This window comes from Eublepharis macularius, chromosome 5 (assembly GCF_028583425.1).
Source record: "Eublepharis macularius isolate TG4126 chromosome 5, MPM_Emac_v1.0, whole genome shotgun sequence".
NCBI lineage: Eukaryota > Metazoa > Chordata > Lepidosauria > Squamata > Eublepharidae > Eublepharis > Eublepharis macularius.
The window spans coordinates 174,608,645-174,678,388 of NC_072794.1; the positions used below are offsets into that span (position 1 = coordinate 174,608,645).

The following is a 69,744-nucleotide window of genomic DNA, read 5'->3' on the forward strand; positions in this document are numbered from 1 at the left end:
CTACTGAGGTTCAGGTCGACGGGCACAGGAACCTGTGTAGTCTAGCCCAGTGGCTTGGCAGCCATGCACTATGGAAGGGGAAAGGGTGGAGCCTGACACTCTGTTTCCTGCCCCATCAGCACCAGTCCAACTATTAGGCACACCTAGGCAATCGCCTACAGCACCAGATTTTGAGGAGCACCAGACAGCCCTGCACTGAGCTCCTCTTCTCCTCAAGACTCAGTCGCTGCCCTCACCCACTTACCATCAAGATGCTGCATGCAACCATGCACCCAGAGGGACGGGCAGAGCTGTTGCTGCTGCCCCTGCACTGGCCAGCTGAACCTTGACTGGCAAGGGGAGCCCTCACAGCCACCATCAGAGCGAAGCTGGCACAACCACCACTGCACCACTCAGAAGCCACGCAAGTCTTGGGCAAATCTCCTCCCTCCTACTTGCTTTTTCATAGAAAGAACATAAAAACAGAAAGAGAGCTCAGTAAATAGCTCGAAGGAGCTTTTATAGCACAAGCTATCTCTGACATGAGATATATTCTCCCTACATTTTTGGGAAGGAATGGCATCCACAGTATTCCCCCAATCCAATTTAGTAACGTTCTCAAAAAAGATGATAATATTAGTCTGACATGACTTTTTCTTGAGGAACCCGTGCTGGCTCTTAGTAATCACAGCCTTCTTTTCTAAATGCTCAAGGACTGACTGCTTGATGATGTGTTCCAGGACCTTTCCAGGGACGGACATCAAGCTGGCAGGTTGGCAGTTACCTGGCTCCTCCTTTTTCACCTTCTTGTAGATGCGGACCTTTGCCCGCCTCCAATCTTCTGGCATCTCACCAGTTCTCTAAGAATCTTCCAAGATGATACAGGCTCCGCAATTCCATCGGCAAGTTCCTTTGGTAACCTAGGATGCAATTCATCTGGTCCTGAGGACCTGATTTCATTTAAAGAAGCTAGGGGGTTACATATCACCCCATGCCTATCCTAGGCCACAGTTCCTTCCTCATCTGTTCCCTTTTTGTCAAGCTTATGTATGTATGTATGTATGTCATTTATAGTCCGCCTTTCTCACGAGACTCGGTGGATTACACAGGGTGAGATTAGTACAATCAGCATCAAGGACATTTCATTGAATCATACGGTTGGAAGGTACCTCTGGGGTCATCTAGTCCAACCCCCTGCACAATGCAGGAAATTCATATACGCCCCCCCCAAAACACACCCCCAGTGACCCTTACTCCATTTCCATAAACAATGATACAGGGTTAATAAATACAAGTTTACAAAACAGAGCATTAGCAGGAATCCAATACAGAGCTGAAAAAATGCTGAAACGGAACATAAGCAATTCAAGGATTGATATTAGACAACATGAAGCACAGGTAGCTCATAGGAGCACATATTCAAAGCAACAAAGTACATAAGGCAACATAGAGGTGAAGTCTATGGTCCCTAACTCATTAGCAAAGCATCTGAGAGCCCCTGCCTACTATACAAAAGCCTTTTTGAATAATTCGGTTCTCTTTGCAAGTGCAAACTGATGCAAAGTAGGAATTGTGCAGTTTTACTCTCTCTGTTAAAATCTCACTTCCCTCTCCCTACAGTGGGTCTATCACTTCCTTACTCTTCCTCCTGCTCTGAACATTACCAAAGAACCCTTTTGTTGAGTTTAGCATCTCTGACTAGCCTAAGTTCATACTGAACTTCTGTCTTTCTAATACTCTCTCTACAAACGCTGGCAAAGTGTTTATATTCAGCCTTGCTTATAAAGCCCTCCTTCCATTTCTTAAACGTGTCTTTTAAAATTTTCAGATCTTTAGAAAGTGGTTTATGGAGTCACTCTGGCTTCTTTAGGTTCCTCTCATTTTTCTTTCTCAATGGAATTGTTTGTGGTTGGGCCTCCAATATCTTGCTTTTAAGAAAATCCCATCCATCTTAAACTCCTTTCTCCCTGAGTATTTCTGATCACGAGATTCTCCCCAATGTGACTTTGAGCCTGTTAAAATGAACTTTTGTAAATCCAACCTATACGTCTATCTTCAGCTTTTCTCTTATCCAAGAACTTAAACTCCAAAATCACACGGTCACTGCTACCCAGGCAGCCCACAACTTTCACCTCGTCAACCGTTTCTTCCTCAAGTCCAAAATTTCTGGAAGACGAAATTGAAAGCAAGACAAGTCAGGAATTTATTAGACATGGTTTGAGCAGAGTTTGACTTCCAGCAGACAGCAGAGTAATTGAAATCTCCAAATGATGACTGTAACCCCCAGAGTCAAGAGAACCAGGTTCAATGTTTGCCAAATCAAAATATAAATGCAATTTATTTAAACACAACTATGAAAACACTCCCAAAGTTATCAATACTGCATCAGTGACCCCAGAGGAAAGTCCTACTCACAGTCCCTTGGTAAAGTACGCAGACAGTTCTGTGGATTTGGCCAGAGGCTATGCCTGGAAGTGTCCCAAATATCCAGAAGGCCTTGCCACAGCAGGACTCTGTTTGTGAAGATGCTGTCCGAATCCTGGAGCTTGCTTGCTGCCCTAGGAGCAGTTCCCCTTTTCTCCTAGTAAGACAAAGTCCGGGAGCTCTGTACTAGGGTGCTGGTCTCATGCAGTCAGCAAGTTTAACAACCAGCAATTCCTGTTCTTTGCTCTTCCTTGCTTCTTCAGCTCTTGTCAGTTACCCAGGTTGTTCCAGGGAGAAGGGTTCAGCTCTTCCAGCTAGCAGATTCAGCTCTATGATCTTCTTAGCTACAAAGATTGGAAACAAGCTTTACCTTCCAAAGAGCAGCAGCTTCATCTCTTCTCTCCTCTCTGGTCTTTCCAGCTAGCCTAGTCCTGTATTATACCACCTCTCCTAGTCATGGTGAACTCTTTTTTATACACATGCCCCATGAGCCTTTGCTAAACATGCAAATTAATATAACCCTAGGTACAGCTCAGTTATCTGCTAGTCTGTTCTATCTATGTATCTGCAGTCTATTAATCACACCTAGGCCCTAAGCCCCAAACCGTTTTTCCAGTACAGGCGCACATGACTATGTTCCGTCTCTGAAAATTTCTGGTCTGGGAGTGCATCATCCCAACCCTCTGCCTGGCCTGGTGGTCTGTAGCAGACCCCCCACCATAATATCATTATTAATTCTTTTTTAAAAAAATTAATTCTTTCTCCTTTTGTTTTTACCCAGAGGCGGCCGACTGACCTTCCATGCTCAGATTCAGGTATTTCCTCACGAGTATATATACATCCTTGACACATAGTGCTACTCAGCCCCCCCCCTCCTAATTGGCCTATTCCTTTTAATCACATTGTACTCCAGTCCTAATATTCCAGTTGTCTCTCTCATCCCACCAAGTTTCAGTAATGCCTATTAGGTCATAGTTCCCTTCTTGTATTAAGACTTCAAGTTCCTCTTGTTTGTTTCCCATACTCTGCGTATTTGTGTAGAGACATCAGAATTTGTGGTTAATGTTCCTGGAGTGCATCATATTTGTCCTTGCCCGCAAATTAGCGCTCTCATCACCAGTAATTGGTGTTATGCTTGTTCGGATTTTTTAAATCTCACTCCCAAATAGGATTTAGTTTAAAGCCTTCCATTTGGTTTTATTCATTTTGGCCCATTGCACACATTAGCCACACATGCACAAATGCACGTTGTTCTTTTCAAGAGGGTGGGATGGGGGAACGAGCCTCTCGGGCAGCTGTTTTCGTGCTTGACCAAAAACAGCATCAACCATTAGTCCCCCTCCTATTCTAAACCAATGGATCCACTGAGTTTTTCCTCAAGCACAAAAATCCTTAAACATAAAAGGGAAGCTGTGTTCCAGACGATTCACCCTTTTATGTGGTGCAGGCCCAGTTTGCGCACCTTTGGAAGGACTGCCCGGCTCCCTTCCCTTCACCACCATGACAGGTCAGCAAAGGGAAGAGCCCGCCTGTCAAGCCACCAGCCCAAATCAGGCCAGTCAGACTGCAAGACAGGTGGGCGCACCCCTTCCCTTTGCTGCTGAAATCGGTGGCGGCGAAGGCTGCCCACCTGTCAAGTCATCGGCCAGGCTGCAGGATGGGAGGGTGCTTCCCTTCCCTTCACTGCCGGGATCGACGGCGGAGAAAGGCTGCCTTCCACAGCAGCAGCAGGACTGTGCTACGCCTCCCTGCTGGCTCCGTGGCACTCAGAGCCAAACTACAAGTGATGCCTTACACAGGTTGGACACTTGTCAGCTTCCCTCAAGTTTTGATGGGAAATGTAGGCGCCCTGGTTTTACAGCTTGGCTCTCCATTACAGCTGCAAGACCAGGATGCCTACATTTCCCATCAAAACTTGAGGGAAGCCGACTAGTGTCCAACCTGTGTAAGACGTCACTTGTAGTTTGGCTCTCAGAGGCCTGCCTGTGGAGCTGGCGGGGAGGTGCAGCATGGGGGCTCCCTTCCTGCCACCTCTGCCAGCAGCAGGGCCTTGGGAGGGCAATGCCCCGCTACTAGGGCCTGTTGTATTTTTTTTACAATGGGCTCTGTTGCTAGTACACACATAACGGACCTGTAGAAGGTGAGTGTTGACGGGTAGAGCAGCAGGGCGCTCCCAAGTAGTAGAGCACTCCAACCAGTGTAGTCCAGCAACATTTTTTAAAAGCCTGCTTCATGTTCATTTCTTTTTCTATAGTGAGAGTAAGCAATACTCCCATGATGATTGAAGCCTTCCTCCCTAACCTTTCCAAAGCTGATATGAGGGGAGGGGAGGGTTATCCACACTTCCCTTTGTTTCCACCTTTGCTCCGAAAAGGGGCTTTTTAGGCTGTGGGCAGGTGGCTGAGGCAGAACAAGCTGAATCCAGCTAAAACAGAAGTGATGTTGATTGGGAAGGCAGTGGTTATAGAGCGACTGGATCCACTTGTAGTAGATGGAGTGTCACTGACAGAGAAGGTTAAGAGTTTCCTTGCTGTTTGAAACACACTGGAACAATGACCAAAAGTACCATCGGCTGAGCTTAGTTTGTGCATTCTATCCTTTCTTAGACTGCACTGATCTGACCACGCCTTACCCATGCTTTTATAACCTTTCAGGCATGCTCTGCATGCTGGGTTGCCCTTGCAAATAATCCAGAAACTGTAGCGGGTTTAGGAAGTGGCATATTGGTTATTGCTGGCTACCAGCTGATGGGAACAGCTCTTGCCTCTCTTATAACAAGTCCCCTGGCTGTTTGTTTCCAAGGTGCTGGTTAAAACCTTTAAAACTCTTCATGGCCTGAGGCTAGCACAGCTCAAAGTCTTGTCTCCTCTCATAGGTCCCCAGTTGCAGTCTTCAGGTGCTTCTCCCACTTAAGAGAGTCTGCCTGGCATCAACCAGAGCCAAAGCCTCTTCCACTGTAATTCCTGCTTTGTGAGATAACGCATGTGTGTGTATCTATAATGCACAACGAAGACCATTAAAGCTAGTAATGGTAGGATAATCACTTAAGACCACTGTCCAATATAGACAATGTTTCTTTGTTGCTCCTCCTGGATTTATCTGCAATCTTCGATACAATAGAACACAATTAATTATTAATTAATGAACACAACATCCTGGTGAAGCTTGTGGAGGTAAAGTAGGTATCGGAGGATGAGCCTTGGATTGGTTTAAATCTTTCCTCATGGAACAAACTCAAAAAGGTTTGCTGTTGGAGACGAACTATCTTTTGTGGGGGAATTATCTTGTGGGGTTACACAAGGCACAATCATATCCCCCACGTTATTCAACCTCTATGTAATGCCTTTAGGAGAAATAATTTGTAGCTATGGAATTGGATGCCACCAATATGCAGAAGACATCCACCTCTGTATCTCGCTAGCCAAATCCCCAGTGATGCACTTGACATCATGAGTTGTAGTCAAATGGCTAAAAAGCAATTAAATTGAAACCAAACCCAGAGGGCTTTTTTCCTCAGATAGGAGGGCTGTAATATACGGAAGCTGTCCCAAAGAGATGCATCAGTAAAGGGATAGGGAGTGACTATATATTGCCATATGTATGATAGACTGCAGACTTTACTAATATTATGTAACTATGTTCCTACTGGCTAGATCCTGTGTTGTTTAATATCTCAATCTCAGAATTAGTTATGCTGTTTTCAGCATTTCTTCAACTCCATATTGGTGTCTGGGATCTGAGGCCCAGCCCCCAGACTTACCCGGAGGAGGGAACAGGAGGAAGTTGGGGGACAGCCACCTAACCACCCCGGACCAGAACAGACCAACAACTGAAGGGGGGAAGGAGGCATCCCAGCCACAGGAAGGCAGAGAAGCACCCAAGCCTCAGAGAGTCAGGTGAGGCAGATGGAAGCCAGCTTGCCCCACCCTCCGGTGGGAGGCCAGGGGGCCAGGCAGGGAGAGTGAGGACTCCCAGGAGGGGAGCAGACCTGAGGGAGGAGGTGCAGGAAGCAAGGGCAGTCAGCCAGCAGCCTTACTAGCCAGGGAGGAGAGGCAGCCAAAGCAGCACAGAGCCACGCCCCAGCCTGCAGGCCAGCTAGAAGGCAGTAGCCTGGTCCAGGCGAAGCTGGGAGCAAAACAACTCCAGGTGGTGCGGCCTGAGGCACTCTACAGGAAAAGCTTGGCAGCCAGCCAAGGAGGCATAGGTGTAGCTTCCCAGGGCAGCCAGCAAACCCAGGTGCGGCTGCCTGAGTCAGCCAGGGCTGTGGCTAGAGTGCAGGAGGGGGGGCATGACTGACAGGTGGAGCAGGGAATGAGTGAAGAGATAAAAGGGAAGTCCACCCACAGGGTAGGGTGGGTTGTGTAGGAGGTGGGGGGGAAGGAGAGGGAGAGGGAGAAGGAAACTTTGCAGAAGGAAGAAAGGGAGAAAAAAGAGTAAGTCCAGAGGCGGGAAAGGGCCAGCTGTCATGGAAGGCAGCCGAGACTCTGTCAGGTTGAGCGGGCCTGTGAGCGAATTGAGAGGGTGTGAGGGTGAGGTATATCCTCCTTCCTTCCACAGAGCAGGAGCCCACATAATCCCTGATGGTACCCCTGGTCCAAAGTTGAATTTGGTCGGTTGAATTCCGGTTGAATTCCGAATCAGGTTCAAGGTGTTGGTTCTTACCTTTAAAGCCCTGAGCGGGTTGGGACCGGCATATCTTCGGGACCGCCTCTCCCTGTACGTTCCCCGAGACCACTTCGATCAGCGGATAAATGTTTACTGGTGGTCCCCGGCCCTAAGGAAGCCCGCCTCGCTTCAACCAGGACCAGGGCCTTTTCAGTCCTGGCCCCAGCCTGGTGGAACGCTCTGTCAATGGAGACCCGGGCGCAGCGGGACATATTATCGTTCCGCCGGGCCTGTAAGACAGAGCTGTTCTGCCAGGCGTTCGGTGTCTGAAGGGGGTGGTGCCATGTCGGCCTCCCACCTTTGGGGTGGGGTGGGGGGTTCTCCCCACCATTGCACTTGGTTAATTTATTTCATTATTGTTTTGTATATTGATTTTAGTATTGTTTTTATCGATTTTAAACTGTTCACCGCCCAGAGCCCCTGGGATGGGCGGTATATAAATTGAAATATAAATAAATAAAATAAATGGCTGTTGTGGGTTTTCCGGGCTGTATTGCCGTGGTCTTGGCATTGTAGTTCCTGACGTTTCGCCAGCAGCTGTGGCTGGCATCTTCAGAGGTGTAGCACCTACACCTCTGAAGATGCCAGCCACAGCTGCTCGCGAAACGTCAGGAACTACAATGCCAAGACCACGGCAATACAGCCCGGAAAACCCACAACAGCCATCGTTCTCCGGCCGTGAAAGCCTTCGACAATACATCAAATAAAATAAAGTCAGGCACGCCGGCACCTCACAGGGCAACACCCAAGGCAGAACCTGACAATTGGATTTCTGGTTTTAAATCTTTGTAAATTTGCAGATATATATACTATTACATGCTTATTGAAATGTCTTTAATATTGACCGTACTGACACACACTGTGTAATCCACCTGGAGCCTCAGTGAGAAAGGCAAACTATAGCTAATGTAAATAAATGAGAGCCACTTTGGTATAGTGGCTAACAGCGCGGGACTCTAATCTGGAGAGCCGGGTTTGATTCCCCACTCCTCCACTTGAAGCCAGCTGGGTGACCTTGGGCTAGTCACAGCTCTCTGACGCTCTCAGCCCCACCCACCTCGCAGGGTGTTTTGATGTGGGGATAATAATGACATACTTTGTAAACCTCTCTGAGTGGGCTTTAAGTTGTCCTGAAGGGCGGTATATAAATCGAATGTTGTTGTTGTTGTTGTTGTTATAAATATTACATACTATAGTCTCTAGTCTGGCTCAGTAATCCATCTTTCAGGCCCAGTCTCTGATGTTGGATCATGGGGCACCAATTTTCGTATTCTAACAAAAGACTTTTCAGTTTAGAAAAAAAAGATGATGGGGGAGAAGGCATGAAAGAGGTTTATTACATTATTCATATGGTGGAGAAAGCAGATAAAGACTTTTCTTCCTTCGGACACTCAATGAAGTTGACAGGCAATACATGTATTGGAGAAAATCAACAGCTGCCCATACATGCACATTCTCTGTAGTGGTGCCCATCCTATGGAGGGGCCGTCCTGAAGAGGTCAAGAACGCAACCTCTCTTGGCTTTAAGCTAACTGTGGAAAACCAAATGACGGAGGAGGAGCCTCCTATTCAGCTAGCGAGGCTGTGCTGTAAGAGACACGTGGGCATAGGGGCAGGACGACTAGTGTGCGCTGCCTGTTGCTGCAAGTATGTTCCTACTGGGCAGTTCCGCATTATATACACGGCACATCCATCTGCTTACTCTGTTAGCGTTCCCCTCCCCACCCCAGGTCTGTGTATCCCACTTCTACGTGTTTTCCGTTTTCTGCTATCCTGTATGGTTTACGGAATGTCCCAGGCGTCGACGGTACTGACTTGCACTGCGTAAGCCCCCCCCCTCCCGGAGCTCAGCGAGGAAGGCAGACTAGATCCCTCTGCTGTATCTTTATTTTTTGAGTTCTTTTCTTACACTGTATCTTTATTTTTTGTTCTTACGCAATTAGCTAAAACGTTTTGCATTTTCAAAATCCGTTTTAAAAACTGACATGATATATTTAATGTTCCTAGTAAACTGTCGTTTATCCCCCACTACTGCTTGGCTTTTAGCCTGCTGGGCTGCTTTTCCTCTTGGCATTTGATATTAATTTGTGTCTTTCTATTTTGTTTCAGTGCCATGTTGTTTAATGACTGTTTTTAGCTACCTCAGAATCCTTTCATTAAAAGGCAGAACAGCATTTCAAAAATATTACCCTTTTTAGAACAGCCTTTGTGCAGCGTGGAGAGACTCAATCCTTGTAGTTCTACTTTGCTGTTTACCAGTCATCTGGGGTGAAATTCTTCTTTTCTTGTTTGTTTGTTTCGCAGAATGTCTAGGGAAACGGATCTCTAACCTTTTCCTTTTAGGACATACTTACCTGTACATTCTTTACTAATGCTCCAAAAAAAAAGGGAGGGAAAGGGGGAAAAAGCCCATGGCAAGCAAAAAGCACCCAAGGCATCAACAGGGGTATGCAGCTGGATACCACTGACCCAATAAAATGCCTGATGCTTCTAGGGTTCAGGTCTACGGCGCACAGAAAGCAATGGCCCTTTAAATTTTAGAGTTTCAAGGCACCACAGACCAGCTGGAGGCCACGTCGTTGCCTCCCACCCCCACCCCCTCCTGCCCTGCCTGCTGCTGCTGGGGAAGGAGAGGAAGTTATCATTTTAATTATCTTCAGGAATATTGTCGAAGGCTTTCACGGCCGGAGAACGATGGCTGTTGTGGGTTTTCCGGGCTGTATTGCCGTGGTCTTGGCATTGTAGTTCCTGACGTTTCACCAGCAGCTGTGGCTGGCATCTTCAGAGGTGTAGCACCAAAAGACAGAGATCTCTTAGTGACACTGAGAGATCTCTGTCTTTTGGTGCTACACCTCTGAAGATGCCAGCCACAGCTGCTGGCAAAACGTCAGGAACTACAATGCCAAGACCACGGCAATACAGCCCGGAAAACCCACAACAGCTATCTTCAGGAAGGTCATGATTACTGTTTCCTCTGAAATGGAGTATTGTCCCGATACACAGCAAAATGGAAAATTTCCCCAGTACACCCAATACAACTTTTGGGAACAAGAATACCACTCCCAGTATTAATGAAAAATGATAAGCACGACCTTCCCTACTTTCTGATATGGAACTGAAAAACGTTTTGTGTATAAAACCACCCCAGAAGAAAATCAACCAATTTTGGGGGGTCGCTTTCTTCCTTAGACGGGGGGAATACATTGGAATACTGGGAGTGAGGAGGGGTGTGCTATGCTGATCCAGGGAAACCTTTTAAGTGCTCTGCACAATATACTCCCCTCACTTTTTCCCCCTTTCACAGAAAGATGACCCGATAACATTCCACAGAACTGCAATGTGTCTACATTGAGATACATCGGAACACACCCCAAATACATAAGTTTTTCAACACTATTGTAAATTAAACCTCTTGCTTTCTTTGAATTGTTTATTTGCTATAATGTGTATTAAAATATACTTAATGTTTTAGATGGAGACTTGATGAACAGCACTGCTTCCAGGAAAATATTAGTGTTCAGACATCCATTTTGCATTTTTTTTTAAAAAAAAACTCATCTGACTTTGGGCAATACTGTCATTTGAATTATATGTAAAGTAGATTTATATAGATCTAAAGACCTGAGACAGGGCTTCTTCAAATATATATGAAATCATTATTAAGTCTTATTTCAAACAGATTTTTAGCGAAATAGTAGAGTCCAGTAGCACCTTTAAGACTAACCAATGTTACAGTAGCATGAGCTTTCGAGAGCCACAACTCTCAATGTATGCATCTGACGAAGAGAGCTGTGGTTCTTGAAAGCTTATGCTACAATAAAGTGGGTTAGTCTTAAAAGTGCTACTGGATCCTTTACAATTTTGCTACTACAGACTAACACGGCTAACTCCTCTGGATCAGATTTTTAGATTTATGCTCCTCTATTCATCTGAATGAGGACTGGACAAGCAACATGACTGCTGCTAAGAGAGGGTGCAGAAGTCCCCAAGGGCAGCTGACCTGGAAAGATTTCGAATTGGCAACAGACTACTTGGGCGGAAAGAAGTCACTTCGAGTCCCTGAGCACCACTGCACCTTCTCTCAGGTCTGTCTGCAGCATCTGGGAAAGCTAGCAAACAACCACACCACCATTTTTTAAAATATTTTTTATTTAAAAAAAAAGTTATATCCTCTTGTTAACAGTACAGTTATCTAACTGACAAAACCATTCAGGAACAAAACTTCTACAGCTCTAGGAATAGGGCTAAACTCAGTAACCCCACAAGAGCTTCTAACCTGGTGGCCTGAACTGCAAAGGAATCTCCACCTGACATCCAAGCAAAGTTAACTTTCAGTTTTACAACATCAAATCAAAAGGTAGGGTGTGTGTGTGTGTGTGTGTGTGTGTGTGTCTGTCTGTCTGTCTCTCTGTCTGTCTGCAGGACCTATCAGGTCCAAGCCAACACAGAAAGCAACTCAGCCATTTCAGAGAGTGGCCACATTGAAAATCACCTGCGGGCAACTGAAGTCTATGGGAAGGCTTCTCAGTGAGAAGTCTGGGCATAGAAGCCCTTGGAATGACACCCGGCATTTTGCACCAGAGGTGGCTCCCAGCCCAGACTCAGCCCTGGATGGATCTGAAAAGCTGTATTGAGCAAGGCCTGACCCTGCCCGCCTCCCCACCCCTGCCTGGGATCAACAGTCCGACAGCAAAGAGGCCACAGACTGCTGAGGCAGGACTTGGAGAAGGGGGCTGAGCAGCTCCAGCACCAGGAGCTATGGAGGAGCAGAGTCAAGGAAGAGCTCCACCCAGGTGAGGGAAGGATAGCAGGGTGTGTGTGTGTGTGTTTGTGTGTGTGCGTGAGACATGCACCACCCAGGGCAAGAGGCACCCTGTTCAGGCCTCAGTAATGCCGCTGGTAGGAGCCCAAGGACTGCTGGGCTGGAGGCACGGCCCGAATCTGGCCCACCGTCTGGCTCACCAAATGGGAGAGGGCAGGGCCGCTCTGGATCAGCGTGTCCAGGGCCTTCTGCACACTGGGATTGTCAAAGTTGATGCCCGAGGAAGGGGCTGCCCGGGGACCTGCACCGCTGCTTGGGGCAGGTGGCCGGTTCTGATACAGCTGCTGGGAGGGTTGTGGAGCTGCGGCTCTTGGGCCAGCATTCCTAGCTGAGCCTGGGTGGCTCGGAAACTGGGGGCCCTGGACTTGGGCCCGCTGCTGTGACTGAGGCATGCCACCAGAACTGAGAGGCATGCCCCGGCCCTGGGAGCCGGAGAGGGAGCTGAAGCTTGCATTCTGAGTACCCCCCACAGCAGAGCTGCTGTTGGCAGTGGAAGCTGTCGCCCCACTGTTGAAAAGGCTGAGGATCTTGGCCTGCAACTCCTGTTGGGGATTGGAACCTGCTGAGGCCGAGGCAGGCGGCGGCAGAGGCTGGTTACTCTGATGGGCTTGGGAGCTTGGCAGGTTGGCTGGGGTGGTCAGCGAGGACCCAGAAGATGCCCCAAGGGCTTGTCTGGGAAGTGAAGCTGCAGAAAGAGAAGAGCGACACGGTTAGGGTCCTCAGGTTCCATTGCACACAGACCAAACTGCTGATGGATCCCATTGCCCCAAGCACAGACTAACGTCAATTCTTGCTGAAACACCCTGTCCTGCAGAAGAGGAAGACAGAATCCATTTGGCAGGAGAGGGAGGAGGAGGGAGGACTGGCGCAGGCTGCCCGACTCGCCTGGCTCCTCCCGCATGGAGCCCAGCGGGAGCAGCCTCGTGGCTCACAGCAGCTGAGGACTCACCAGGCAGGGAATCCGCCGTGGCTCGCAGCTGCCGCTCCTTGCGCTCCCTCAGGTAGTTGATGATCTTGTCCGTCTCCTCTGCAGTCAAGTAACGGTTATCCGCCAGCAAGTTCAGCAGAGACTGGATGCCGGGGGGGTGGCCTCCTCGGCCTCCCTCCTCAGCAGGCGAGGGGCGCTCTCGCTCCTGCAGAATGGTCTCATCGGCCATCTTAGCAGCCTGCCGGGCAATCTCTTCCCGTTCCTTCTCCCGGACCTCAGTTTTGTAGCGCTCATAGTTCCTGGCCACCAGGACCATGGCGTCAGCCTGAGGCATGTTGCGGTGCTCTGTGGCAAGAGAAGCTATACAATCAACGCAGGGCTCAGACAGCCCCACCAATGTGACTCCTCATCCCGCGACCAAACAGCAACCCCAAGGCTTGCCTAAAGGGCTCTGAAAAGTAGCAAAGTCCAGGACAGCCCTCATTTCCCAGAAGCTTTTCCTTCCACAGGTACCCCGTAACTGTCTGCACTTAGAGCAGGTGAAGAGCTAGCTGCTTGTTAACGGACAGAAGCTGAACTCTCAGCAATCTCCGACTAAAAACCACCTTTAGGGCTAAAGGGCAAATCCTCCCACTGCAGGCCACCTTTCTCATACTACTGAAGAAAGGACCTTCTCCCAGTTCTACTGCCCAGAAGATCCCCACAAACACAAAGGCTTCAATTAAAACCTAACCCATCTGCTTAGGAAATCCAGGTTTAACGGTTGAAGTAATCCCAAAGGGGCAATTGCGTCAGTCTGTTGCAGCAAACTTAAACAGGAGTCCAGAGACGCTTTAAAAGCTGACAGGGGTTATTCCAGCATAAACTTTTGTGAGGCAGTGCTCGTGCATCTCATGAACTGAGCTCTAACTCCCACAAGTTTATATTGTGATGATTCTGTTAGCTTTTAAGATGCTCCTGGGCTCATGACTAATTCTTTTAAAATGAACATCACTGTTTGGGTCTAAACCATGAAGCATAAGCTTTGTATCTGTGATGAGCTCTGAGGCAGGGAGCGGATTCCCACTAGAGACTTCCTGCCCCGGGTTCACTGACCGAGTGCCGAGTGCCGAAGCAGGGACTGAAAGCCGGAAGAAGGGCGCCGCCCCGTGCCCTCTGCAGCCTCCCAAGCATCTGGCAGAACTGCACGTGCGCTTGTGGGAAAGCAAGAAGTAGAGCCTCAGGCTCCAATGCCCACGAGGTGTGAGCTTGGCAGGCACCACGCCCCGATGCTCTGTGACACAAGTCGGATCCTGGGGTTCTGACCTCCTTGGAGCACAGCATGACCTGGAGGAGAAGACGCCGCTGCCTTGCCTGCTCAACGTGCACCCTGCAACCCGGGATGTGGCTCGACTCGGACTGTCCTACCTTGGGGTGTGCCAAACATGATGTTGACTGTGCAGGAGTGGTGAACTTGGTGCTGCTGGGTGATAACAATGGCAAAAGGAGACCCCCCTCGGCTCACATCGTCCAGAGCCTGCTGCAAAGACATCTCCGAGTTGAGAAAAATCAGGTCCACCATCATGCCAAGGTCTCGCACCTTCCGCCCCACTGACTCTGCATACTCCCTGGGCAAAAGAACAGCCATGCCATGTGAGAGCAAAGCGAAACAAGAACCCTTGAGCCAGATGGACAGCAGATAAAACTTAGGGCCCTTCTCTTCAAGAAGAGCCTCAAGCCAATACAAACAACTTCCCCACGAGGAGTATGAAAGCACCACCTGCCGTGCCCAAGGGGCATGATGGGAGCACTCAGCCAGCCGAGCAAGCCCTTACTTGGTCTGCTTGTTGACCACGATCACGGAGCAGTCCACAGGTCGCTCTGCATCAATGCGCCGCTTGATGTCCTCAAAGAACTGGCGGTACAGCTCCTCCCGACGCCGTTCCTCTCGCTTCATACGCTCTGAGGGGGAAATCCACCAGAAAATATCTTGTCTGCCTCCCTCTCTCTCTTTCCCTATCTGGACCTCCCCCCTCCCCCCCCCCAATCGAGAAAAACTATACCGGGGGTCCAGCCAGCACTGACCTTCAGTACTCATGGGGGGTCTGTCCATGTGATCACGGTAACGGTCATAGTATGGCTCATCCCTCCTTCGGTAATAGTCATCAGGGCGCACGTAACGGTCATAGCCCTCCTCCCGCCTACAGAGAAGATAACAGCCTTGTGTCTGGATTGTAGCACCCGAGCGTTGCCCTTAGCAGGCACTCCCTTCTCCACGCAATTTCTCTGCAACGTCTTAATACACCCCCCCTCCCGAGGGTTGATCAATACCTATAGGGCGGCTCCCGACCATCCCTGTAACGATCATACAGGGGCTCTCGAGGTTCTCGCACGTCCCGAGGATCCCTCAGGTCTCTGAGGTCACGCAAATCTCTCGGGTCTCGGAAGTCTCTGGGATCTCTGCTGTCTCTGGCGTCCCGTACATCTCTAGCCCGAAGGTCCCGTGCATCCCTGGAATCTCGGCCATTTCTGCCATCTCTTGGTTCTCTCCGTGGACTGCCCCGGATAGGAGAGCGATCACGCCTTGCTTCTCTCTCTCCATAGGCAAAATTTTCTCTAAAACAAGCATCAAGAAAAAAACTTTTTAGAGAGGAAAGCGCTGTCTGTGGGATTGTTCTTAATTGCTGGCCAGACTCAATCCTGTCTCCCAGAGAAAAAACAAGAAACACCCGAGAGAAGACTGAACATGTGTGTGCTTGCGTTCCAGGAAGCAGAATTATTTGGGTTTCATTCTAGGAGGTAAACCTGAGTCTTGTAGCCCTTCAGGTTGTCAGTCAAGGCTCCCAGGGCAAAACCATTCCCTACACCTATCAAGTGATCACTTCGGGGATAAATCCAGAGCACAGTCACTGCAGGACCCTGGGCCTGGCCAAGGATGGAGGAGACACGGATCACGCTGTTCTAGGTAACATCTGGCTACCACTAAGGGGGCAGGGCGCGCAGCTCTTCTGCAGAGAGATGTGCGTGTGTCACCTACGGCCTGTGGCATCTAATACGGTCTGGCTAGTGTGCCAGCTGAACCCTTTGCTGGAGAAACTGGACTGGGCCACAATTGTCCAGGCTCTAACCACATCTAGGTTAAAGTTCTGTGTTGTGTTCTCCACTCTGAAGATGGTCTGGACATTTTCATAGGCACAGAATGCCAGGGCTGGCAAAAATGATCCAAAATAGGCTGCATCTGTGCTGAAAGACCTTAACTGGCTGCCAATTTATTTGCTACCTGATCGTTTCCAGGCACAATTCAAAGGGATCAACCTTATCTTTAAAGCTTGAATTACAACACAACCCATATGCAAAGGAACCCCTGCTCCCATACACCTCTGCCCAGCACTTATTTGTCAGAGATCATGCTGTACGTGCCCCTACTGCTAGAGTGGAAGTGGACAGCTGCTAGAGACAGGGCTATTTCTACCATGGCACCTCAATTATGAAATTCCTTCTCTACATCTATTTGCCAGCACCCATTCTTGGGAGGCACCTGAAGTCACTTCCCAGGCTGTTGACTAGGGAAAATTTCTTGACTTTTACTGGAATCACGTGTCTTGTTTTAATCTCACTGCTCCATAACTTGCAGTTAAGAACTGCTTATTGATCATTCTCTGCTATTACCTTTTGCAAGATGTTTTATTTCATTTTAATGTTTTGAAAGCAGCCCATGGAACCTCGGGTTCGAAACGTATGGCGCATTTTAAAGAGAAGTGGATTTTTGTACGGAGGAGAGTTGAGACATTTAAGCCCCTCCCTCCAAGACTGAAGCAGGACAACCAAGACAAATTTAACGCTGTAGAGCCAGGATGCCCTTCAAGAAGCCGTGAGGAGCTGTGCCCTACCTGGGTTTTTCTATCCAACGGTTCCTGAAAGAGTGTTAAGTTGCATGCCAGTGAGAAGTCAGCTTGTGTGTCACAGTCTTTGACAGGTTCACTCTACCAAGATGGTCTGGAGACCCTTCAGGGGAACTATCCCATTAGCCACCTTCATGATTAGGTATATAAACCCAAGACCAGCCCTGAGCCCCAAAGGAAGGAAGTGTCACCGCCGGAAGTGGTCTATGGACATTCAGAATTACGGGGCTGCATGAGCCCAAAGGATGTTGCTTCACTCGTGTGCCACTCCCATGACCTGTAACACCTGCATCTTCTGGAGCAAATCTCCTGAACGGTGAGTCATGGATCTCGGGAAAATGCACAGAAGCCTGGCTTCCGCAATGCCTAGAAACGCTAAGAGGGGCCGAGAACAGTTGCAGAGTACCCATCCAATGCCTCCCAACGCACTTCGGAAAGACACACCCAAGCGGCCCCCTTATGTTGTCGCCCACACCAGGAGGGAGTCCCTTGTTCAGGTAAGGCTCAGCTGACCGGCCACGAATAGGAGATCTCTTGGCTCTTGCCAGGCACGGACACTAAACTCAGTGGGTGCTGGGTGGTGACAGGAAGAGTTTATTTTCTTTTCTAGCCCTTCTTCTCCCCAGGCTCAGTGGGGGTCACATCCATGTTCAGAAATCATACAAAGGGAGCCTGAGACCACAGAAGCAGAAAGGGTAACCAACAATAGGCCTGAAGAACAGTAAGCAACTGGGGGGAGTTGTGAATAAACACTGTACCTCACCGCATTGGTTATGGTTCTTGAATGCAGATAGTAAAAATGCCCACAGCTGTGTCCAGAGATAAGGCACACACCCTGACAGGCTGCAGCACAAGAGCTCAGACAAGATGTGACCACATACCTGTCCCTACTTTCCCCCTTATACACACCCCACGGCAATACAACGCCTGACACCCGCTTGCGCTCTGGCCACAGCACTGGGGCAATGCAACGCTCTGGTAACCGCTCGCGCTATGGCCGTGGGCATCAAGAACGATGCTTTGGCATCAGCTTGCGCTTTGACTGCTGGCATCTCTGGCAATGTCCAAGCTCCTGACTGAGCAAAAGTGGACGCCAGGCACGGGGCTTGAGAGCAGCTCAGCAGTAATGCCAGCAGAAGAACCTGTGTGATGGATGCACACAGTGGCGCAGCGCCAGCAAGAGACAGGAGAGTTCTCTTGCGCAGTAGATGCCAAGGCCCTGTCCTCAGGGCCATGCAGCTTCAAGGAAAGGGCTCGCCTGTCTCAGGGAAAGGGCTTCCCTGTAGCCTCTGCCCTTGGAAGCAACCACTGTTGCCACCCTCTCTCGTCTGGTCCAGCACGGAAGACGCTCTTGACTCTGTGGCCTCCTGCAAGGATGCTCCAGAGTCACCCAGGCAGCAGCGCTCTCCTTCCCCACAATGTGGTGAGCTCTGAAGGACCTGAGGGGCAAACATGGCTTTGCCTTCTGCTGCTTGGGAGGCTGCAACCAGTGGGGAACGAGGAATCCCATTTGGATCCATTCCCAAGGAGAAGGTCCAATATTAGCAGAGGAAGGTGTGTTCCTGCCCTGCGCCCAAACTTCCTAGGGGAACTTGTTGCTTCACAGTACTTTACCTTTGTGCTGGGCTGGACCTTGAGGGAGGCTTATTCATATTTCTTCTTTCCGCTGCTTTATTAATATCTGAAAAGAATAATCAACCCGTCTGTTCAATGCTATGAAATAAAGAGAAGATCATCAGCATATTGAAAAGAAAGCATCAAAGTACAACACCGCCAGACGGAACAAGGAATTCCACTCAACAAGGCACTCAGGCAACCTTTATTACATTAACAACAGTACAGGGCAGTTGTTTGCTGAAGAATTCGTCCAATGCCAAGCTCCAGGAAGTAGTCCGCCGTTTGCTACGACTGCCTCGGTGTACAGGCTCTCTTCCTGGCACCAGCCCTGTTTTCAAATGAGGCAGGCTGGCATTGGTTGGGTTCCCAAGGCCACATCCGCTGGGCATTCCATGGTTGAGTAGAAAAAGTATCCAAGGAATGGACAGAGAAGCTACGCCACGAAGTCAGAACACCTTCAGGCCTCTGTGATGTAGGACCACCTGGAAAAGTTTGCCCACAGAAAGCAGCCCCAACCAACGTGCAGATCAGAACGGCTATGCCACAGTACAGCTAGGCATGACCCAGTTACAGGAATATCAGTCAAATAAACATACAAGTTGTAATAGGTTAAACCTGCATAAATGTGCCTACAAATAAAATGTGATGAAGAAAGCACTCTCTGTTTTGTGCTATTTGCAGCCACTGCCACAGGCGCTCTCTCAGAAGAGGCATTCCCTCCGCAGTGAGTGGAGCGAACACCCACCCGCCTTTTCTAAACACCTCGTATGAAAATTAACTCCCCTTCCCCGCAAAAAAATGCGCTGCTTGATTAAGTGGAGGATTCATCTTAATCAAAGGGTTTTTAATTATTCACATTATCTAGGCAATTGTAAAAGACCTACTGAAAACAAAGTCCAAACTTCTTGCGCAGAGTCTTCTTCCAAATGGGCTGCTATGATGATTCCGCTTTGGGCTGTCGTTCAAACCCAGAGAGATTTCTAACAAACAACGATTGTCCAGCTTGCTGAATTTGGCACCTTTGTTCTAAGGTTAAACTGGCACCATCTAATTTAAACTTGGGGTGGGGAGGGAGAAGGAACCAACATGCAAAAATGAACAACTGCAGGCAGATGTCTTACACCAGACAACAACAGGGAAATACCTCTTTCCCCCCTCTGAACGATGGGACATTCTAATTTGGTAGGAATGCTTTTCAGTTCCATCAAGCTTCACTCATCCTGGGAGAGTAGCGACTGATTAAAAATTATTGTTTTCTATTAAAATATGAAGAACACACAACTGTCCAGTTGGTTAACACAGGAACATATAAACAAGAATCCACTATTAATAGTCCAATAATAAAAAGAGCTTGTTCAGACAAAAACTCGCATTACACAATTGGTTCATTTCTTCTTCACATACATTGCAGTTACTTTTGTATTGCGATGACCTCCAACATAGAAAATGAATAGGCATAATCAGGGGTCATTTCGTAGAAAAAGAGCTGGAGGAACTCAGCATATGCCACTCCCCTTGCCATCACCAGAAGTGTGTCATTAGCATAACTGATTTGCATATGCCACACCCCCTGACATCACTTATCCTGGCTGTTTTGGACCCAATCCTGGCCACCCTGGCCAATCAGGGCCGAAACCGGGCCCAAAATGGCAAAAAGGGGCTGAAAATGGCCGAAAAGGGGCCCAAAATGGTCAGGATCCGGCCGCTGCTGAGTGGGAAAGAGATCCACCACCCATAAGAGGCCTGATCTGGGCCGTTTCAGCCCCAATCCAGGCTGAAACGGGCCCAAAATGGCTGAGAGTGAGGTGGGCGCAGCCACCTGACATGTTCCTGCGCGTTCCCCCTCGAAATGAGCCCTGGGCATAATTATTGCCTGTGTCTAGAGAGGGAAACCCTTGTAGGTCTCTATGAATAATGGTTTGCGTATTTGAAAAATATCAGGAAACAATCCTAATCAGTTCTGTCTAAAATGTCCACACACCCAGGCCAGAGCTTGAAATGCCCCTAGAAATGCTGCTTCTGGAGGAGGACTAGGAACTTTTCCAAGCTTGGAGCAACGTGTGCAACGCAACATGAAATCCACCATCTTGCTTGTGGATGAATGGCCACCGACAGCAAAGAGATCACCGTGACTCCCCACCTATACATGCCAGAGATGCTGATTCTGCTCAGCACCACCAGCTCCCCGCCTCCCTGGGCCACAGCTGGAGTGCCCCCAATTTGCACAGCTGGACTGGGCAGATGCTCCCCCCGGACAACAAGGGCCTCCCCCTCTTTTAGCTGCCTGTCCTGTCTGTGGATTTCAAGGGGCTTAGGCTGGAGCAACTCTGCTCAGGACTGCACTGTCTCATGAGAGACCTGCAACATTTCACGGCTCTCAGTCCTTTGGCCTTATTTAAAAATAACTTGTGTCATTTCTGCTGGACTCTCAGAAAGATGCCAAGTCTCTCATCCCTCTATGTACAAGCTGGGCAGGAGCCCACCTGCCCAGTCCAGCCTGTAACATCTGCAGTCAACTGCGCTCAACCATCAACCTTTGTGCTGCTCACCAAATCAAAAGTGTTGCTACTTTCCTGCGATCTCATGCAGCCGTCCATTCTCTTTGCACTTACTTGTGTATTCATAGTCCCTTTTCCCAATCAATCCTATAACTTAATTCCCTTCGCATCTATCCTACGACTCACTGGTGCAGGCACAGGCGCAGTCCCAGCAAGCTGCTGGGCCTCAGAAGAGCCCAGGCGAGTAGACCTGGCCTCCGCCTGTCTAAAGGCCAGGTCTACTCACCATGGCTTGGCCAAGTGGTCAGCTCCACCTTCCCCAGCCCCAATCGGGCCAGGCCGTCATGGGACATACCCGGCTTGCCTGTGCTCTGCCTCCCAAGAATCCCCACCAAGCCTCGACCTGCTGCGGGGGAGGGGGCACGGATGGCAGGTAACGTGGTTTGCATGCTAGACCCGTAGAGCCCAGGTCTACTTGCTATGGCATTGCACAGTGAGTAGACCTGGCATCCGGACCAGCAGAGGCCAGATCTACCTTCCATCGCTTTGCAAGGTGGGTAGACCTGGCCTTTGCACACGTCTGAAGGCCAGGTGTACTCGCCAAGGCTGTTTGGTAAGTAGACCTTCCACTCTTCTGAAGGCCAGGTCTACTTGCCATAGCATTGCAAGGGGACTCCCAATTCGACCCACTGTGCAGCGCAGGAGCACTCCAGGGCCCTTTCTGCCCCCCCCCCCACCTCCAGATAGGTTCCACAGCTGCCCAATTCATCTCGAATCGGGGCTCAATAAGCTGGCTGCAAGGTGCAGAGGTGCTCCTGGGCCCTTTCTGCCCCCCCCCCCGCAGCACTCCTGGTCTCCGCAGCAGCCCAATTCGGAGCCAAATTGGGTGGCTGCAGGGTGCAGGAGCACTCCAGGGCCCTTCCCCCCCAGCAGTGATCCTGGCTCTGCAGTGCCCAAATCAGGCCTGGGATTGGCTGGCGGAGGGAAGGGACCACCTGCTAAACCCTCTGCATCCCGATTGAGGTGAGGAGGAGGCAGGATGGACGGGCCCGCCTCCCAGCCCTTTCCCAACATGATCGGCCGGCACTGGGGAGGGAGCAATGCCAGTCCCAGCCACCCTGTCCTCCCCCCGCCCAGATTGTGGTGCAGTAGAGGGGGCAATGCCAGACCCAGCTGCCCTGCCCTCCCCTGGACCAGATCATGTTGCGGTGGAGGCGGCAATGCCTGGCCCGCCTGCCCAGCCTTTTCTAGAGTCCGTTGTATTTTTTCCCAACAACGGGCTTTGTTGCTAGTATTTAATAAATTATTCTGGTTTCCTCTAGGAATTCAAGGGTTCTGAATTACCTATTAGTTTAACACATTGTACTGATTAAAGTAAGGGCAGCCCAGTATTTTCTGAGGTCCAACAGGTTTCCAGAGATGATTCTGTGGGCCAGAAGTGTATTTTTCCCAGACCAGCAGACGTCCAGCTCCATAATGAAGCTAGCAGCAGCTAACAGAAAGCACCCCAACTACATTTATGTCCATGTAATTGCCGATTTTGTGCAATTGGTGTGTGTGTGTTTATCAACAGTACTGACTTGTAATGTGGTTCAAAATGCAAATCTTGTAAAACACCTAATATATAGATTACCTAAAAGAACCAAGGAAAACGAAGCCGCATGTAAGTACAGAATGTCTCTTTCTTGCAACTCAAAACAATTTCTGTCTCCAGTGAGAAACTACAGCCAAGTTTTCTACCATTACTTTCATTAAAACATGGCAGGGCTCCTGGAGTAAGACGTGTCCTCAGCACCAGGATCCAAACTAGGGGCTGCCTAAGTGAGAGTGCATTGGGGTGCTGGAGAAAAGTATAATCATGCTTCCCCACCGGTTTCTAGCTCCATGAAACTCAGTGGCTTGGGAGCCACATGGAGCTCTTCAATGTGCCACCTGTGGCTCTTCCAAACCACTATTGCCCAGTGTGGCACTGACTCCACATTCCAGGAAAGCAAGCAAGCGGTTCCCCCCCCCCCCCCGAGAAACAGCTGCTGTTGGAGGGACTGGAGGATGAACAAGCTGCAAGCCTATCTGAGCTGCGGGCCTTGTGCCAGGGACAGAAGCAAAAGGCCCAGACTCTCTAACAGCCCCCTCTCCACAGCTCCTGAACTGTCGCCCCGGCATCTATGTGGGCAGCTGTCAGGACAAGAGGAAGCAGGCTGCAGAGGAGAGAGTAAGGCCACCAGTACAGCAACCACCCAGGAAAAGAGCAAGCTGGTCTCAACGGGGATGGTTCTACTTCTCCAGGGCCAGCATGCTCTCCTCTGGGAGGGAGCCTTGGCAATCTCACTCTCTGGCCCGAGGGGCTGTGCCTCATGCTGAGGAGAGAGAGGCAAGGCAGAAGCCCTTCCCCTCACTCCAGATTCCACAACGATGGGGAGAGAAGAATGCTGGCACACAAGGCATAGTCAAGGGTCTCTCTCTTCTGGATGATGGTAACTAGGAATATGGCTCCCTGCAAGCTGTGGAGTGAGCACCACTGCTCCACCCCATTTCCATTTACGCGCGCGTCTCTCTAGTTTTTATTCCTAAATACCTTGGTTTGAGGATCCACTGAAACAGAGCTCTCTCACTTGATCCTGTTGAGCTGAACAGTAAGATTACATCCGAGTTGGAGAAGGTGACAGCTGCTACACCTGAACCAGGCTCCTGTCCATAACAAACGCTGAGACATTTAATTCCAACCCAATGCTTTAAGCAGAATTCAAACTGGAGATACCCATGCCTCTCCTCCACCTATGTGAACACACGCTTCATAAATCATTACGTGGACTCCACGAGAGAGATCCTCTTCAGTGCTCAGAGCTTCCTTTCATACATAGCCCATGAAATATTTTGCATCCTCAAACAGTTCACACCTCCTTGGAGCTCATTGCCTGGCCAAACTACCAAGGTAAGTCTTAGCCAGTCTACTCTATGGAACATGTCATGAGCCTCATCAAGATCTTGCCACAAACTGAAAAATGAGGGTCAATATGGCTCCCCTGAATTGCTTATGGACTCCCTGAAATCCCAACTTTTTCAAAGTAACGCTTTCATCACCAAAAGTTGTCCTTTAGACACACCACCTCTACCAGTGAATTCCACAATGAGGTCTGGCTGCATCTGGAATCCTGCTGAAGCTGTGTTGGCCATACTTCACCTGGAAGGTCTGCCAGAGAGCCCAGAAGCCCAAAATTCCACACCTTCATGTGGCAGCAACTTCTCCAAAGACTCCTCAAAGGACCCTCTGAAAACATGCCCCAACATTCCCTCTGGAGTGAAGACTTGCCCAAGATGTGTGTGCCTCCCTGCAATCCTTCTGACTCTGAGGTGGCTTCCTAGCTGAGGTATTTCCAGCCTGGGGTGTTGTCCTTACATACCTACTCCAGAGCCACAGGCAGCTGAAAGTTGGCTTTTCGGCTGAGGATGAGCATAGTGGTCCACTGGTGATTTAAAAATAAATTGCATGGGAGGAACAGCTGTTTTGCCTCAGAGGTGAAAAGTGTAACTGCTAAGCAAGGTGGCATACGGACACACAAACATTTGAACAGACACACCAAAAGGCTGCAGAGCCAGGACCAGGGCAAAATACACCCCCCGAGACCAGCATCTACGTTTTTTTTTAATTGAGTAGCTCACCAGGGAACATTCAAATGTTATTTATTTTCAGGGCCCTGGAAGAAAGTGCCCCCCTTATGTGCACCTTACCCCACCGACTCAATCTTATTTGTCCAAAAGACAGCCAACTGCTTGGGGCGGGGAGCGGGGAGAGAGTATACAGCATCTGAACCAAGTACAGCACTCATCTTTGTTAACAAGCAAAAAAGAAAGCAACTATCCAGTTGATATGTCAAGAAAAAGCGCAGCCCCAGGTGTAGTTACACGGGCAATTATTTCCATCCATCAAGAAGATTCACAACTAGATCACACACTTGCAATCTGGGAACAGGGTGAATAAAAATCAATGTTGTTAAATAAAAACCAGATTTTAAAAATTTAAATTGGATTATGTTAGATAAAATGCTTTTTGAGGAAGAATATTGATCTTTGCATAGTTTTCTATTTAAGATACATTACAGCCCAATGAGACTGTATATTCATGCAATGTTAAAAAAAAATTGTAAATGGATTCCACTAACTCATTTATTAGAGCCCCAATGTAATGCTCACCCAGAGGTTTCTGAAAGATTATTTGGGGTAATTCTTCTATCTAGAAGATATCATTAGATATGCTTGGTTCTGCAGTTCTTCAAACTGTAAATTTCCGTCTGCAGAGCGAGCAAGCCTCTTCTCAACATAAAAAGGTTCTGAAATAAACATACAGAACTGAGAAAAAGACCTCAGCCCTCCGCAAATCTATGTACACAGAATCAACCCCTTACCTCTTAAGTGCTACGTTTCAAAATGTTTAACGAATAAAAGATCGTTTGGGGTGGAACAGATCTAGATAAAGAGGCAATGTTAAGAACTAAGCGTGAGGAGGGAGGGACAAGCAGTACAAATGAAAGTAAAACTTTTGGGGCAGAATATTCCAAAAGTCTTGAAATCTTTATGAGCATAGCCTGAGGTTTATCATATTATTCTTTCTCTCTTTACGGTAAATAGCCAAACAATCATTAGTTTTCTGATATAACTACAAAACTAACCTGAGAAGTTACTGTTCTAAATATGAAACCTTCATCTGGGTTACGAATATTAAGGTTATAACAACCAACAGGAATGAGCCTTTATGTAGAAAAACCAGGATTTAAATTGAGTCTTACTGACTAGTGATTTAAACCACAATTTAAATCAATTTGATTTAAATCAAATCCACCGTGTCTGGGAAGTTCACAAGCAAAGGAGCACAAGGGCAGCATCACATAACTAGGGGTGTAAAAGCCCCAATGTGGAAAAATGGAGGGTTTGAAAATACATACGACACACTATGAAATCTCTTTCCTTTCAAAGTGGTAACTGGCAGAACTTCATGCAACACTTCAAACAGCAGGCAGTTTTTAAATAAGGATTCTGTGTGAGAAAAGCCACCGTGAGAGCCAATGCCAATTCCTTCTTATAGTGATAAGGCATTGCGGCATCAAACAGTGTTAAAAGCAGGACGAGCTTGCAGGGAGCCGTGTTGGGCCAAAGTAAAATAGTCCTCAAACAAAAGCTATGTAAAGCCCTTCCGTAGGACAACAAAAAGATGGATACAAGCTTTCAAGTCCTCCAGAACAATTAGGCTAGATATTTAAAAAATCCAAAATGTGAGGTGGGAGGAGGAAAAGCATGTGTTTCGGGTCATGATCTGACTTGGAATGATCTGACCCCGTCTTGTTAAAAAGAAGGTATTTACCCCTCGGTTCAGGTGGCTCAGTCTACAAGTTTTACTATGACCCATTATTTACGTTATGCAGGGCTGCCTTGTTCCTTTGGAAACGTTTCTGCTTTTCTGTATGATAACAGCGAAGTCTAGCTTTACCGAGAGATGGGAAGTAGAGACCCTGCCCCCAAGAAAAATCCAGGAAAAAAATCAGGTGTTTTTTTAAAAAATCCCGACAGAGAACTGGGGCATTTGGGGGAGGACTTAAAAAAGCACTCCTATGAAACATTTTCTCTTCTCGAATGAGTGGACGGCTTCCTACAGTGCAATCCTAAGTAAAGTTACTCCAGTATAAGCCCATTGATTTCAATGGTCTTAGACTGGAGTAACTCTGTTTAGGATTGCAGTTAAGGCAAGAGTTTCCATATGCAAACTATAGAACTTGATGAAGTCTAAGGGCTGGAAAAACGGGGAAATTTGGGGCAGTGCTGAAAAAATTCCTATGATGTGTTTTCCTCCCGGAACAAGTGAAATGGAAGACAAGGTTTTGTTCAAAATGAACGGAATGAAAAAAAATTATGTAAAAATCTACAGTATTCAATAATAATTCTTATATATACTGTAGACATCTACAACAATTTTGAAAGGCTTTTAAAGACGTAAATATTTTTGGCAACAATTAATATACAATAATGAGTTTAATGATAACATATTGTTAAAGAATTCAGTGTTTTCGATTATCTGAAGTTTAACTGTATCAGATTTCTGCTTCTTTTCAGACTTCTGAAATCCAAACCCTACTGCACATTTACTATACGGCCAGCTGTAGATAAGATTGACTTGCACTAGGGTCATCCACCTGGAGGCTAAAGTGAGAAAGGTGGACTATAAATAATGAAAGTACATTAAAAAAAAATAACGTAGTATCCAAGCAAACTGGCAGTCTTACCCCTACTGTGACTATATAAGGGTTCCTGCCCAATAATACACTTAATTTTTACTCCAGAAAGTTCTCTACCTTCAATTTTTATTTTTCCCTATCCCTCAGAGGGCATGTGTTCTGTACATACCCCACAGCAGCAAAAGGTGCTGCAACTTTTTCTCAAGTATTAATAATAATATTTGATTTATATACTGCCCTTCAGGATGACTTAACACCTACTCAGAGTGGTTTACAAAGTATGTCATTATTATCCCCACAACAAACACCCTGTGAGGTGGGTGGGGCTGAGAGAGCTCTGAGAGAGCTGTGACTGGCCCAAGGTCACCCAGCTGGCTTCAAGCAGAGGAGTGAGGAATCAAACCCGGTTCTCCAGATTAGAGTCCCGCGCTCTTAACCACAACACCAAACTGACTCTCAAACTGGGCATACCTGCAATTGTTCTTATAGAAAGTGAAGGCATTTATACTTTTAAATAAATAAATTCTATAAATATCCAAAGTAGTACAAATTATATGCCAACTAATTAACAAAAGGTGTATTTTATTTTGTTAAATCAGTTCTAGTTTACGATTGACAGGAAAGCAAGCAATATTTATTATTTCAGTTTCCCCCCAAAATTCAGTTTTTCCTGTAAAAAAGAAAGTATTTTTCCTGTGACTGTAGAAATCTCTATGAAGTAAGAGCACTTATCTTTTTATTTGGCACCATGCTGATGGTCTACATTTTCAGCTCTTTTTAACACCTGATCCAAGCCACAAGGCAATGGTCAGAACAGCATTCAGCTGCCTGCCCCACACAGGTATCACCAACTGACCACAGCGTCAAACCTTCTCTTGATTTGATCCAGCAAGGCAATTTTGGTATCAAGCCCTGCTAGCTATGAAAGGATCAATGGCTCTTCCAGGGTCAAACAGCCTGCCAGTTTATCAGCTCACTGCGGAATGAACGATAAAGGAGGGCTGCTGCATTCGGGAAACGGCAAGTGCCTGGCCGGACACAAACTGAAAACAGAACACTGGGTTAGGTGGGCCGACTGGTCATATCCAGCAGGATTCCTGCTTTTGTCTTTAAGCATTGCAGGGAGAAGGACAGACCAAATGAGAGGGATTCAGCAAAATCAAAGAGGGGCACAAAACACTGCAGCACGCAACACCCGAGAATCTCTCTCTGAAGCACTCGTGGAGCTCAGCTCAGGACTACGTGTTAGGGATTCCGCACAAGATACAGGCCCCGGCCACCAAAAGCCACAGCTCCCACTCGCCAGCTGGTCCTGCTCCTCAGTGTCTATAAGGTTGAACTCCTTCATAAAATAGTAGCAGTGCTTGAAACAGTACTCAGAGCCCATTGGGGGAATCCGGTCAAAATGGCAAATGTAAATTTTTGATAAAAGGTGTCTTTCCCTTTCATGGTTTACAAGTAGTCTGCAAATCATTCATGAGGTAAGGAAACAATGTTCTTGTGAAACAGAGGCCTGAAATATCTTTTCCAGTTTATGACCAAAGCCCCTCTCCTCAAGCAAGGAAGTGCCCCGTCTCCACTGTAGCAGCAGTGATGCTCCACAGGAATGTGTGCGCGCGCACTGGAATCAGGAAATTAGCATTCCTCTTTATCTGCCTTGACTGCGGACACCAGCCTTCCTCTTCCGCGGAGAGGAACAGTCGTCTAACCTCTCCAGTTTTAACGTTGTGACCAATTGCTTTGAGGGAGTATTTAATTCCAAAATTGCTAACAGTGAGAATTTGTTACTCAAAGCTCACTAAAGCATCCTAATCAGTTCATCAAACTGCAAACGAACATTAATTTTAGGAGGACATACAACACAACCTAGGCAAGCACACAGCACACCCACCCGCCATCAGACCTCAATAACAGCAGAAGCAGGAAAAGAACATTCTCCATTGCCATTCACTTGAGATTATGAACAAAACCAGAGCAGATTAGATTTCATAAAGGTAATGAGATTCTCCAGAGAACTCTAAGGAAGGTTTAAATATTCCCACCACAAATAAGGCTGTAGGAATGGGAAAAATCTGACTGAGGCTGAGGAATCAGAACCGAGTCCCCAAATGGACTGTCTAAGAAAGCAACGCTTGCTACAAGTAAGGAATCCTTGCAATCTTCTCTTATCCATTCTTTAAGAAACGGAGATCTGTAATAACCACATTAAACAAGTTATGCACGCCAATGCTACAAGCAACAGGACAATGCTACTTCCTGCCCTTCATACTGACAGCAAGATCTGCCTCATCTCTACTGGACCATTTTAGCTGCAGAGTGATCCCCTATTTTATATGGACCCTGACTGGTGTGAACTGATTCAGCTCCACTTCCGCAGCCAATTGCAGAATGCTTCTGGACAAACTGCCACTGCTGCTAAAACAGGATCAGGGCAACCGAGCTCTGAAAAGAGATGCACAGTCAACTACAAAACAAGCTGTAAGCAGGACTGGTTAAAACCAATCAAATCGTAAAGCTCATCAGAAAGTATCTGTCACACTAGCACCCCAAGAGTAGAAAGAGGCAGTTAAAAGCACCCCCTTCACCTGCAGAGCCGGAGAACAGATGCCAAAAAGACAGGGGAAGAAATAGCATGGAACATATTCTGAGTCTCACGAAGAGATCATTGGTTTGTTAAAATTAGTTAAAATGCAAGGCACTCTTTAGCAAAAAAATGTTAAAAGCAAGCCTTGATTAGCTCATACCATTTTGATTCCAACTGCAGTGTTTGTGACAACAAAGGAGAAACATGGCAGAGAACATAAATGGGGTTTTCTGAAGCCAAATATCTAACATATCCAAAAGAACTCCTTCCAGAGTTAATCATACGAGCAAAAACTCATCTCCTGGGCACTAACACATTAGTTTATTTCTTAAAAGGTTTAGATCCTTCCTTTCCATGTGGTTCAAGGCAGTAAGCAAATATTCATCCATTACGTCAATCATGTCATGGTCAGCTTCTGTCACAAAAACTAAGCAAAGGGGGGAATCTGTGAAGCAGGAAACTAGCAGGTAAATTGTCACAAACCCCCCCTCCCTCTCCCCCAATACAAAAGGGATGTTAGATATATAAAGAGCTGAGATTTTTAGCCACAAAAGAGTTTCCATTTCTCTTCCAAGACTGAGTTCTGCTACTTCTCCAGCACTAGGCCAACAGAATGACACTTCTGATTTAACACCTCTCTACTCAGCCCTCTACGTTTCTACCAGCCCTCTACAAATGCCATCCCACTACACCTCTCTCTCTCCTAGTTCTCCACCAGAGCCGTGTATTTCTCTTCCCACCGCCAGGCATCTCTGCAGCCCAGCAAGCTTTCCCTCACGGCCACCCTAGGCAACAACCCTAAGCAGAGCTCGTGGAGTCAGGCCCAGGTGTTTTCTGGCCCCCATCCACAGTTGGCTAAACATACACATCCCAGTTGCCCCCCTCCCAAGGGAATCAAAAGGAGGGAACACTACTGTAAAAGAAGGGAATAATCACACTAGGATGGAGACTGCCATTATTGCTTGCATGAACTGTCACTATTTAATTGATGTCTTTATCTTCCTTCTTTGACCTAGCCACTTCCTAGTCAATAAAAATTTTTAAGTAATCAATTAATATATACATAGTGTGGGATTAGTACAATCAGTGGCAAGGACAAGGGCAGGCATTTCCATACAGTGTCAAGAACATTTCCATAAACAATGTCATAAGGTAAATGAATACAAGTTTACAAAGACATTGCATCAGCAAGGATCCAATATGGGGTTGAAGAATCACTGAAACAGAACATAATCAATTCTAGGACTTCACATGAAGCACAAGCAGTATACAGGAGTACATATTTAAAGCAACAGATAATATGTAAGGCAACATAATGGTGAAATCTATGGTTCCTAACTCATCAGCGAAACATCTGGAACCCTTTTCCTACAATACCACCCTCTTAGCTGAGAAAAAGGCCTTTTTGAATAACTCCGTTTTGCATTGTTTGCGGAAAGCCAGGAGTGTGGGGCCTCTCCTGACCTCCTCAGGAGAGGTTCCATAGGGTAAGAGCCACCACAGAGAAAGCCCGTGTATGGGCTGCTGTTGATTTTGCCTATGTACAGGCTGGCACCTGCAAGAGACCCTGTTCAGATGAGCGAAGCTGCCGTGGAGGGACATAGAGAGGGAGGAGGTCCCATAGGTGCACTGGACCAAGACTGTGAAGAGCTTGGTATGTAATAGCCAATACCTTGAACTGAGCACTGTAACTGATGGGTAGCCAATGGAGTGACTGTAGGATGAGAGTGATGTTCAAGCTCCTGCTCGCTCCTGATAATAGTCGAGCCGCAGCATTTTGCACCAACTGGAGCCTCTTAGTTAACTTGGATGGGAGACCAAAGTATAATGCATTACAATAGTCAAGTCTGAATATTACCATAGCATGGATCCAGGTGGCCAGGCCAGCTGTGTCGAGATAAGCTATTTTCCAAGCTAGAGTGAGATTGTCGTAAGGACTTTTTGCAGCTGCCTTAACTTTTTTTTCTAGTGCTGGATCCAGTATAACCCCCAGGCTCTTAACCGAGTCCGCAAGAGTCAAACCGACTCCATCAGAAGTGGGAAGTGTAATTTTTTCAAGATCTCTGACTTCCCAACAAGCATCACTTCGGTCTTGTCTGGGTTCAATTTTAATTTGTTATTTTTCAGCCATTTCACTATGGCTGTCAGGCAACGATCTAAGATTTCTAGTGCATCCTGTGGGGACCTGGATAGCGAGATATAGAGTTGGGTGTCATCTGCATATTGATGACATCCCACTCTATAGCTGCGAATGAGTTCTCCTAAAGGTTTTACGTAGAGTTTGAATAACACGGGAGATAAGATTGCGCCCTGCGGAACCCTGCAAGATAGTTTCCATTCTGGAGATAGCTGATCTCCAACGGCCACCCTTTGAGTCCATTCCATGAGAAATGATTTAAACCAGTCCAGGGCACATCCTTTGATGCCCACTTCTGTTTCTAAAAGCCTCAACAGGATGGCACGATCTATTGTGTCAAAGGCTGCAGACAGATCCAACAGAAGCAATAAGGAGGCACAGCCTTTGTCTATATTCAGACGGAGATCATCCCCTAACACTACTAGTGCCGTCTCTGTCCCATGCCCTGGTCTGAATCCAGACTGGAAAGAGTCTAGAGCACTAGAGTTTTCCAAGAAGATCTGGAGTTGGTCAGCTACTGCCCTCTCAGTTGCTTTGCCCAGAAAGGGCAGACTAGAGACTGGACGATAACTGGCCACATCAGTTTTGTCTAGAGATGTTTTTTTGATTAGCAGACAGATAAATGCCTGTTTTGAGTGGCCAGGGGAAGATGCCCTGAGTTAGCGATTGATTTACAATAGATCTCAGTGGTTCACTTATGTGATTTTTACTTGATTTTAACAGCCAACATGGGCAAGGATCAAGCACACACGTAGTGGCTTTCATAGACGTCTAAAACGGAGGACGCCTGCTGAAGGTGTTTAATTGAATGACTATTTCGATGTTTATATGTGGAATTCTGATATAACTGCCAGGATGAAGAGATGAAACGGGCAGATTGCTGGCTCCCTGTCACAGTTGTTTTCGTTAGCATCATCATTATTACTATTACCATCGTTATTGTACAAGACCATATATACCTATATTGTTCCAGAAAAACTATTTTTGATAGATTGTTGTTGTAGACCCTTTCTAATTGCACCGTCAAGAAATATTTTTGGATTGAATGGGGGTTACTTTGTTGACATTTTTGTCAATTTCAGGCACGAGCACTTCAAAACTTTACAGATATTTTGGCTGATTACTGCTTTGTTAAACGCCTTGCCTTATGATTATGTAACCTGACTGTATGTATATATTCACTATTTCTTTACTTTATACTATGAAATTGTGTCTAATATTGTACTAAATTACATACTACTTGTTTGTTGGTTAGTTAATCATGGCTTTTGGTGTTTTTTGCCTAGGATCCTGTTAAGGCCTGTCATTGTAATTGGTTCAAAGCAGTTCAAATATAGGCCAGATGGTGTATTAAGCATTCCTTTTATCTCGTCTGTATTGCAGCAAGCCTCCAGATCAGAGCGTATTCGTGTTATTTTATCAGCAAAAAACTTAGCAAAGGCATCGCAACTAACTGTCTGTTCTTGGGTCTGTAAAGGTTCAGATTTAGGGGTTATAAGGTGTCTGGGATGGTCGTGAACTAGCCAACGCAATGGTTGCCAAGAAGTAATATTTCTTTGTTACTGCTTAATAGAGGCATCCTTTCTCCAATTCCTGTATACCCCTGTATACACAAGCCTAAGTGATCCCAAGACTGTCGAAGGCTTTCACGGCCGGAGAACGATGGCTGTTGTGGGTTTTCCGGGTTGTCTTGCCGTGGTCTTGGCATTGTAGTTCCTGACGTTTCGCCAGCAGCTGTGGCTGGCATCTTCAGAGGTGTAGCACCAAAAGACAGAGATCAAAGACATCTCTGTCTTTTGGTGCTACACCTCTGAAGATGCCAGCCACAGCTGCTGGCGAAACGTCAGGAACTACAATGCCAAGACCACGGCAAGACAGCCCGGAAAACCCACAACAACGATCCCAAGACTGTTGGAGTTCGCACTTGTGGGGGTGTCTACACATGACAGCCTCAAGTTTTGAGTAACAATATCTATCTCTATGTTTAGAGCTGAAAATGTTTCAGAACAAATCTAAATAAAGGCAGTCTCTTGAGATCAGGAAAGCGCTCACTCTGCTGGCTTTCCACAAACTATGCAAAACTGAATTATTCAAGAGGGCTTTTTGCACAGAAAATACGGCTATACTGTAACAAAACAATTCAGGCAGAAGCTTGGGGTAAAGGCTAAAGGACAGTGCCTACACCACTGTATAGAGTTTGCACTGCCAATGTAAGTAGATTCCTACTATGTGATTTTTGTAGTATTTAATGTGTTGTATTAATACTTATGCTTCATCATTTCTGTCTACTGGATGTCCCATCTGGTTGACTGTATTGATTTATTCTATGTAGTCTGCCTGGAGTCCCAAAGAAAGGAAGACTAAAAAGGGCACAAATATATATATATTTTTAATCATCCTATGAAAGAAATGTTACTTTGCTCGTTTTCTCTCCTAATTTTAAAGCCCCAGTCAAGGCTGCCTTGATAGAAAAGAAATTCAGACTTAGCAGGTGTCTATTCTCCAGTTTCCTCTTGCATAGCACTTCCATGCAGATACACTAACGCTCATCAAAGCTGCTATTATAAAGCGAACACTCCATCCTAACTGTCCAGAGATCTATGCACCTTTGGTTGTATTATACTTACAGTCAACAATCTTAGTAAGAGATACACATTTAGTGGAGATTCAAATGGGGGATGATAGGGTCAAACAGGTAGGAGAAGAGAGAAAGGTCTTTTTCTTGGCAAAGCATGCAGTCCTTCTAAGCCACGTATGGAGTTTGGCTCCAGCTATGAAGAGTTGCAGAGATGTTAATTTGGACAAAGCCCTTTTCCTCAGGCCCAAATAACAAAATGGCTGGGGGGGCGGTGTATCTCAGTCAAAGGTTTTCTTTGCAGTTTCCCCCGCTTCCTAAGAAAAACTGATAATTTTTTACTCCTGTTGCGGCTACTTCTTCTACTTTACAGCGTTACCGATTTGAAATGCCGTTTATTTTATACCTGACCCTCAGACGATGCTGACCGTCCAGTGCGCGAGGGCCAGCCGAGGGGCCTGGGCAGCCGGCCCGCAAGCCCGATCCGCCCCGAAGGCCGCAAGAGGGTCAGGCACGTTGGAGGCTGCGGCCCGCCGGCCGCCGGAGCGCGGGCGGAATGCCCCGGGCGGGCTGCTGGTCTCTGCACGCGGCGATCCGGCCCGCTCGCCCTGGGCCCCGGCGCGAGAGGCGGCCTGGAAAGGCAGGGAGGCCGCGCGAGGGGAGACGCGGGCCGCCTGCGGGGGAGCCCGAGCGCCGCGCGCGCGCAGAAACCGCCGCGAATCCCCCCCGCCGCGCAGCGCCCTCTGCGCATGCCTCCACCGTGGGCGTGGCTCCCGCGGGCTTTCCCGCCAGCCCCGCCCACTCCGCGAGAGGGGCGGCAGGGCGCCACAGAGCGCGTGCGCAAACCCGACGCGCGCGGCCTCCCCTCCCCCCACGGCCCTCGCGCGTTGCCGGGGAGACGCGGCCCCGCCCGTTCCCGCGGGTCACCGTAAGGCCGGCCGGCCGGGCCCCGCCCTCCCCCGCGCGCCGCCCTCACCGGGGCCTGCGGGTCCTCCGCCGCGCTCTCCAGGGCCGGGGCACCACCCAGCTGCTCCGCGCCGCTGCCAACGGCCTCTCGCTCGCCTGGCGGCTGACAGGCCAGTGCCGAGCTCGACGACGTTCCCTCAACGGCTCCGCATTGACGCCACTTCCGGCGCGCGCCCGCCTGTGGGGATCGGCGGCCCCGCCCCCTCCGCGGAAGCTTCCGCCCTTTTCATTGCGGGCGCGCGAAGGCAACGTGCGAGCGCCGCCGGTCCGGCTGCCCGGCCGAGGCGCCTGGCGGTGCCGCCTCCCTCGTGTGTTGCACCGGCCGAGGGGGTCGCGGCGCCTCCGCTGCGGCTGCGGGGGGGGGGCGGGGGAGCCTCCGCCTTGGCCTGAGGGGGCGAGTCCCGCGGGCTTCTCTCCCTCCGTCTCTCGCAAGTGGGGGTAATAATAACATACTTTCTAAACCGCTCCGAGTGGGTGTTAAATCATCCTGAAGGGCGGTATGTAAATCGGATGCTGTTATTATTATTATTATTGCTGTCAATTTTGAGGTTGTGGCTTTATGTTTGCAGAGTGCAAACATGGCTGAGTCAAATACTGGACTGTGGCGTTAATAAAATATCGGTCAGTGGTCAGCTCAGCATAGTAGGCGGAAAACCGTGACTGGCATGAGTACAAGCCTCTGGGGTTCACTTAGAACAGCAGGAGTCAAGTCCGGAGGCAGCCTGGAGACCGGCCGGATTTTCAGGGTGCAAGCTTTTGAGAGTCAATGTTCCCTTTGTCAATTAACAAAGCTCTGCAAACGCATGTCTGACAAAGGGAGCTCTGACTCTCAAAAGCTTGCACCCTGAAAATCTGGTCGGTCTCCAGGCTGCCTCCGGACTCCACTCCCGATGTTCTACCGCAGAGCAACAAGATGACCCCCCTGGATTGACTCTTTTTTCCATTTCATGTTGATTGGAGAGGCAGCAGGCGCAGTCGAAGTGTCAGACCAGGATCTCGGAGACTGGAGTTCCATGCCCTGCTCTGCCTTGGAAGCTGGCTGGGTCACCTTGAGCCCGTCACACACTCTCAGCCTAACATACCTCACAGGGTTATTGTGAGGATAAAACAATGGCAAGAATGATGTGTCCCCATTCGGGAGAAAGATGGGATATAAACAAATAAATTCTATCCCTACCCCCAGGATACGTACCTTGCCCTGTTTTAGTTTCTAATGGAACAGACTCAAAAGGGTTGTCGGCTGTCTGCACAGTGGGGCTTATCCTGAGGCATTCCACCCGGCAGAGTCTTATCCCTCATGTTATTCAACCGCTAGGTAAAGCTTTTCAGAGAAATCATTCATACCTAGGGTTGGCAGGTGTCTGGTTTTCTCCCAGGCAGTCCCATCTTTTGCCAGACTGTCCAGGGGACACAAAAGTTGAACAGGACACCTTGCGCATGCACCCGGGCATGCCCAGGGAAGAAAGTAGGCTGGCCTGCCATGTGCCTGGGGAGTGGCCGACCCACTTGCCTGCCCAGCCTGCTGGGCGCCCAGGGAGTGGCTGGTGTACTCACTCAACTGCCGGGCCTGCTGTGTGCTGCATCCAACCTGCTCACCCGATTGCCTAGCCTGCTGGCCGCTCAGGGAGCGAGTGGCTGGGGCACGGGCCTGACTGCCCAGCCTGGTGCGCAGCGTGTGCCTGGCCCACTTGCCCAAAAGCCCCGCCTCCAGCGCACCTGGGGAGCGGCCGGCCAGCCTGCCTGTCCAGCCTCTTGTGTTCCAGCGATGATCGGGCTGGGGCTGGGAACATGCACGTGCTAGCCCCCCACCCCTGGTCCATTTGGAGGGGAAAAGCCATCTGGCAACTTTATTCAGACCTATGGAATTGGATGTCATCAATATGCAAATGACACCCAGCTCTATATCTCTGTATCCAAATTATCAGGTGTTGTGGTTAGGAAGCAGGGGTGGGAATTCACTTTCCTTCCTGGGAACTCCTCTTAGCCCAAGGTTTCCCTGGAAAGCACCTTGGTAATCGGCTGCCACCACTCTGGCACCTCCTGAGAGCATCTATACTGATCCATTCAGGAGTCCTTTCAGCTTAGTCCTAGCAGAGTTACAAAGGAACAGAGTGGAAACCCTGGAAAATATCTTACGGCAAAGGAGCGCCCGGGTGACCTGGCACACAGGGAAGAGATGCAAAGAGATATCCCAGAGAAAAGAATTCTACTATGGAAGCCAGAAAATTTCTTTAGAGGTTTATTATAGAAAACGGTGGGTGGATTCAAAAAAAGGGGACAAAACACAAAACACGGAAGAGCAACCTATCACCCAGTGTGATCGTAAACAGAATGACTCCAATCTAAACCCACCGATTTCAGTGGGCTTTAGAGCAGAGTAGCACTTCTTAGGATCTTACTGACCGTCTCTCCAATAAAAGCAATACAGTCTAGCTCAACTAAGTACACGTTACCTGGATTGTAATAGGCTCCTCAGTGCACGTGCAGAATTCCTTGCAATACCAAGACAGTGGAGGAGTCCTTAACCCCTGGTCTTGGGGTCTCCAGATGTTATGCTGTGCCAAAGTGGGGCAAAGAAAACAGTGTTGCGCTTACCTGTAACTGTGGTTTGTCGAGTGTTCTCTGTGCAGACACGTATTGGGACTGCGCCTGCGCAGGCCTGCTCTGGAGAGATTTTTCTAGCTCTAGAGCTCCTGAGGGGGCGGATCCGCTAGTCTGCACATGCGTGGCGTTTCCCGCCCAATTGTGTTGAGATGCAGATCGTCCCCTCGTCCCTCCGTTCTCCTAAGCTGCCTGAGGACTATCCACTTGAATTACCAAGAGATTGGTCTTTACCCCCCTCGTCTCTCTCATCATCCTCATTTCTTCTTTTTTCCTTTTATTATTTGTCCTCACAGCGGGGAAGGAGGGAGGGAATGCGTGCCTGCACAGAGAGCACTCGACGCACAACAGTTACAGGTGAGCGCAACACTGTTTTCCTCTTCGTGTTTCTGAGCAGCCCCACGCTGGGAGTATAGCAAGCTACTCACCAGTGGGGGCAGGTGTGAGGAGAATCAGGAGAATAATGATAGTAGTCCAGCTGCCCCCACAGATGCCTCTGCTCTGGAGATCATATCAACCGCATAATGCTTGATGAAGGTGTCATCTGACGACCACGTAGCTGCCTGGCAGAGGGACGTGCCACGGAGGAAGGCTGCAGAGGAGGATTGAGCTCTTGTAGAATGCGCCCGTACTGATCTCGGACATGGAATTTCTGCCTGGAAATAACAGCGTTTGATAGCTGCCGCTATCCATCTAGAGATGGATTGATTGGAAGCTGGACAACCCTTACGCGTACCTGCGTAACAAACAAAGAGTGATCTGGAACGTCGGGATGCCTTGTCCTGTTTAGGTAATATAATAAAGCCCGTTTCACATCTAAGGTGTGTAGTGGCCTTTCTGTGGTTGGATCTGGGAAGAAGACCGGTAGGGACAAATGCTGGCCTCGGTGGAATTTAGAGACCACCTTGGGGAGAAAAAGGAGACTTGGATGGAGAACAACCTTTTGTGCAAAAAACTGTGGAAAAGGCGGATCGATCTGTAGGGCACCCCCCCCCCACTCTCCTGAGAGAGGTGATGGCCGCCAAGAATGCCACTTTCCAGGGCAGCAAGGCTAACGTGCACTGGGATAAAGGTTCAGACGGAGGCAGCATGAGTTTGGCTAGCACCAAGGATAGGCTCCATTGGGGGACCGGGGTGGGCCATGGCGGGAATGTGCGGAGGACCCCCTTCAGGAATTGCTCAGCTGCCCAATGTGAAAACAGGGTTTTACTGTCCACGTACTCGTGGAAGGCAGAGATTGCTGCAAGGCGCACCTTGATAGATGCCGCTGACAGCCCCTTATGTAATAAGGCGAGAAGGTAATCAAAGACCAAAGAAACGGGGCAGGAGAATGGGGACTGATCCTTCTCTGCTGCCCAGTTGGAAACTTTGTTCCACTTGATCTCGTATGACACTCTGGTGGAAGGTCTCCTAGCCTATAGGAGGACCTGTGTCACCTCACTCGAAAAAGAGTGTGTTTGGGGTTCAGAAGCCCAGCCGACAGGATGAGCGCGGCTGGGTTGTGGCGCAACACATCGCCCCTGGAGCGTAAATCTGGGACAGGCAGGAGTAGGCGGGAGTGACCCCTGGCCATACTCCATAGGAGTGGGAACCAGCCTCTGTGTGGCCAACAGGGTGCAATGAGGAGGCAGCGTGTGTGGCAATGTTTTATCTTGAAGAGAACCTGTGGTAAAAGGGGGGGTTGGTGGGAAGGCATAAAAAAGCCCCTTGCCCCATGGGATTTGGAACGCAGCTCCGATCGACCTGGGGTCCGTGCCCACTTGGGAGCAAAAACACCTGGCCTTGGCATTGTCCGAAGTGGTGAAGAGGTCAATGTCTGGGTGACCCCATTCTGCAAAAACTGATCTGAGGTAAGTGTCTCATATTGACCACTTGTGGTGTGGATTGTAGATTCTGCTTACGGTATCCGCCCTCACGTTAAGCAAACATAAGCAAAGCCATGTTGGATCAGGCCAGTGGCCCATCCAGTCCAACATTCTGTCACACACAGTGGCTAGAAATCCAGTGCCATCTAAAGGACTGTCAGTGAGGCCAGGACACCAGATGCCCTCCCACTGCCTTCCTTCCAGCACCAAGACAACAGAGCACCACCTCCCCACAAAGAGAATACCATCTATCTCCTGTGGCTAATAGCCACTGATGGACCTCTGCTCCATATATTTGTCCAGTCCCCTCTTGAAGCTGGCAATGCTTGTAGCTGCCACCACCTCCTGTGGCAACGAATTCCTTTCAATGACGTTCAATGACCCTGCTGTGTGTATTTCCTGGGGAAACGTGTTGTTGTCGATGGCCCATAGCCAAAGTCGTGTAGCCTCTGCGCAGAGGGTCAGCAAGGTGGTTCCCCCTTGTTTGTTTACATAATAGCGGTAGTGGTGTCCGTCTGAATCAGGGTTCTCTTGTTGCGCATGATTCCTGCAAAACGTGTAACTTATGGCCCTCAACTCCAAAACGTTAATGTATAAACCAGCCACAAACTGTGACCGTGTTCCCTGGACAGAAGATTCACCTAAATGACGCCACCCCCAACCCCTAAGAGAGGCATCTGTAGTGATTGTGAGTTCAGGAGGGTGGACCCGAAGGGGGTACCCAAGCTGAGGTTGGTCTCATCACAATACCAGCCTAGTGACCTCAGAACAGCCCATGGAATTGAAAAACATTTGGACTGGGAGCCTCTAAGAGGGTTGAACCTTCTGATAAACCCATTTTGAAGGGGCCTTATAAAGTGGCGCGCAGAAGGACCCACCGCTGTTGTAGCAGCCCTAAGGCCCAGTCGCTGCTGGATTGACTTGGCCGGCTGGAGCCGCTTGCTTAGGAAGTGGCTCACCATGGAGCGAAGGGCTATTATTCTAACCCCAGGAAGGAAGGCTCTGCCCGCCCCGGCATCCAGGACAGCCCCGATAAATGGAACCATCTGTGAAGGTTGTAATGAAGACTTCTTCCAGTTGACCAACAACCCTAACCTTGACAGGGTAAGCGCTGAGATCGGAATGTCCTCCGAGAGTTGTTCTCTGGAGTGCGCCACGAGTAACCAATCATCCAGGTATGGATACACCTTGCAGTTCCTGGACCTGAGAAAAGCTACCACCACAGCCATACACTTAGTAAACACACGTGGAGCCAAGGAGAGCCCCAAGGGTAAGGCAGAATATTGGAAAATCTCCCCCACGTAGGTGAAATGCAGGTATCATCTGTGGCTCTGATGTATGGCTATGTGGAAGTAGGCGTCTTTCAGGTCCAAATTAGCGAACCAGGAGTCAACGGTGAGATACTGAATGACCACCAGATAAGGTTAACATGTGAAACTTTCCAACTTTAATAAAGGTATTAAGCTTAAGTAAATCAAGGATCGGTCTCACACCACCATCCTTCTTATCAACTGTAAAATAACTCGAATAAAACCCCAAGCTGGAGTGATCTGAAGGCACTCTTTGAACGGTCCCTTTAGCTAGCAGCTCAGAATTGGCTGCATGCAACAGCTGTGATGGGGCCGTAGTACGTCCGCCAATGCGGGGAGAGGGGTTTTTTGAACAAAACGTAAACGATACCCCTATTTAACAATGGCTAACACCCAGGAATCGTTCGTAATCCGCTCCCATTCGGAAGCGAAGGGAGTCAGCCGATCCAGAAAGAAACCCTGCTGAGTCAAGGGACAGTCGGTCAGTCAGAAAACAGATTTTTGGTTCTGACCCTGCTTCGGAGACTGAGACTGATTCTGCTTGGATCTCCGCCCAGCACCACGCTGATACGAGGTGAAGCCCTCGTGGCTTGAATAGGGGTGATAATGTTGGTAGGAATACCTCAAGCCGCTCTGGTAGTACGGTTGCCTTCCCTGGCTCCGATATTTGTGCTGTTGTTGGTTATACTGTTGAGGGGCAATGACCCCCAACGACTTTGCGGTCTGGCAGTTGGTTTTCATTTGATTGAGGGACTCATCCGTCTTTACAGAGAAAAGGGGTGATCCCTCGAAGGGAAAGTCCTCTATCTTACTGCGCTTGTCAGGGGTCAAGGTGGCAGAGCACAGCCAAGAATATCTGCGCAGCACGACGGCAGATGCCATAGCCCTAGCCGCAGTGTCTGCTTCATGCTTTGCAGCCGTCATCTGTTGCTCGGCCAAGCGGGGGGCCTCACTCTGTATTACCCTGACGAGGGCCTTCTTATCCTCAGAGAGGGATGCAACCAAGGCGGTCAGTCTTTCCCAGAGAAAGAGGTTATGTGACCCCCATAATCGCCTGGTAGTTTGAGATTCTGAAGCTTAAGGCTGCCAAGGAATAGATCTTCCTTCCTAGAGAGTCGAGCTTCCTTCCTTCCCTACCAGCCAGTGACGAATGGGAACCATATCTATTCTTTGGCTGTACTTCCTCCGTAACCAAGGAGGATGGCTTGGGATGGTTAAAAAGGAACTCACAGTCCTGTTGTCGTAGCTTGTAGTACCCGTCTACCTTGCACGGCGTGGCAAGGATGGAGCTTGGTCTTTCCCACACACCGTGGGCTATGTCTAGCAGATCCTCTATGGCAGGGAAAGCCACTGAGGGGGACGTCTCAGAGTGGAGCGCTTGGAGAACTTTACTCTTAGGCTTCGAAGACGACGAGGAGACATTGAGCTCCAGGGCCTTGGCCATTCTGAGCATCTGCTCTGAAAAGAGCCGAAAATCCTCAGAGGGGGATGGTGGTTTCCCCACGGCCTCCCCCAGGGAAGGATCCGATGCCAGATCCGACACCCTGTCGGAACACGCGATGGACCCGGTCTCCTCCTCGGAGTCTAGGTGTGACTCAGGGCATGGAGAAAGGCGGTGAGACGAGGTAGAAGGGGCCACAGAAGGAGGCCTATGGTTCGGAGCAGTTAAAGCACCTGGATGCATAAATGGTGCTGACTGAAGCCACGCCAACCTCTTGTGCCAATTTTGTGTCGGGGCTGCATACGGCCACGTCGGAACTGACAGGTTCGGCGCGTGTGGCACCGCGGTGGTCCAGGAAACTGGAGTGAAAAGCTGGGCCGCCGGAGGAACTTGTGTGATGAGAACTGTCTGCACCAGTGGGGGTAGAATAGCCGAGGAGCCCGGAACCGATTGTGAGAGGTTCGGATCCATGAGTGTGGCGAGGTGTCAGCCTTCCCCCTTATCCCCGAAGAGCTCTTCTTGTTCTTGATGGGGTTCAGGTGTATATAACGGAGAAGGGGTAGGCAGCGGTTGCAGAATCTCCTCCTCAATAACGAGGGAGGTAGCATAAGAGGAAGCAGAACGACGCCTCTCTTTATGAGAAGAGGTGGAGGAAGATCTTTTAAGATGTTTCGTCTTCATCTTAGCCTTCTTAGGAGCCGGTTCCGAAGCTGCACGCTCCGATCTTGCCGGAATCGGGGAAGGTCACTTCGCTGAACCCGAGTGTCTTATCAGTTCCCGCTCGGTTCCATGAGGCCTTGGAGTCGAAGAAGGCAATGGAACCGACGAATCCCTCAGCGTGTCTTGGGGTTCCGTGCTTGACTTAGGGACATCGGAACCAGTGTGTGGATCGGGCTCAGCGGATGACTCTGCTGCTGGCCTGTTGGATCCCGATAAGACCATCTTCCACAAGGGCACCTTTAGACGATAAGCACGGTCGTTGAGCACCTTGGGAGTAAAATGCTGGCAGTGTCGGCAAGCCGGGACATTGTGGGTCTCGCTCAAACAAAGCAAACATAGGTCATGTTCGTCCGTGTGCGGCATCCGCTTCTTAAATAGTGCCTTTTGAGACACTGCTGCCATAACAGCGTACAGGAAAAATTCACCGAACGTCGAAAACAATGAACCAGAATAAAAACTATAACTATATAAACAACAAACAACTTCTAATTCACTAACAACTAACTACTAAGAACAACTATGAACTAATTGCTAACTACTCTAGGTAGGAAAAAAAGCTGAAGCCGAGAAGGTGGTCAGGAGGTGGCTAGCGAACAACCTCTCTCTCAGGCGGCGAAAAAAGAACTGAGGGATGAGGGGGCGATCCGCCTCTCAACGCAATTGGGCGGGAAATGCCGCGCATGCGCAGACTAGCAGATCCACCCCCTCAGGGGCTCTGGAGCTCAAAAAATCTTTCTCCGGAGTAGGCCTGCGCAGGCGCAGTCCCAATCTGGGGCTGCACAGAAACACGAAGACTAACACTCCAGAGCTCCCAGACATTCACGGGCAAGGGATTCCGACCTAAGCCAACCTCCTCAATGAAAGGGGCTAGCGGGTCTCACCGACCCCAAGCCAGGCTCCGTCTGGGAGGTCAGAGGCTCTTGCTACCAGTCTGGAATGGCTGCAGAGTGATCCTGCCATCTTTAGGGCTTTGCGCTTCCATGGCAAAAAGGGACCCTGGCCCAATCCCTTTGGCTATCCGGGGTGACGTCCCTCCTGGCCTCAGCCTCTCCTATCGGTGGGGCCACCTTTCTCCCTGCGCCCCACTGTGGCAGGTCCACTCTCATAATCCAGAGCCACCCGTACACGTGCCTTCTGGGTGGGGCCCCCCTTCATGAAGGGCCCGCCTGGAGAGGCTGGGAGAGTTGCCTCTTTCCACAACGACGGGAAAAGGGGTCGGGGAGTGGCCGAGCTGCCCCAGGCCAGCCTCTCGCCTGCTGCTTTAGCCCTGCCCCCCCACATGCGGGGCCACCCACAGCCAGGAAGGGGGGGTGGCAGTGGCCAGCCTAGCGTGGCGTGGCCTGCCGAAGTTCGCCGGCCACTTCCCCTGACCAACTGGCCGCCCCTCCCTCCGTGCCCCCCCAGCTGCGCTCTGGGGGGGTGAGGGCGTGCCGCAGAGCAGTGCTGCTGCAGGAGCCCCTTCTGCTCCAGGGGTGCTCCTGGCCCTGCCCAGCCTGAGGTGCACCTGCCCCGGAAAGCCCTGCCCGGCCTGGCCTGGGAAGTGCGGGCGTGGGTGGGGGGCGCCACACTGGCCTCCCTGGCTGGCCGGAGGGTTGCCTGGAGAAGAAGCTGCCGGCTGGCGTTGCCCTGGGGAAGGGCTGCTTTGGAGCGCGCAGCCCGGCGGGAGGAGGCCTGCCCCAGAGGTGGCCCCGCCCAATGCTGTGCACCTCCGTGCGTATTTATTCCGCCTTTCCTGCCGCAGCTCCAGGCACGTGTGGAGCTACTACTAAAGCGCTGCGCCTGGCAGCAAACGCAGGAGGGAGCCGCGTGGTGGAGTTGTTGGAGAGCCGGCCTAGGGCCTGGCGGCAGCAGGTCCAAATGCCCAGCCTGCCGCAGAGGCTCACTGCCTGACCTCGGGCCAGTCTCCGCCTTAGCCTCCCTCACACGGCCCTTGTGAGCAGCAAATGGAGGCGAGGAGGCGGCTGTCAGCCCCCTTTGGGTACAAATGAGGTAAATAAATAAAACCAGACCCTGGGGCTACAAAATTAGAAGATAAGGCAGACAAGAAAACGCATTAAACTGTGACAAAAAGGATTGCAAAAGTGGACAACAAGGTAGCCACAGCGAGTGAACGCACACAGTGAGCAGCGGGATAGGTGAGGGTCCTGCTCCCTTCCTAAAAGTCTCCTCCCAAACCATTCCGTTCTACTGCAGCCCTCCTCCCTTTACAAAAAGCGCGCCCCCCGAACAGTTTTATTTTGTCCGTTCTGCTTTGCTGACCTCCCCTGGCAGGCCGTCCCCCAAGGTGGGAGCAGGGATACAAGCTGCAAACCTCCCCCCAAACGCCTGGCCAGGGCCCTCCTTGGCTGACGGGCAGGTCTGAAAGGAAAAGCACAGCACACGCACGTCTCCGCCCCCCCCCCAGGACAGGAGCTCTCATCTCCTATCCCCACAGCGGCAGGGGGAAACTCGGGAAAGGCGGCCACTGGGGCCCCTGCTCTGGCTCCAGAAGGAGGGGCGTGAAGGGCGCTGCTCCGGGATGTGCCGCACGAACGCCTCTGTCTCCCGGGAGGGGAACTTCCCTGCCTCGTTACATTTGTTGATTTTATTTAACAAAATGCATATCCTGACTTTCTACCATCATAAGGGCCACCAAGATGGCTAACAAGTTAAAAATATACATAATAAAACCACATTTTAAAACAAAACCTATCAAAACAATAGCAGCAGCAACACGTCATTCCAACAGTAAAATCAAAGCTGAAAACATACAAAGATATAAAAGCAACAATTAAGCCATTTAAAAACACCAGGGGACACCAAAGAAAACAAAACGAAACAGCCTTCCTGCGAAGGCAGGAAGGAAGCCGGCCCGGATTGTCCCATGCTGCCCTCCACAAGCAGGTGGCGCGGAGGCTGCTCTTTACAGCCATCAGGGAAACTCTGGGAACTCCCTGAGCCGGGTGGCAAAATTCCTCTCCCCCAACTTCCTCTTTGGCTGTGTGCGTGTGCGTGTAGCAGAGGCCCTTGTTCCTTGCTGAGGGCCCGCTCTTCTGTTGCGGCCTGGCCTGCCAGGTGCTTTGCCCACCCATGTCCCAGGGAGAACGAGAGTCCCCACCATCAGCAAGAAAACACGCATGCACCCCCCCACACACACACACAGACACACAACCTCCTAAGAGAAGGCCCCCAACAATAGTTGTCTACAACCATAACCAAGGGGCAGCATTTTGAAAAGGCCGTGTGAATGGGGTCTTTAAGTGCAGCCCCACGCAAAGCATGCTACCCAAGACTACCCTGAAGTTACAGAAGCCTGGATCCCTGTGGCCCGGGCAGCCGAGCACGTGGCCAGGCCGGATGCAGCCAGCAGGCTCCTCCAAACAGCCAGGCTCGGCCCACAAGTCCCTCGACACTCCTAAGCTGCTGTACACAGGCTCTGTCCGAAAGGAGCAGCCCTGCCCCCTTCCTGGCTGGCTGTGCTCCGGCCTGTCTGGGTCCGGCTTCAGCTTGCTCCGACCGCAGCCCTGAAGCCCTGCTTCGGAACCACAAGAGAGCACCTGGCGCACTGGTAATGAAAGGCGGAACTGGGCGCCGTGAGTGCACTGACGACACCCCGCTCCAAAGCTCCAGGCAATGCCGTTCAGCGGCCTGCAAAACTGACCCTCCGTGAGACAGATCTCAGGCCCCTGGCTCAAGCCTCCCAGAAGCAGCTCTCTGTGTACCCTGGGCAGAAAACCGGCCATTCTCAACTGATGCTTAAGAATGGGGGTGGGCACAGCTGAGGGGTCCAGCCCTAGCAGGAGGGCTGACTCTGAAGACTGTGTGCCTGTGTGGGGCGGATAAAGCCGTCTCTGGCCTGAGTCCCTGCTGCAAAGCGACATGGGCCGATGTTCCTTCCAGGCCGCCCTGGTGTTGCGCTCCCACCAGAGGCTCCCTCCCTCCCTCCTCCAAGAGGCAAGCTGAAGATTGGCCTTTAATTGGCCACACCTTCCATGTTTAAAGAAGGCCTATTGGAGGTGCCGCCAGAGGATGCCACGGTCCACTGCATCAAAGGCTGCAGGCAGTTCCAGGAGACGCAACAAAGAAGCGTGGCCTTCGTGTATGTTCAGGTGGGAGATCATCAGGTAAAGCCACCAGAGCCGTTTCTGTGCCCCTGCCAGGCCCGAAACCAGCCTGAGAAGCGTACAGAGTGCAGGACTTACCCAGAGAGGCCTCGAACTGGTCTGTTGCTGCCTTCTCAGTCACTTTGCCCAGAGAGAACGGGGTTCAGGCTGGGCAACATCTATAGGGATGTTTTTGAGTAGCCAGTGGAAAAGGCCCTGAGTGAGTGATGGACTTCGATGGGCGCCAAGGACTTGTGTCTGTGGTCCTTGCATGATTTCAACAACCAGGGTGGTCAAGGATCCACAGCACAAGCGGCGGCTTCTGCATATCCAAAGATCCTATCAGCATCTGCTGCGCTGAGTGGGTCAGAATGTTGCATAAATGAACCAGGAGACGCACTGCACGTTTCTTCTGAGCGAGCTACGCTACAGCCAGCATCCAAGTCAGAACACATGTGAGCATTTTCATCTGTAAATAAATTTGCAAAAAGCATTTTTGTGGCAATAAAGGGTCAGACTTAGGCGTTAGCACACCAAGATGTCTTAGGCAGCTGGGATGGCCACGAACTCGCTGATGCGCTGAGAGCAGAGAAGGGACATTTCTTGGTCACTGCGTCATAGGCCTTCCAATGGGCTCGATATAGCGTACCTCGTCGGCTTCAGAGCGAGGCCACAGTGTGATCTTTCCCATGTGCTGAGCCTGGTGCCTCGATGAGGCCCACGGCAGTCGAAGAGGCTACAGAACTACCTTCATACATCCAGTGGCTGGTTCCAGTGCGGCAGAGGGTCGGAGGCCTGGACCGCTTCCATCGGTGCAGCAGGGCTGGAGCCCAGGGGCACCTTAGAGACCAACAAGATTGTCGGGGCGCAAGCTTTCCAGAGCCGGGGCTCCTTTCTTCAGAGACTGGGGTCCCCGGCCAACGGCTTTCAGGGGGGGAACCAGAACTTGGACGTGAGCCCAGACACAGGGGCGGCAAGGAACGCGCTTTCCAGGCGGTCGCAAATGTTCCGTACGAGCCAGCACGTCTTCCTGCTGCATTTCTTACCTTTTCAAGTTTCCAACCCTCTTTCAAAGGCAGCCCTGTACAGAGCACATAGCGGCATTCTAACCAGCATGTGACCAGAGGGTGGATCGCTGGGGCCAAATCTCACTCCTCGAGGGCGAGCCACCACTGGCACTCCAAATGAAGCCAGGCAAAGGTGCCACGGGCCACGACAGAGACGGGGGCCCTATCCCATGGCACCTGCAAACCGGGAGTCTCCTCTTTCTGGGAGCACACGCCTCCCTCCGGGGCATGCTGACCCCTCGGCACAGCCAAACGGAGAGCTACGCTTTGGGGCCCCACTGCACGAGGCTCCTCAAATAGGAAATAAAAATCCCCCCCCCACCACCACGCAGCTTAAGCCCCCCACCCTGGGTTCGGCCACCCGTTTGCAGGCTCCGTGCCCTTTCTGGGAGCACAATCCGGGTTGTCTTCGAGCGTCTGGAGCCTCTGAGGCTGACCTTCTGCAGGGCCACGGCGCGTCCCAGGCGTCCCCCGCTCTCTGGCTCCCACCGGGATGCCGGGCGGGGCGGGGCGGGGCGGGGCAGCCCCTCCGCGGGCAGCCCGAGCGCCCTGGCCGAGGCAGCGGCCGGTGCCGGGCAGCGTCTGCGGGCGGAGGGGAGGGGCGGGGCGGGCAGGCGGGCGCGGCCGGCCCCGAGGGGCTCGCCGTGCCGATTGGCGGGCGCGGCCCAGCAGGCGCCCGCCCCCGGCCAGGGCTGATAAAAGGGCCGGCGCGGAGGCGGGCGCGGCGCGGCGGCGACATGAGGGCGGCCGGGCGGCAGGCGGCGTGGGCGGCGGGCGGCGGCCTCCTCCTGGCCCTGGCGGTGAGTTTCGCTTCCGCTTCTGCCCGCGGCGCCCCCCCCCGCCGGCCAGAGACCCCCGCCCGCCCCCCCGCCCGGAGGACGCGCTGCGAGCCCCCCGCCCGCCGCCCTGGTTCCGCTTTCGGCGCCTGGGAATCCCCGCGCGGACCGCCTGGCCGGGGCCGGCAGCAGGGCCAGGCGGGCGAGCGGGCGAGGGGCCGGGGCGGGCTGCGCTCCTCGCCGGGGCCCGGCTGGCCTTCCGCGGGGGGCGGCGAGGCTGCCTTGGCGAGGGGGGGACGCAGCAGGGAAGCCCCCGAGCCCGCCCGGCCCGGCCCGGCCTTGTCTGCCGCCCGATCGGCCTGGGGCGCCTTCCTGGGACGGGGCGGGCGGCGGGGCTGGCGCGGCGCGGTCTGGATCCGGGGCCCCGGGGAGCGGCCCAGGCTGCCGAGGAGGAGCCCGAGTGCCCAGCGAGGGCTCCCCGGGAACGGGACGGCGAGGCTCCGGGGCCGTCGAGCGCAGCAGAGGCCCCCTTCAGGGGCAGCGGGAGTCCCGACTGGCCGAGCGCCGCGGAGGCCCTCCCCTGCCCTGCCGAGCCCCGCTCGGGGCGGCGTCCAAGAAGCCCCTCGAAACCGAAAACACGCCCGAGACCCTTGAAAGGCGCCGGGCGGGCCCCGCAGCCCCAGGTGCCAAGGCGCTGCCGCTCGAAGGGGCGGGCGCCTCGGCCAGAGGACCCCCCGTCTCGACAAGCCCGGGCCACCAGGGCTGGTCTAGCGCCGGGCCAGACGCCCCGGAGAGCCGCCCCGCAGAGGCTCTTAGCGGGCCGGGCCGGGCGGAGGAGGCCTGCCAGGGTCGCGGCGGCGGCGGCTGCTCGGCGCGCAGGTCCCCGGAGCCCCCCCAGGCAGAGCGGCGCTCTTGCAAGCCCCGAGGCTCCCGTGGCTGCGGCTCTGCTTAAGATCGCGCTGCCCGCGGCGGGGGTCCGTTCTGGCCGCTGCCTCCGGGAAAGGGGGCGGGGAAGCGCCGCGGAGGGCAGCCCGGGCCGTCGAGGGGCTGGAGCGCCTTCCGTGCCAGCTGCGTCAGCTCTGGTTTGAGCGAGGGAGGGGGAAGGTGTGGCGAAAAGGGCCCCTCCGCTCCCTGCAGGGGCTCCCTGCGAGCGGCGCCACAGCATAAGGGGCTGTAGCGTGACGGAAGGGTGGGGGAAGGCCCTCGGGTGGAGGGGAGGGGCCTTTGCCGCAGTGTGGGCCCTGCATTCCCCTTCATGTAGAAATTGCCCTGCTCTTATGACCCGACTTTTTCCCATTGCGATTCCATTTTCTGTGTTGTTTGGCTTAGCAGGTCTGATACGCTGTGGCTTTGCTTCTGATTTCGGAAATCCTGCTCCCGGGGGGTTCCTTACGGGCGGCCTTGTGGGACTGGAGTGCCTCGTTTCGAACCATGCAACCCTGCTTGGGTCTCAGTGAGAAAGGCAGGGAGTACAGAGTGGGTCAATGACGTTAGGCCTCATCCATGGAGATTAGTGGGCTAGAAACTGAAGGTGAAAAAACTCTCAGCCACTGCAGAAGTTCTTTCGGGAGTTGGCCGCATGGAGTCTGGTGAGGTTGGCCCCTGAGGCCACTGGCTTTAAAAGGAGATTGGCCCAGTTAACGGAAGAGCAGTCCACCCGCGGGCCGCGGCTCTTAGCCACGCTGGCTGAATGGGACCCCCTTGTTCAGAGGCAGTGTGCCAGTGGATGCGGGGCAGGGGGACGCAGCTGGAGAGGTCTGTGGCCCTCGTGGCCCGTGTGTGAGGTGGCACCGGCCATTCCCGCATTCTCAGAACAGCTGGGATGGGGAAATGCGTGGCAGCCCCACGTTTTCCATTCCGGCTCAGCAGCGCCAAGGCAAAGCCAGTTTATCCCCCCGAAGGGAGCTCACACGCGGCCACTGCACTGTAGCTCTCTTGGGAGCTTTTGTGGTTGAGGGAGGGGTCTGGCAGGGGGAGACCCAAACAGTTCCCTACAGGAGAGTGCCAAGCGCAGGCGGCAACTTTTGTAGCACAGGTACTGCCGGGTGACGCTTTCCAGTGGGCAGCCCAGCCGGCCGGCAGACAGCGAGTCCCTCCCCCAAGCCCCGCGGGTTGCGTGCCCGTGAAGGAGAGTGCCCTGCGCCTTTGAGGGCTCCTCCTGGCTCCGGTGCCGTCTCGCCCCTCAGCTTTCCCTCCCCTCCTCCAGCTCCCGCTTTTGTCCTCTGTCCCGCCCCCCAGCCCCTGAACTTCTGCTCTTTCCGCTTGCAGTGCTTGGCCCTCGACCCGGAGCAGAAGTGCAACAGGACGCAGTACGAGGCCCATGGGAAGTGCTGCAGCAGGTGCCCACCAGGTAGCAGGCCCGGCCCCCTCAGCCCAAGCCCCGAACTCTGCCCTGCCTAGAGCGGAGCCTGGAACAGCCTCAAGCCCCGGCCAGAGGACAGAGAAACGCTCCGAATTGCGCTTCTGGCGGCCAGTGTGGGTGGGGCCACGTGCCTCCCGTGCCAGGAAGCCGCCTGGTGGCCTGGGCCTTGAACGGGCTCAGACCAGCCGCACTCGTGGCTTCCCCGTGGCCACTCCGCCCTTCAAGCTGCCTGGCAAAGCAGCTTTGATCTTCCTGCCGCCTTTGGGCCCTTGTGCGGAAAGGACGCGGGCAGCAGCGGCTTCTCTGGCCTAAGCCCTTCCCGGCCTGGCTGTTTCAGCCCCTTGAGCCAGAGCTGATTTGTGGTGTCAGACCCCCCCCCCCCCGGCGCACATCGCGCCACTTCTTCGACAGCCCCACTCACACCACTGCCGGACGTTCAGGAGACAAAAGCTCTCCCAGCAGCCTCTTCTCCTGCCCTGCTCTTCCCGGATCTCCCCCCACAGGTTTCTGCCCTCCCTTGCAGGCCAGAGAGTGAGTGTGCCGTGCTCCAATGACTCCGACACTGCCTGTGCCAGTTGTCGACCCCAACACTTCCAGAATGGCTGGACCAAGCAGACAGTCTGCACCCCACACCGCTACTGTGACCAAAGTAGGTGACCCTGGTGGACCGCTTGGGGGGGGGGGGCTTGTTGGCAGGGGGAGGCCTTACCCGGCCTGCAGGTTATAATTCCTCGCCCCCTGGGCCCTCCCTCCCTCCCTCTTTCAGATGCCGGTTTGGTTGTGCATATCCAAGGGAGTGCTGAGCAGAACGTGGTGTGCCGGTGCCGGAACGGCACTCACTGTTCCAGCCGCGAGTGTCAGAGCTGTCGGGAGAACAAGGTCTGCCAAGAGGGCGAAGGGGCACAGCAGACAGGTATATGCGAGGGGGCCCTCGGCCTCAAGGGGGGCTGGGGCTAAAGGCGTCTCGCAGCCCTGATGGGAGTGAAGAAATCTGCCCCAAGGCCACTTGAGGCCATCCGGCAGGCAGAGGAGCCGTGTGAATTGTATCCTCTGCCGGGCAACTCTCGAGCAGTTGCTGCGGGTGGCAGCCAGAGGAGACCCCTGACCCATGGGACACCGGCTGCCCCCCATCTCCAGCTTCTGACACCCCCTGTGATGCTTTTTCCCATGTTCCAGCCACTGACACGACGGACACCGTCTGTGCTGAGTGTCCCGTGGGCTTCTTCTCAAACATTTCCTCTGCCACGGCATCGTGCCAGCCGTGGAGCAGGTATGCCGCAGGCAGGGTGCTTCTGCTGGGCAGCTGGCACCCCCAAGCACGGAGTGGGCGGGGCGGGGGCGGGGGGGGTGAGAGACACACACGATGCGGCCAATGCTGCCCCCTCCTGGCTGAGCTGGAGGACTGCGCTGGAAGCGATTGGGGCGGGCAGAAGGGGTGGATCTGTGCAGGTGACCTCAGAGGCACGGATGTCCACGTGCAAGCGCAGGATCAGGGCCCGGCTGTCCGATGGTGGGAAGAGGGGGGCCAGCAGGCTGCCTGGAATGCTGCAGGGAGGGGGGCAGCCCCCTGCGTGTCTAAGGCGGCTGTGGCTTTTTCTCTGCAGCTGCTGGGCCGCCGGGCTGGTCCACAAGACCGACGGGACACGCTCCACAGATGTCGTTTGCGGTAAGGCAGCGCCCACCTTGGACCGAGGGCAGCCTGGGCATGGCTGTGGAGAAGCAATTCAGCTGAGGGTGCAGGGGAAAGAGCGGGGCGAGGGGTGCCTGGGGGCGGGGGGGGGCTGCTGCTTGTGCGGAGGAAGGGGCCTCCATCCCTGCCTCTTCCCCTGCAGAAGAGGCCCACAGGAGCCGCTCGCTGGCCCTGGCGCTGGTCCCTCTGGCCGCTGTGATCGTTGTGCTGGGGGGCCTTGGGCTTCTCCTCTGGCGTAGACGTCTGCACCGCAGGGGTGAGTCTCCGGGAGTCGTGCGCTTGCGTGTGTTGCATTCCATCAAGCCTCTTCTGACTGAGGCAACCCTCAGAACGGACAGTCTGGGCCAGTTGTAACTCCTTCCCCAGCCCTGGAGTGGGGACCAGACCAACCCCCAGCCCTGCTGCAGAGCTCTAGCACAGTCCCAGCTCCAAGCGATGCAGGCTCCACGGCCTCCCCTCCCCACCCCCGAAAGTTTCTGTGCATTTGCAAGCTTGGTCTGGTGCTGCTGCAAGCGTGACTCATTCTCTGTCTCCTTTCTCCCCCGCCCAGAGCTTCAAAAGCAGCAAAAGAATCAGGTAGGTGCCCCTGAGCTGGTGCCCACGTGGGGAGGGGGGCGAGAAGGCAGCACCCGTGCCACGGCGGAGCTGCTGCTTGCTTCAGGAATTCTCTGCCTCTTTCCTGTTCCCACCTCAAAGCAGAGCTGCTGCCGTTGCCAGGGAAGGGCGGTCCAGGGTGCCACCCGCAGTCCTGGCTCTCCTGTCCCTCCGGGTAAGTAGCATTTGCCTGCTGATTCCTGTGCCTTTGTCCCCTGCAGCCAGCTGAGGACGACTTTGAGGAGGACAAGGGCTGCCCTGCCTTGCCTGTCCAGGAGACGCTGCCCATGACCCAGGAGGCAGAGGGCAAGGACAGCCGCTTAGCTGAACAGGAGCACGCCTGAGTGGCGGGGGCTGCAGAGCGGAACGGGTGTGCCCAAGAGGACCTTCCTGGTGGCCTTGCTCTCCCCCCCTTGCTGGAACTGTCCCATGCCCTTGGCTTCCTCCGGAGGGTTCTGGGGTGCTTCTGGCCCGCCTGCCTGCACAGCACCCCAAAGGAAAAGAGCCCCCCCCTGTGCAGAGCTGCCTGGTGCGTTTCGGCCCTGGAGAGGAGGGGCCTGCCGGAGGAAGCAAAGCCGCCTTTCGCCGTCGGGGTTGTGCCTCCTGCCTGGGAGTGGTTCCTGCCCACCCGCTCCAGGAGCCACAGCGTGCCCGAGGGAGCGCTCTGAGCCCTGCTGGAGGCAGGATGAGACTGGGTGCTCCCCTCTCCGAGTGGCTTCAGGACCCGCTTCCACGGCAGGCATTCATTGCACCCCACCCTTCTTCTTCCTGCCTTGCCAGCCAGCTGTGGGCCTGGACCGTGTCTGGCCCAGATCCTGTCAGTGGGCTGAGAAGGGCACTTGGCCCCAGCAGGGAAGGAGGTGGGCAGCCGGAGTGTTGATCCATTCCAGCCACAGGTGCCTCGGCGGAGGCTTTCAGCATTCGAGAGACCGGAATGCCGTGGCCTGCACCCTTCGATTCGGGGTGTTACTGTAAATGAGACACTGCTTTTTATATTTTTATATAAATTCTGTTCGGCAATACTTCTTGTGCCCTTGATTTCAGTTCCCCACACCGTCCTGTCTCTGCAGCGCACTGCCCGTGTGACCCCGGCAGGAGCTGCTCTTGACTGCACACAGGCAAAGTCAGGCTGCCACACCTTGACTGTGGTTGTCGTGTGGGGCTGGCGAGGAGCTCATGAGTGGGCAGGGCACCCGTGCCCATGGGGCACTGAGCCTCTTGCAAAGGCCCTTTGCCGCCTGTTGAATCCGAGCTGGGGGGGCCCTGCTTGCTGATGGGGGGGGAGAGGGCTCTCGGGCAGCTGCAGTGCAGGGAAACTCACAGTGGTTCCTCCACCTGCCTCCGTTCCCCCTGCAGCTGAAGCCTCGGCCCTTCTGGAGTACCTTCTATGCCTGGGCACAGTTTCACTGCCTGGAGTGCTGTCGCATCACCAGATCAGACCCGCCTCTGCCTACTCCTGAGCTTTCTGGGCGGGGGTGGGTCTTTCAGGGGGGTGGGCAGCGGGAATTCCGCCTTCCTGTACAGCTCAGGGGGTTTCCATCTGACGTGCACTTATTCGGGTGCATTCTAAACATCTTTGTAACCTCCAAGTCCTTTTTAAGAGAAACGTAGGCTTAAAATGTCCTAAATACAAGGATTTATCAGCTGTCTGCAATTTAGGCACTCGGACATCCATGTTTATGCTTTGACAGTGTTCTTAGCCTCCCTCCCTCCCAACCAGAGGCCCACCATGCTGGACAACAGGAAACAAAGGCCAGCTTCCCTGAGCCGCCAAGCCAAGCCATTCCAGGCCCCCTGGGCCTGCCTACTTGCGGGAAAGCCTGCCGGCTGGGCCAAGCCACTGCAAGGCGCACAACGCTGAGGTGGCCTGAGCAGTTGAGGAGGCAGTGGCGGCTCTAGAAACTGCTCTGGAAGGGCCATCGACACGTCTGGACGTGTGACGATAATAGTTTCAAGTGGGCAGCCTTGTTGGTCTGCAGTAGAAAAGCAAGATTTGAGTCCAGTAGCACCTTAAAGACAAACCGGATTTCCAGGGCATGAGCTTTCTGGAGTCAGAGCCACCTTCTTCAGGTTAGTGTTGCCTGCTCTGACCGGCAGCCCGTCTCCAGGGCCTCAGGCAGAGATCTTCCGCCTCCTTTAAACTAGAGGTGCTGGGAATTGAACGGGGGCCTCTGCAGGCCCAGAGGATGTCCGGCCACTGAGCCTCAGCCCTCCCCTGGCCGGGAACACCTTGAAGGGAACCTGAAAACAGCCAACCACGGAAGTGTCCGCAAGGTGCTCCAGCTAACAAAGGGGCTGCTGCATGTTGTGCCCTGCTGAAGTTTTCAAGAGTGCCTTCAAGGGCAGCCCCAAATGCAGCATATTACATTAGTCCAGCCGCCAGTTGCCATAGCTCCAGTCAGCTGTGCTGACCCAGGGTGGAGTGGCAGACGCCTTCTGGCCCTCCCTGAGGAAAGCGGGATCTGGCTGTCAGCAGGCAGGTCGGCCCAGCCCCAAAGCTCTGGCCAAGAGCCTGGGAAGGTTGCATGCAAGCAAGGGAAAGCACCAGGGAAGGAGGCGGCTGCTCTGAGCCCGGTCCCAGCCCTGCTTGCCCAAAGTTCCCCGCATCCCGGCGGGGCCACTCCAGAGCCCCCCTAAAGCTGCAAAGGGGGGGGGCGATGGCCTTTCTCTCCAGGCAGCGCCCCCCTGACGCCGGGCTAAGCGAAGCGGCATGTTTGGAGCGGGAGGCGGGCTGCGGATGGCTCAGCTCCCGGGCTTCCCTGGCTCTCGACGCCCCCTTCAGCAAGCGTTGTGCGGCGGGCGGCCCCTCTTGCAACTCGTGGCCGCCTCCGCGGCTGCACCCGCGCAGGGGCTCCGGTCCCTCTGGGAGCACCGCAAGGCCCTTCCCTCGGCTTGCCTCGTCCTGCCCCGCAGGAGCCGCTCTGGAGCCTGCCGGGCCGGACGCGCTCCTGCCTCCCGCCCTTCTGGCTCCGGGTTCCGGGGCGGTTTGTTTGGGGAGGGGGCGAGGCGGGACGGGACGGCTGCGCTCGTGTCTTCGTGGTCCGAGAGCCGCGGCTTCCCTCCAAGAAACCCCCGCCCAGAAGACCCTGCCGTCCGCCGCCTTCTCGGGCCGAGGCCAAGGCAGAAGAGCCGCCCTCGCCGTCGAAGGGGTCCGCCGGGAGGCGCGCGCAAGCCAAGCACAGCCTGGACCGCGAGGGCGTGCGGAGAACTGGGACAGAGGGTGCCCGGCGAGCCTCTGCCTGAAGCAGGGCGCCCGGTCGACTGCCGGGCCTCGAGGCGCCCTCCTCTTGCCTGCTGCTTCGCTGCGACAACGGGGGCCCCGCCCACCTGCCCCCAGCTAGGGGAGAAGGCAGCAGCGCTGGCCTCCGCCGGGCCGGGCTTCCGTTTGCGCGCTGCAGGAGAAGCGCGCGGGCCGGGCGGCGAGGGCGGCGTGGCCGAGCCCTCCATCTGGTGCACCCCGCCTCCCCCCCCCCCCCGCGAGCAGCTGGGCTTCTGGAGAGAGAGCCGGACCGGGGCTTTTGCTAAAACCGCAGGAGGAGAAGCGGCGAGGGGCTTCCAGGCAGGACCGCCGCGGGGCGCACAGCCGTCCCCGAGGATGCCCGGGCGGGAAGGGGCGGGTGCGGCGCCTTCTTCGGCCACCAGGTGGCGCCCTGGCCCCGTGCCCGTCCTCCGCTCGCAGCCCAGGAAAAGCCTCGCGGCGGCGGGGCTGGAGCAGTCGGGGCGGCGGCGGCGGCCCTCCTGGATCTCCACGAGCGGCTTTTGTTCGGCTGTCTTTGTTGGCGGCTACTTGGCACTTGCTCCCTGCGTTGTACACCATTTGGGGCGATCTAGGAGTGAAAACTGTGGCCAAGGCCGTTTCCCCACGTTCGGTTATCTCCAGGTTGGGCCGCTGTAATGCTTTGTCCGCGTGGCTTCCCTTGAAGACTGTTCGGAGGCTTCGCATGGGCACAAGTCACAGGGTGGTATCTTGCCACTACTAGAAAACTTTTCACTGACCGCCAGTGGCAGAATCCGCCTGCTGGCGAGCCAACGGAGCTGCCCTCTGCCTGGGGCCAACCCCCACCCCCATCCTGCCGCTGTGATGCTTCTCGGCGGCTGACTGCGGCAAGGTGGGTGAGTATCAAAGACAGGGCCTTCTCCTTGGTGACCCCCAGGCTCTGCCCGCCCCCCGTCCCGTGCCCCGATGGTGCTGATCTCAGAACCTGTAGGCTCCAAGGGAGGCCTGCTGGATCGCTCCCTTCTCTGGCGTGGCTTAAGATGCTGTTCCGTTTGATTTGCTCCCTGTTTCAAAAGGCTTCCACTCTTTTTATCCTTTAATTTCAAAGGGTTTTGCAAGATCCCTTTTCTAAAGCAAATGCTGGTTTAATTGTCATTATCTGAAAAATGCTTTTGATCTTGCTTCGCTGCAGCTCCCTAAGGTTAGCCGAAGCGAGAATGTGCGCCGAAGATCAGAGAATGCCTTTGGGGCAGTGTTTAATTGTATTTGCAGCATATTGGAAACATCGTTTTTACATGTGCCATAAAGTGGGAGGGGAGACCTCGTGCCAGTCCTAAACGCAGCAGAACCCACCCGCAGACGAGGCCGGGCTTCTCATGCCAGAGCACCGCCAGGCAGGAGGGAGAACAGGCCTCTGTCGATGAAGAGAAGGAAAGGGGACCCCCCCCCCCTTGGCTGGAGCAGAGCCTGGGAGGCAGCTGACCCCTGGAGCCTCCCAGAGTCACTTGAAGCGAAGAGCGCAGGCCTAATAACCCCCCCCTCCTGCTCTTGACTGAGCATTGATGGGCTACAAGGATGGGGAGGGGGTGCCTGTTCCAGGCCAGGGAAATGGCAGGAGGGGGAGGCCCAGGAACACACCCTGGTCCCAGTCAGGGCTGGGGGCTTGGGCGGAAAGTCCTGACCTCTGACTGACCACATCCAAGCTAGGGGGGGGGGGACTCCAGGCCCACGCAAGGGAGAGGGAGCTCGGCTGGTGCAGACTCTGCAGGGCAGGGGGAAGTGAGAGCAGAGGAAATGAGTCAGGAGTGAGAAAGGCGGAAAGGCGACCACGAAGAGCAAAGACAGCTGCCACCAGAAGATCCAGAGGAGTCAGCCCTGTTAGTCTGTTGTAGCAAAATAGCAAAGAGGCCAGTAGCACCTTGAAGACGAACCAACATGCATCTGACAAAGAGAGCTGTGGTTCTCGAAAGCTTGTGCTACAGTAAAGTTGGTTCGTCTTCAAGGTGCTCCTGGCCCCTTTGCTATTTCGTCATCCGAAGGAGTCTCAAGGAGTGGCCCTCTGCCAGGCAGCCAGGGGCCGCGGACGAGGTCCTGCTCAGAAGCCTGGGGGGCTGGGAGGCCTGGCTGGCCACTGGGAGGTGTGCCTGGGGGGGGCTGCTGCCCAGGACTCACCAGTGTGGGGGGGGCGCTCCTCCGGGTGACTCAGACTGTGCCCCCACCTCTGCTGCTGTGGCCAAGGGGCTCCTCCTCACCCGCTGGCTCTGCAGGCTTAATGAATGCTTTTAGTCAGCGCAGAGAGCAGAGTAATGGCAGATAATTGGCCCCATTGTCAGGGCGACACAGAGCGAGGAGTGCGGGGGGGGGGCTGCCAGGATGTCAGCCCAGAGGGGGAGAGACAAGGGCAGGGCCTGTGCAGATTTGCCTGGGGGGGCTGTGCCCCTGCTTTGGGCCAAGGGGCTGAATTCGACCGGATTGGATGGGAGAGAGGCAGGGCGGGGGTGGGATGGAGAAGCCCCCCAAACACAGCGGGCAGGTAAGAGCCTCCCAGGGCCTGTGGTGGTGGCTGGCCTCACCCCAGGGGCAGCAGGGGGCAGCCAGAGGGGCCTGGGGCGGGAGGAATGCAGGCTGTGGCCTCTGGCCCTCCATCTCAGGATCCCGCCTGCTGGGGAGAAAGCAGGCGGGGGCTGCTCTGTGGCCCCTGCAGTTGTGCTGGGAAGGGGGGAAAGCCAGGTGCTCCCAGCCCCTGACTGCCACACAGCCCAGCCGCTACCCGCACAGCCGCTCAGCAGAGCAGACAGAGGAAGGCCGTCCAGAAGGGCCTGAGCCCAGCCACGGGGAGGCCTGCGCCGTCCCCCGTCCCCCAGGATGGAGGCTGGCTCCAGCAGGTTTGGCCCTCTGGGCCCTTCCGAGGCTTCGTTTGGGAGAGGCCCTGTCCTGTGCCTTGAGCATCCCATCTGGCCTGAGCCTGTTTTGGGCACACTGAGGTCTCTGGGCCAGGGGCAAGCGGCTTGGCAGGCAGCTGCTCCTCAGAAGGGCCCCACTCAGTGGCAAAGCATCACCTTTGGCAAAGCCCTTCTGATTTTCCTCTGTGGCAAACAGGTCCACATTGGGAAAACCCCATACCTGAAACACCGTGTGTCTGTACCGGTCCTGCAGGGACCACTCGTGGTTGGGTGATGCCAATCTGCTTAGCCTGTCAACGATGACATTGTCTGTCCCTGGAATATGCACCGCCTGCAGTGTGATATGTCTGTTGCTGGCCCGTTCCCACAGGTGAATGGCCTTCTTGCAAAGCAGCGCCCTGGATGTTGTGCCACCCTGCCGGTTCACATAGAACATCGCCTCCGAGTTGTCGGTGAGGAAGAGGATGTTCTTCCCTGTGGCCATATCTGAGAATGAGGTAAGGGCGTCGCGAATGGCTCTTAGCGCTAACACGTTAATGGGCAATCTCTTGTCATCTGACTGCCACAGCCCATGCACGAGGCTATCGCCACAGGATGCACCCCAACCCACCATGGAAGCGTCTGTCGTGATGGTGACATCAATGCCTGGTGACCCAAAGCTTTCTCCGGCAAAAAGGTGGTCATCCTGAAGCCACCATGCCAGGGCTCTAACCACTGACCTAGGTATGGTGAACTCCTTACTATGGGAATGTAAGAGAGAAACCAGAGATGAAAAGTTCTCATGTGTCATCTCGCTAGTGGAATTACGGCAGTGGTGGCCACCGTGAGCCCCTGAAGGGTCAGAATAGCAATGACTGGCTGAAATCTATTCCTCCTGCATATAACTCAAACCATATCTTGTATCTGTTTAGCTCTATCTGGGGGTAGGAAGGCCCTATTGAGAGACCCGTCGAAGATGGCCCCTATGAATTTTTTATTTATTTATTATTATTTCATATTTATATCCCACCCTCCCTGCAAGTGGGCTCAGGGCAGCTAACAACGTTTAAAAACAATTTAAAACATTACAACTGTATAAATATTAAATATTAAAACACCATTTAAAACAGTGACATTTTGTATTGTGCGGCGGCAGCATCAGGAAGACATAACATTTTGTATGCGTACTGTGGTGGACAGTTTTGCACAGGGGGGTGTTTAAATTTCCTTTCCCCCCCCCCAGGCTGGCAGAGGCCCAACCTTAGCCATGAGCCTGGCAGAACAACTCTGTCTTGCAGGCCCGGCAGAAAGACCGTAAATCCCGCTGGTCTCTGGTCTCAGTAGACAGAGTATTCCACCAAGTAGGAGGCAGGACTGAGAAAGCCCTGGAACTCGTCATGGCCAGGCAGACCTCCATGGGACCAGGGACCACTAATAGCTGTTTTTCTCCTGATCCGAGAGTCCTCCGGGGAATATATGGGGAGAGACGGTCCCACAGAAGGGGGGCCCTTCTGCTTGGCTCGAGGTGAGATTTTTTAAGGTTCAGAACCAGTCCAAGGTTCTGGCTTTGCTATATAATAAATTGTACATGGGCTGGGAGCTGGGACTCAGAGGCTGCGGCTATAAGCCAGTCATCTAAATAAGGGTAGATGGAACCACCCGGAGTCCTCAAGTAGGCAACCGGCACCAAACATTTGGTGAGCGCTCTGGGTGCCGGAGGAAGCCCGAAGGGCAACACCCGGTACTGGTAAATATGTTCGTCAAGGGTGAACCGTAGGAACTTCCTAAAAGAGGGGTGGATAGGAATATGAACATGAGCGTCTTTTAGGTCGATCGCTGCAAACCAGGAAACTGGTGGTAGTAACTGCATGACCATGTGGCTGGTGAGCATGCGAAATCTATGGACAGAAATATAGGCGTTTAGATCCCTAAGGTCCAGAATAGGTCTGAAACCTCCATCCCTCTTTTGTGCCAGGACGAACCTGGAGTAAAAGCTCCAAGGGTTGTCATCTAGGGCAATACGTTGAACTACACAGATGGCTTCAATCATGGTTCCGATGGAATCGGATCCGGACAAGCAGCCAGCTCTGACAAGGTGGAGGATTTTGCCGCTTCAGTAGCAGTATCCGTAGGGACCGACAGCGCCTGCTTCCACAGCGACGCTTTAAGTCTTGCCTCCCTCGCCGTCCACACCTTAGATGTACATTTTTGGCAATACTTACACGCGGGCCCATTATGCCTCCTCTCCCAGGCAGAGGAGGCATAAGTCGTGGCCGTGGCTGTTCGGGTCATCTTGGCAGAGCACTTTGTGCAACGTTTAAACAAACCCCTTTCTGCCATTATTTTGCAGGTGAAGATTGTTCTCTTTTGAAATGAGAAGACGACGGGAACAGAAGCTGTTCAGAACCTCTTCGTTCAGCGGCAAAAGAGGAACAGAGGATGCGGGGGCATCGTCCTCCCAGAAGGCGGAAGAAGCTTGCGCAGGCACTGGGAGGACGGACAGGGCTGGCGCCACCATTGAGGCGGTGAGGCGGGGGCCGCGGGCACCGCAGGGCTGGAGGGGGTGCCGGGGGCGGAGGCGCGCACCCCGTGGCACCGCCGCCCACCCCCGGGTGAGCACAGCAGCCGCAGGCCAGGGATGGTCGGCGGCCGGTGCTGTGTGCAGCGCACGGGCAGCCTCCTTGCGCCGTCCGCTGGTGGCACTGCGTGACGTCCTCACGCGATGATGTCATCACGCAGACCGGGGTGCGTGCGCACTGCACGCGCATGATTGGCCTCCAGTGCCAGGAACCCTGGCACCGGGGCTGAGGACGGACGCCCCCTTCATGGTTTTTAAAGCTATAGAGACCTCACTGTTGGGTGGGACTGCACCAGAAGACCGACAACGAACATGCAGCCTTGCTCTGTACTCCTGCGAAAGCTCCCCCCCTCCCCAAATCTGACCATCTAAGGCGAAATCTCCATGGGGGGGTGCAGCCTAGGAGAGAAATATGCCAGAAGTGTCTACGGAGGGAGGAAACGGTATCAGAATCAGTATCCAAGAGGCAGAACAGGGCCGGAGCCGCCTCCGGGGACACCCACCGGCCACCCGAACAGATCCATGAGGCTAACTTTGCAATTGGAGGTGGTTTGAGGCCCAGAGTCTTTCTTCAAGGTAGCAGGCAGGATGGCTGAAAGGGCCCCTGCGAGGGCTCAGTCAGGCCAGGAGTGTCCTTCTAGTCCAGCGTCCGGCGTGTGCTGCATCCTCTGGCAGTGAATTCCACGCTTTAGTCACTTGTAGTACAAAGAAGTATTTCCTTTTCTCAGTCCTGAATCTCCTGTCCATCAGCTTCACTGGGTTGTAGTATTATGGGGGAGCAAAAGCTCTCTGCCCGCCCTCTCGAGCAGTATAGAAGCGCAGTTATGATGATGACTAGCAACAAAGCCTGTTGTAGGAAAAAAATACAACGGGCTCTAGAAAGGCAAGGGTGGGTGGGCAGGCATTCCCTCCTCCTCCATCACTGATCCTAGCAGGATGAAGGCAGGGGGGGTGGGCATGGTCACTTCCTCTGCTCCTTATCCCGACCGAGTGAAGGGGGGATGGGCATTGCCACCTGCTCCGCTCCTGATTCTGGATGGGTGAAGGGGCAGGCCTTGCCACCTGCTCCGCTCCTGATCCTGGATGGGTGAAGGGGCAGGCCTTGCCACCTGCTCCGCTCCTGATCCTGGATGGGTTAAGAAAGGACGGGCATTGCCTCCTACTCAGTGCCTGATTCCAGCTGGGTGAAGTGGGGGGGGGGCATTGCTGCCTGCTCTGCACCTGATTCCAGCAGGTTGAATGGGGAACGGGCATGGCCTCATGCTCCACTCCTGACAGGGCCGGATCGACATATTTTTGGAGGGGGGGGGAAGTAAAAATGGCACCCCTTATATTTTTTCTTTATATATATATATATGTATATGAGCAGTGTTTTTAAGATAGATAGATAGATAGATAGATAGATAGATAGATAGATAGATAGATAGATAGATAGACGACTCTTTTAAACAACAGAATAAATAGTATTGAGTTCTATGAATTGTTAATAATAACACTTTTACATTATCTTATCCATCATTAGCTAAGCATTCCTCCTAGAATTCCTTTTGCTGTAGGGAGCTAAGGGAGTTCATAGGCAGACACGCATGTTAGATATTAGGAAGGACAGACTTTAAGGAACTCAGAGGCCTGATGAGAGTCATTTAATGGCAAAAAATACTACAAGCAAGTGAAGGGGGGGTGAAGGGTGCTGAGTTATTGCAAGTTCAAGCTGTCAATATTCTGGTAAAACAAATGTGGTAGGGAACTCACTATGATGAGGGAAACTCCAACAAAGGAAGCCCACTACGTAAGTAAAGAAAATAGATTCAAATTCTTTATTCTAGAAAAATAACATTTATTGGTTAGCCAAGGCAAGTTTCTGACACCCAAAAGAATCCACAGCAGATGCAAAGTGGAGATTCAAGTAAAGTAAACTCTCTTGCTTAGGGCATCATGTCCTTAGGAGAAAATACAGATAAAATAGCACAGCATGTAAGGACGAAGAGAGCTGTGGTTCTCGAAAGCTTATGCTATGACCAAGTTGGTTAGTCTGAAGGTGCTACTGGACTCTTTACTGGTTTCCAATCTAAGTGGCGTCTTGAGCTAAGAAACCTCCTACCAAAGGACATCAATAGTTTTTTCCTAATGTTTTGAATTTGGTTAACTGTTCTGCATCATTCATTGATATGCAATATGATAGGAATTGTACATTTAAAAATATTTTTTTAAAACACTGAAAAAAAGGTATCGTGGGGGCTTGTCCTACAAAATAGAACACACAGATTTCCGCTCCAGGGTCAGTATTAATGAGAATGGTTCTCTGATCTCACCACAAAGCCATTACCTTGAAACAAAACGTAAATCAGTTGAGTGGCTTTCCAAGTTCTGGCAGCATGTAAACATCCTTTGACTACCACCAATGCATGTGTTATGCATTTTTAAATGATTTGCAAAATCAAGTGGGCCAATTTGACTGGATTTGTTGGCACCCAGGTCACAACTCCATTTGATTTCTATTCAAGCAAACAAGTCTACGCAACTTGGGCTGCAATCCTAGGAACATTTTCCTAGGAGTAAGCCCCATTGAAGAACATGGGGTTTACTTCTAAGTAGACCTGCTTAGGATTGCTCTCATAGACTTCCAAGTTTATGCTATTAAGAATGGGGTATCAACTGGAAGTCGGCAGTTTTGCTGTATTGGCACTACTCCCTTCCTTCTGGGAAGGCGCTGAGCTCTACCTTTTGCTTTGAATTCTGGTGGCCATTTACTCACTAAGTGCAATGTGCCGATGGCCTCCCCGCCCCTTACCTTCTCGCCTTGGTAATCATCATCTCAGTGCCGATCTTATAGGTGCACTTTCAGAGCTCTGCACTCCGCAGGTCCACCCGAAGTACTTGCAGGGCAAGCTGAGAAGAAGTCGGCGCCCAGAACTCTCTTCGCAGCAGCCGCCTGTGGGACAGAGTGAGATGAAGGAGTGCGTCCCCCTCCCCCTCCCCACGCACTTTCCACCTTTTGGCGCGCCTTGAGCTCTTCTCACCTCATTGTCACCAGAGACAGCAAAAACACACGGATGAGCCAGGCTGTACACACGTCCCCATCCTTGCCTGCACGGGCCGCCCCCTCTTGCCGCCCTGTGTGCTGCTGCCCGGGTCAGGTGACCACCCTGCCCCATCCCAAGATCCAGCTCTGACTCCTGATCCCAGCCGGGTGAAGGGGATGGGCATTGCCACTCGCTCCTGATCCCAGCTGGGTGAAGGCAGGGGGGCAAGCATTGCCACCTACTCCACACCTGATCCCAGCTGAGTGAAGGCAGGGGTGAGCATTTCCACCGACTTCACTCCTGATCTCTGCTGGGTGAAGGAGGGAGCAGGCATTGCCACCTACTTTGCTCCTGATTCAAGCTGGGTGAAAAGGGGAATGGGCATTTCTACCTACTCCACTCCTGATCCCAGCTGGATGAAGATGAAGGACGGGTATTGCCACCTGCTCTGCTCCTGATCCCAGCTGGGTGAAGAGAGGGGGCCGGGCATTGCCACCTGCTTTGCTCCTCATCCCAGCTGGGTGAAGGCGGGGGGGGGCATTGCCACCTGCTCCACTTCTGATCCCAGCTGGGTGAAGGCTGGAATGGGCATTGCCCCCTCTCTGCTCCTGATCCCAGTTGGGTGAAGACAGGGAGCAGGCTTTGCTCCTGATCCCAGCTGGGTGAAGGTGGGGGCGGGCCTTACCACCTGCTCTTCTCCTGATCCTAGCTGGGTGAAGGTGGGGGCTGGCATTGCCACATGCTCCGTGCTGATCCTGGCCTGGGCTTCCCGCCATGGCGTGCTCTCCAGAGGTTTGGCTGCCTCATCTGGACTTTCCTCCACAGCAGCGCCCTCTAGAGGTGCCCCAGGGAAGGAAGTGAGTTGTCTTGAATACGCTTAGCCTTTTATATAGGAGGAGGTGGATGCTTCCTGGCCTTGTGAGGGTCTATCTGACAGCTTCTATGCTAGAACTCATTTGCAGTGCTCTATATAATAATCAGCAAAGGAGCCCCATGGCACAGAGTGGTAAGCGGCAGTACTGCAGCCCAAGCTCTGCTCACGACCTGAGTTTGATCCTGGCAAAAGGCAGGTTCAGGTAGCCGGCTCAGGGTTGACTCAGCCTTCCATCCTTCCAAGGTTGATAAAATGAGTACCCAGTTTCCTGGGGGTAAAGTGTAGACGACTGGGGAAGTCAATGGCAAACCACCCCATAACAAAAAGTCTGCCAAGAAAACGTCATGATGCAACGTCCCCCTATGGGTCAGTGATGGCTCGGTGCTTGCACAGGGGACTATCAGCAAGCAGAATTAAAATGATGGCGGCACACAGCACTTCATTGTAGCACTACCGTATTTCCTCTCAAAACCCAGCAATGATGCCCCTGGGACAAGATCCTCCTACTTTTTTATTTAGAAGTCCCTCCCATCCAGCAAAGAATCTATTTCACACAGCGACGGTCCTTTTGTCCTTTTGCAGACAATTTAATGAGTTCCTTATTCTTTTGGAGGCTGGTGCATTCCTAAATCAATAGCTAATTATCAGTTCTTAGGTGCTCGTGTGTGAAGTTAAGGATTGCTTTTCACTTTGCAACCAAACCCATTCTAATTTTTTAAGACTGTAAAAGTATGATTATGAAATTATGAAAACAGAACCATAACAGAACAGGAAATAGATAATTAAACTGGACACAGAAGGAAATGAGGGAACTTTAAAGGGGCAGTGGCCTGAGAAATGTTAGCAGTGCTTCAGCTGTCCGCACTAAATAGACTGGTGCATTTTAAGGTGTTTTTTTTTAAAAAAAACAGCTGATCTGGACTGGAAGATGGCAGAAAAACAGGGGGAAATGCTCCATTCATTGCCAACGATGTCATCTGGTTTTCTGCACGTGATTTGGTGGGGGGGGGCGTTCTGGCTCTGTACTGCTTTGGTTTGTCCAGTGATTTCTACATACATGTTTTGCCTTTAGTTTTCACTTTGTTTGTTTCTGGGATTTTCCTTGTTCTTTTGAGAATACCAGTGCTAGGATGCCATTTCAGGGAAAGGCAACTGGTTCGCCACCATGTGAGGCAGGAAGCTGGACTAGATAGGACCTGGCCTGACCCAGCAGGGCTCTTCTTCTGTTCTCATGTCTTCCTGCACAAAAGAAGGGGGGGTCTTGATGGCCACAAAGGCCCCTTCTATAGGAGGCAGGCACCAAATGGCTTTGGATTGGGGAGGTCAGGTTTTAACAAGGCAATTGTCGGCTCTTGCCGTACCTTGGCATACATTGTTGGGGTGACATAAGGAGAGAATGGAAGTGTCCCCCCACCCCACCGCCCATGTGGATTCAGCCCTGGCCGTACGTCTCCCTGCCAGCCAAGCAGGGGCACCCAGGGACAGGGCAGGACAGGTGCTCTGGCTGGCGGCTGCTGTGCCGTGTGCCGTCATCTCATTAGCACGCCTGTCCCCTGAAGTGGGGAAGGAGTGAGCAGAGACCTAATTGAATGTAACTAATTATTCAGTCGGCAAATGCTCTGTTTAAATGGGATTGTGAGGGACAGAATTACTCATTCTGAGAAAGGGAAAGGCAGAGAGAAAACAAATAGAGGGGGATTGCAGCCCAGTGCTTCCCGTGCTCCCTGGAATACCAATTACTGGATAAAGTGATTGGATAAATCTTGGTGGAGTGAACGAACTGTACCAGTCACTTACTTCTGTCCAGCCATTATTAGGAAGCAATGAAAAATTATTCCCCTCCTCTGCCGTGTGCCACCCCTGCCTCTCCGTTTCTCTGGTCAGCTCCAGCAAGCTCTAAGCCCAGGGGACTTGGGTGGGGGTGCCCCTACCCCAGGAGGAGAGCGGGTTCATTGGTGGGCACCTCCGCACTCGTCTCTGCCACGCACAGTATCCTGGTGCCCGAGGGCAGCCTCATGTGAGTCCGGGCCCGGCTGCAGCGCTGCTTCCTGGGGGGTCCCACTCCTGGCCCAAAGGCCTTTCAGAATTGGAAACAGTGGGGCTGCCTCCAAAGGGACCACCACCACCCCACTCCCAAGCAGTGACACCACAGCCAGTGTTGCATAGCGGTTAGAGCGCCACGCTCTGCCACCCACACCAGTCCAAAAGGTGCTGATGAGCTTGTCCTGAGCAGACGTGTGCGGCAACCTCTGCCTTTGCAACCCAGATTGCAGGGCATGGGGACTCGGTTCAGATCAGGGCCAGGGCATAGGGGGAGAAAGGGGCTGAGCCCCCCTCTTCCTTGGCCATGGTGGGGAAACTTCCTTGCAGCCAGGGGAGCGAGTAACAGCTCCCTGAGGGCTGTTTAAAGTTGGGGAAAGGTGTGGAGGGTGGGGGGAGGGAGCAGCCACATACCTCGCTTTAGGAAATGCCGCCCACTGCCACTTCAGGGGCTCTGCAGGGGAATGGAAAGGTTTGTCAGGGCTGTTTGAGGCTCATCCTGCATTGGGCGGGGGTTGGACTAGAAGGTCTGCACGGCCCCTTCCAACTCTTCTGTGATTCTGTGAAAGAGTGCCCTGCGTTTCCTCCCCCCCCCCTGCAGGCTTCCAGGCAGGGGGCTTCTCCATCAGCGGCCCAAGGACAGCGGAATCCTGCAGGCCCCTAAACGGGCACCAGAGGGCGTGCATGTGCCTCCCCTGGCATTCAAGGAGGGCTGGACCTTCAGGGTCAAGCAGAAGGCGGCATTTGGGCAGAGGCAGCTTGGTTGGGAGGAAATGCCCGCTTCTGCCTCAGCCTCCCCAGGGCCCGGCTGCCTGAAGCCCAGCCCTCTGAGCGGCACGCCAGCTCCTCTTGGGCCTAGACTCGCCTGCCCAGGGAGCACTGATTTACTCACATCCGGAGTGGACACGGGCCACAGCCTCAGCCAGTGCAGAGAGGGGGGGGGGAATCCTGCTAGAGTGCACTGCCCCCCTTTGCTACACAAAGGGGGGGGAAGCTGCACTGGAGGGAGAAGAGCTTCATGGAACAGGCATGAAATAAAAGGGTGCAGGAGACAGCTGTAGGGAAGAGGAGCACAACGTGGGGAAGGGGCAAAGGTAGCCAAACTCTGTGGGGAAAGAGCTCCCTCTGCCCCCCCCCCACCATCCAGGTTGCCAGTGTTTTTTCTGGTGTGGCTGTTGTGCCTTTCAGAGCTGCACAGGAGGGCCAAGGCAGAGGCAAGCAGCCTCACTTGCGCTCTCCTCTCTCTCTCTCTCTCTCTCTCTGTTATGTGCCGTCAAGTCGTCTCCGACCTATGGTGACCCTATGAATGAAAGACCTCCAAA

At 52.6% G+C, this 69,744-nt stretch overlaps 2 protein-coding genes across 5 annotated transcripts; one reads left to right on the forward strand and one right to left on the reverse strand.

The window, feature by feature from the left end:
- Window positions 1-11,114: 11,114 nt before the first annotated feature.
- NCOA5 (nuclear receptor coactivator 5) lies at window positions 11,115-35,436 on the reverse strand. Of its 4 annotated transcripts, none has more exons than XM_054981273.1 (8): window positions 35,311-35,436; window positions 18,314-18,380; window positions 15,129-15,413; window positions 14,883-14,998; window positions 14,633-14,759; window positions 14,226-14,425; window positions 12,840-13,178; window positions 11,115-12,575 (listed from the first exon to the last, which is right to left on the reverse strand). In XM_054981273.1, the coding sequence occupies exons 2-8, from the start codon at window positions 18,349-18,351 to the stop codon at window positions 11,953-11,955; spliced, it is 1,728 nt and encodes a 575-aa protein (XP_054837248.1). In that variant the 5' UTR covers window positions 18,352-18,380; window positions 35,311-35,436; the 3' UTR covers window positions 11,115-11,952. The 4 variants fall into 4 exon arrangements, with proteins under 4 accessions (XP_054837248.1, XP_054837250.1, XP_054837249.1 ...); XM_054981275.1 differs by lacking the exon at window positions 35,311-35,436 and adding an exon at window positions 34,741-34,759; XM_054981274.1 differs by lacking the exon at window positions 35,311-35,436 and adding an exon at window positions 34,387-34,673.
- Window positions 35,437-49,118: 13,682 nt separating this feature from the next.
- Window positions 49,119-54,830, forward strand: CD40 (CD40 molecule). The gene is made up of 9 exons (XM_054979220.1): window positions 49,119-49,186; window positions 51,431-51,512; window positions 52,048-52,173; window positions 52,291-52,437; window positions 52,701-52,794; window positions 53,129-53,190; window positions 53,357-53,470; window positions 53,765-53,790; window positions 54,030-54,830. The coding sequence occupies exons 1-9, from the start codon at window positions 49,124-49,126 to the stop codon at window positions 54,150-54,152; spliced, it is 837 nt and encodes a 278-aa protein (XP_054835195.1). The 5' UTR covers window positions 49,119-49,123; the 3' UTR covers window positions 54,153-54,830.
- Window positions 54,831-69,744: the final 14,914 nt, after the last annotated feature.

Bases quoted from the DNA above. Each gene is read 5' to 3' on its own strand.
- NCOA5 (XM_054981273.1), bottom strand. From the start codon at position 18,351: ATGAATAAGCCTCCCTCAAGGTCCAGCCCAGCACAAAG. The intron at 14,999-15,128 runs GTATTGATCAAC...TCTTCTCTGTAG, and splicing joins GGTCGGGAGCCGCCCTATAG to GCGGGAGGAGGGCTATGACC. The intron at 14,426-14,632 runs GTAAGGGCTTGC...TCTTTTGCCCAG, and splicing joins GTGGTCAACAAGCAGACCAA to GGAGTATGCAGAGTCAGTGG.
- CD40 (XM_054979220.1), top strand. From the start codon at position 49,124: ATGAGGGCGGCCGGGCGGCAGGCGGCGTGGGCGGCGGGCGGCGGCCTC. The intron at 51,513-52,047 runs GTAGCAGGCCCG...CCTCCCTTGCAG, and splicing joins CTGCAGCAGGTGCCCACCAG to GCCAGAGAGTGAGTGTGCCG. The intron at 53,791-54,029 runs GTAGGTGCCCCT...TGTCCCCTGCAG, and splicing joins AAAAGCAGCAAAAGAATCAG to CCAGCTGAGGACGACTTTGA.